The following is a 72,089-nucleotide window of genomic DNA, read 5'->3' on the forward strand; positions in this document are numbered from 1 at the left end:
CTTGGCAGGCAGAGGCACAGAGCCCGTCAAAATGGGCCCCGGTCCAATACAGAGATCCTGGAGAAATTCCAGCAGAGCCAGAATCAGTCAATTGCCAGCTGCTGCTGATCCATAGCCTTATTCGAGGTTCATGCAAAGAAATGCACAAAATGTAGAATATGATTTTTTACTACATGTTAGACAGGAAAAATATTCAGATATAGAAACTTGTAGTGAGAGGTCTAACAAATGTAAGAACCATAACCAAAATGTTATTTGCTTTGCAGTGACCATCCTAAAATGCTTGGTGAATAGTAAATGACATAAGTGTTAGTTGTCATATGTAGTCATTCTGTATGTAAGTGAGTTCCAATCACTCTTGTCCAAAAGTGGTCATGTTCAGCTCCAAAAATCCAAGGTGGTGACAACCATAATGCCAAACACGAGGCTTCAAAATGATAGTATAGTTATAGTTTGCTTTTGAGTCTGCCTTTTGGTATGAAAAAACTATTAAATCTACCCAATCATAACAATATGCTTTAATGGGTTGGCATCGTTTTCCACACTGGAAACTGACCGCTTATTGTGGGAAGTCTTCACGTCAGTATTAGTAGAGTTATTAGCTCTCGTTTATAAAAAAATCCTGAAATTAATTTATTTCCTTTTATGATTCTGGCAGAAATTAGTACACATCAACAGGATTTTCACTTTTACTTTCAAAGAAAGTCCACACTTGAAAAGTGAGTTTGGGGAGAAAAAAAACACACCTCTGAAGTTCAGCTGAAAGAAACCGGGTCACAGAATGAAGTTCTGACCACTGAAGCCCAAAATTAAAGCACATGGTGGAACAGTGTGGGAGCAGCTTATTTCATGGGCTAGCAGCAGACAGTTTCAGGACTTCCTACTGACTGGAGAGCATACTGTGTGTGTGTGTGTGTGTGTGTGTGTGTGTGTGTGTGTGTATGTGTGTGTGTGCGAGAGAGAGAGAGAGAGAGAGAGAGAGAGAGAATGCGTGAGTGTGTGGCAGCAAGCTGTTCAAACCCCCTTTTCCCTACATTTCCATCTGTCACACTCTGCTTGGTTGCTGTGGAAAAAGTATATCACTCAACAGCAGTTGCAGAGGATTCACTTGTTATCTGTTCACACCTGTCCAACAAAATCCTCCGAGTGGAAAGTGACCATGGCCATGCAGCAAGGATCAGCTCAGTAAATTACTTTCATTGCTCTTCAGTACTGTTGTAAATTTGTAAGGTTAAATCAGCCATTTTGGATTATTTTACAAATGTTCTCTGCTTTTCAGCATCACAGGAAAGGGAACAACAATTAATAGACCATGCGCCATTTGCTCTGCTGCATTTATTAGACAGGTTTACCACAGGTTGTATAAGTTAATCTAACCCCCAATGACTGTCTTCCCTAAACTCTTTCCTTTCCGCTGGAATATTCCTTTTAGGTAGAGTAATCCAAGAGAAAGCTGACTGTGCAGCATTTCTTATCAGTCTGTTAGACAAAATGTTTGGTTCATTCAGCAATCGCTTCACTCAAATTTGTTGACCTTGCAATGAGCGTGTAGCAGTCATTTTCTACCTTTCACTTTCACTTTCCAATTTCATGTCCAATTTTTCATAATTATTGCTTACGCCTTACCCTCTGGTGAAGGTAAGAGAACTGATGAAAAATAAATTAAAAAGGTGTTTTCTTGTATGCATTATCTTTATTGACATGATATATATATACTGCTGCATACCCATCACCTATTCTGGTCAGGAAAGGTCTGACCTTATGCAAAATAAAATATAGATAACACAGGGGAAAGATTGTTTTTCTGCAGTTAAGAACAAACAGCAAGAAAATAATGAGGGTCGTAAAGAAAACCTTCTCGTACTTTATAGTTAATAATACAAAAAAGCTCTAACCCAGTCTCAAGACTAAATATTTTTAATGTGTGTTTCTGCAAACCACTGATATGTTGAAACTTTATTTCTTTATGTCACAACTTTACCTTTCTTTAGGTTCCATTTTCGATTTGATGTTGTTCAGGCACAAAAACCACTTGGTTAGGGTTAGGAACTCATCATGTTTTGGCTTAAAATACCTATTTTGTTTGCCACGAACGTGGCTGGAGATGTCCCAACTTCTCGTCAAAAAGATCAGGTTTTTGTTGCCACAAACACGGCTGGAAACAGTCCTGAGGTCTCAAAAACATCCAATGGTTTCATGCTGAAACCTTCCCGCCTGTAGCTCCACCACCATCCCCTCCATGCCCGGATATGACATTCAGGTCATAAACATGTTTTTTTAAAATGTCAGTATGGTACATAGCCTATGACAAGTACAAAGGTGAACATATGAGTGGTTTGCAGAAATATATTTTATCCTGTGATTGGGCTGAAAAGCTCTTGACAAGACACATAAGGAGGAGCAGTTTAATGAGCTCCATTTGGTGTCTGATCTTCAGAGCTAAAACACGAAGCTATCTCTCTAGCAGTCTATCATTTCTGGGAGTTTTTGTACAAATATCATGAGGCAATTCATCATTAGTCTCTTCATGGTCCACAGAAAGTAAAGAAAAACTTTTACTAGCAAAGCAAAGGAGGAGCAAAACAGAACACACAAAAAAAGGAAATAAAGGTAGAAAACGTGGCATATAAGTAGGTCTGCTTTTTTTAGCAGGTAATCATTCTTGTAAGGGGGTTGTGTGGCACTGGGTTGATTGCCGGGCAAACTTCTGCATAGAGAGATGTGGTAAGAAATCCCATGGAGTTTATCCTTTAGCCCAAAGGGAAATCACACTGCGCTTTACCTGGCCTCTTTCTTAAATCCACCATCTCCATCTCCTCCACAGATTTAGTGTTGTAGGTGTTTGTTGTTTGACACTCAGGTTTATGCTGTAGTGAACATTTATTGCTGTGAGCCGAAGGAATAGTTTGTTCTCTTCTGAAATGAGACACTTGTACAAGTAAGGCAATGTACAACAACTTGATTAAAAAAAAATCAGTTTGCTGTCCAGTTTGATTAGTGTGCCCACAGTTCTGTTCATTTTACTTTAATTGTAATGTTCACAAACATCGACCACAGCTCGAGTCACACCATTTGATATTTTTCAGGACACCTGGGGACATGAGCCATTTTTTGTGGCGACAAAAACTGTCTATTTTTCAATGGAAGTCGGAACTCCATCCTTGATCTTGGCGACCGAAAAAGGTATTTTAAGCCAAACCATGATGTTTTCCTAACACTAACTAAAGTGTTTTTTGTGTATAAACCTAACCAGAGAAAAATACAATTCAACCTTAAGATAAGTTCAGTTTTAACTCTTGCCATTTTTTCTGGTAAGTTTTTTGTCCTTATGGATCACAGGATGGTGTAGATTGCGTAGATCTTCATGAGTTCAATTGGGATTGAATAAGACATACAGTATATCACTGTTCGAGAGTACCAGTGATGGGCTGACTGGACCTTTGTGGTTAACATTCTGAAACCGTTACAGTTTATTTAGGTTCAGGCACGAAACAGCTTCATTTAAAAAGATCATCGTTTGGGTTCAAATAAGTATGTTTTTTCAGAAACTTGAGTTACATACCTGACAGAAGTACGCCACACAGTTTAAAATAAATCAACCTTGGCTTTTGGTTTTACATTGAACCCACACCGCAATGTCCTGGGTGAAAATCTGCATGTGTCTGACCACTCCATCCACCCCATCTCCTCCACATGTGAACTTAGTCGCTCTTTATACTACATCACCAGAGTTTCTCCTTTGCTCCAGGCATTATTTCCTACAGCCGCTAGAGGTCACGACCTAACACTAAACATTAACATAGGTTGTAATAAGCTGCTTGCACAAGCGAGATACAACATTTGTCTTGTGGGGACGAGCTGGAAGGAAAATAAGATAAACTGGAGTTTTGAGTAAGTTTGGAAACCAGTCTGTCTGAAATGTCACACCAAGTTGCTGATTGTTGTCAGTCTGAAAACTTGTTAATTGAGCGCTTGTGGCCAAAAGACACAGACTGAAAAACAACTCCAGCAGCCAAATTGAGCCAGTCACAGAGTCATTTCCTTTTGCCCAAATGCAGCCAGCTATTTATCATGCAGAAGAAGAGAACACAGATGATCGGACGGCTGTTTAGAATTTAATTAATATGACATTCCACAAATCATTCTGGCCCATTTTTGTATCGTAAAATTATCGCGTTTCTCCCGTTACACCTCACATCCACACAGCGTCTTCTTCAGATGACCACATTCAAAAATAAACTAGGCTGCCTCTCATCAATAAGCTCTGTCAGTCGGTCAGAAAGCCATCAGCAGGCACCTAATTAGAGTTGCCTCACAAATTCCATCTGTGCAACTTTTGGCAAGAAAGTAGCAGAGCTGATGTTGATAAAGTAGGACGTAATACACACAAACAATGATCCTTACAAACTACTGAATAGCAGCATCAGACTGTAACTTGAAACTGAATTTCTCAACTCAGGAAATGAGTTTTAATTATTGACCAGCAGAAATCTTTTCATGCAGGCTAAAAGCTTGGCCTTCTCCTTCAGTTTCAGCTAACAGTTTCCTCCTCTCCATTATGCTCTTATCTCTCCCCACCGAGGTGGCAGAGAAATTAAATTACTTATCTCCAACTTCATTAACTCTCTTATCTTTGCAGAGGCACATATCAAACAGAGTTTCTCTTAAACATCTTCCCCTACCCCAGCCCTTTTTTGTGCCGAAGATATTTTAGCAAGGCGTACGAGAACCAAGCCTGTAGATGTCTTCTAATATGGGGAAGAATTTAATTCTATTTCATTTGCCTGACATGTTGAACATGTCCTGCTTTCAACTCTTCTAGACTGGGATCAGCTCTGTCCTGTCTAGATTTGACGTCAAGGAATTGCATCATGAGCGGCCAACTACTCATTTTTACAGGTTGAATTGGTATTAACTCTAAGAAATATTATCGTTAACTATCATGTCTGGACAATATTTGGTAACGATATGTCATCATGAAACCTATTAGCCATCTATAGAGAATTAATTTATCAAGCCATAGACTGAAATCTTTAAGCTACACCATTATTTATGAGACCTAAAGTGATGAATGTCAATGTGTTGTTTCCTCAGAGATTCAGAGAGATATTTGTCTCAACGTCCTTCCAGCTTCTTCCTCGTGTGAGCAAACAAAAGAGATTCACACACAGTAAAGAGTCTGTTTGGCAAAATCCTGCATTGACACTTTTGCTGTGAAATGAATTAAACTTCATATGAACTTTTCTCTGCATTATATAACATGTCTTAGAGCAGCTTAAGTTTTCAAGGACAAACCAAACCTGGAGTGGTGAGTGTAATACAAACACATATGCAGCAAACAAACACGTTTCCAAAGGGAAAGTACATTGTGGATTTACTCCTGACCTTGGATCCATTTCCTTTTTTTTTTTTAGTGTGGAGGAGTATAAAGATATTAAAGGGTTTCCTTTAATTTCAGCACTGTATCAACACACCAGTCACACTGATTTAGCTTGATACGATCGCTATGCTGCCAGTTTGGGTTGGCAGGTCTAGGTGATCAAACTCACACACAGGTTGCAGCATATTAATCCTGAACTCAAGTACATAGATAACTGCAGTGTGCATCAAACTGATGATTGAATATTGAAATTAAAGTATATATTAAATTAAAGAAAGAAATTAAATATATATATATATATATATATATATATATGTATATATATATATATATATATATATATATATATATAAATGTCAACAGACAAACAGATCAACAAGGTGGAAAGAATAGTAACTGCAGTGGAGTAGATGGGGATGATTTGAACTGGGTTACAGTGATCTGCGACTAACAACAAATGTGCACCAAATGCCTACTTCCTGTCTCCCTATTTCCGTCCCCCTTTCTTCAACGACACCCATCTTTGCCTTAATTCTTTATCTCAACTGCACACCTGTAAAGTTGTTTATTATCTACCTTGCATGGTTGTGATGCTTTGGTGCCAAAAAGACAGACAGATTAAAACCTGGCAAAACACTCAAAGTCACATTTGGTCAGTTCTAGCTACAAAACATGTCTCAAAGACTAGACTTTGCCATGATTTTACACACAGAGACTCCCAAACTTAAAACATTACTAGCCGATACTGTTACCAGAAGGCTTTGGAGAGAAGATAGTTTTTTCTGTACCTTGGTTTGTTGGTACACAGGGTGGAACCCTGCCTGGTAAACTCGGTGGGACTAAAGAGGCACATTCGTCTTACACAGTAGGACATTTACCTCTGATACCCAGTAAAATGTGTGTGTGTGTGTGTGTTTGAGAGAGAGAGACATTGTAATTATATACAGTATATATGGGCTAATTATGATATAATACAAGTATATTTTAATATAAATATAATCATAATAATATAATTGTCACATCATTACAATTGTACGAGAACTAATGAATGAAAATGCAAAATACAAAGGAAATTATTTTGCAATGTGCCATTTCAATCAATAAATACTTGATCAACTGTCTGTCAGTGTCTTTTAATCAAATTACAAAACTCAGACACTAAAAATACCAGTGGAACAAAGGAAGGCTCATTAAGACTGTTTCTATGGAAACTGTCCACCATGCATTATGGTAATGTGCTCAGAGGGAAAAGAAAAAACTTCAAAAATAATTTTCTGTGAAATGAACACATACGGCAGATCACATTAATTCAACAAAAACATTCACATCTAAGTAAAAGTCAAGACGAGGGATGAATTGAGGAACACAACCAATTTGTTTTAATCACCTTCTTTTATTTCTGCAGCCTTTCTGCTGATGTTAAATCAGCCCCACACTGAATCTGAAGGTCTCTCATGTCGAAACTTTACTCTCCACGGATGACTTGCCGAGGCTGTTCATGCTTGATGCTGTTCTCTCCTTCATTACATTTTAGGCTACTGCAGCTCTCTGATCAAATCCAGTTATTTTTCTTTTACTCAGCATGCCAGAAAAAAAAAAAAAAAACTTTAATAAAGACTTGCAGTAAGATCTGAGTGGATGAGGGAACATTTTATCATAAAGTTAGAACTTTCTTTTTCTCCTGGATGTTATGATCAGTTTGAACCAAACTCTCATTAATCACATCATTAAGGACCCACTCTTCTTTTGCCTAAACGTAAAATATATACTCTAATAAATGGAAACATTAATGTGCCTAGTTCCTCAATAATGTAATGTAGGCTTTTATCACAAGTCTGTGATCTAATCATTGCAAAATAGTCACAAATCTTACAAAACTCATAGGCTGTGTGAATGCATGTACAAAAAATCCAGAAATGTACATAATCAGCTTTTTCTTGATAATTTGTTCAACAAGCTTGTGAAATATTAATGCAGTATCCCCACCTATCAGATCAGGAGGTGGAGAGTACAGTGGTGGCATTATTACAAGCCAACAAGGTTGCCAAACAGCCGACTGCAGTTTGAGTCACACCACTGGATGTTTTTAAGGACACCTGTGGATGTTTCCAGCGGTCTTTATGGCGACCAAAACTGCCTATTTTTTACGGGACGTTGGACCAAAACAGGTATTTTAAGTGACATTGTGACAGCATAAACTATAAAACTACCCCTATTTTTTCACAGCTTGTCCATTACATCAGTTATGTTTTCAGAAATTACCTTCAATTTCCAGTCTTTACTCAGGTAGAACAGTTTGAACTGGGGAGGTAGTTTCAGGTTCAATAACTGCAAGCTGTACATTCCTCTATTCTAACCAAGATAAAAAACGAGATGCATGTGTTCGACACAACACTGAATGCTAAATTTAGTGGCTATAAATTGTCATTGTACAGCTTTATAGCTTAATATGCATAGGTCCCAAAGAGATATAAAACATAATCTGAATATATTTAGTGATAAAAAAAGGGGTAAATACAAGCATATATTTTCTTAGCATGATGAATCGTTGTCATTGATTAATGTTTAATATTCTTTTATTTGAAAAAGCAATCTGTAGGCTACATCTGTGGTTTGCCCGACATGCTGCATTAAATCAGTAAATCATCCAGCTAACCTCCACATGTCTTTCATGCTTTACCTTAATTGGTTTCAACTCACATCTACTGTATATTACTGTGTGCAGTAGTGTGTGCACTGGTTTGCTTTATGATGATTTTCTTCCAGTAGCACTTGCAAAGCCACTGTTGCAGTGACACTGGGACACGTGATACTGAGGTTCCTGTGGTATGGAAGCAAAATATTCATATTTGCAGTATGTTAAATTTCTTTTTGTTACCGTCGTAATTTTAGGTCAAAGCAGTCAGCATTTCTGGAAGTGAGAAAGGGAGCCTGTGGCCTGGTGTTAAAACTTTCAGTCTAAGGGTAATGCAGATGCTGAGCTAAACTTCAGGTATTTCCGAGTACATGTGTTTGTTTCCTTTTGACCTTGCACATAAAATTAATTTGATTGTCAGTTCACATTTTGCAGAGAGCGCGGTTATTATGTGCCTCCATTCTGATTAGTTGAATTATGCTAAAATAGCATTTCTGCTGGCAACTTGATAGGTGATATAAATCGCCTCCACCACTCTGCATTTTCTTGGAGCACCAATGCATTCCCCGATAACAAGATTTATTTAAATCAATTTCATGTTTATTTCTCTTGAGGTTTACTGTTTTGTTTGTCTAATAAATCCACTCCTACAACCTCTTACATGCACTTCCAGGAGAGGATTAGAGCTCGAAAGTGGGACTTCCTGAGATTATAAAAGGGAAGAAGATAGTCATAAGAATAGAACAAATAAAGCAATAAAAAAAAAAAAATAATCAAAGAAATACATCTCACCTTGGATTTATCATGTGTATTGGTATATACTGTATATACTATTTTAACCAAGAACTACCGAGTCATATTTCTCCTTTAAAAGTCGAATCTCCTATCAGCCCTAGAATTCTCAGTATAAGGAATGAAAAAGCCAAATATGTGCCTACAACAAGTAGACTGCTAAAAAAAAATCCAAAGAGACTTGACTCGACTTGACTTGTTAAAATGAGCTTTTCCTTCACATAAATCAAAATTCCACACTTTTTTTTGTTCATATAACAAGGCCAACAGAAATCTGACACTTTGATTATGACCAGCGTGAAGAGAGCTCTCAGAACAGCGAGAGAAAGAGAGACGAAGAAATACCACCGTTTGTACTGAATCATATAGAAAACCAGTTCAAGGCACTAATGCCACATTCATGTCATATTGGATTTATGTTGGAAAAAAGTGGTAATTGCAAGCACGATAATATGTGTGGGAATTCAGTCAAATTTTAACACACAGACGTGAAAACACCTAATGATATCACTCAGTCTGAATTACACTTCAGAGGCTGTCAAACTTAAATAAAAGCCCAGAAATCCAGAGGAAAAAGTGCTACAGAACTTGTCTGAGTTAACTTATTTTAAATCAGACCGTGATATTTTCCTAAACTTAACCAAGCTTTTTTGCCTAAGCCCAACTGTTTCACAATGTTAACCATGTGTTTGTTGTTGTTGCAATGACAACAAAAGTCACCAGGCTATGATGGTTAAGGACTAAGGTCACTTGACTTTATCCTTTCCTGCACATCCAAAACTCATAAAGTACAGATGGCATTAAATGAAATCACACAAAATGTACTCAAAAGTAGCATGCTACGTGTAGACCATCCCAAGAGATTGTGTTGGCTGAATTAATGAGCTTCTGTGGTTTTTTTTTTCTTCTTTGTTTTTTTTCTGTAGTCATAGTGGTTTGTAAATGACTACTGATTGGAAGTTTAATGGCTGTAGAAGAATGACACCATCTGCATTTAGCTTGTTTCCCTTTGAGTGTCACTTTCACTATCCTATTCAATCTGCCAGTGGACTGGATTTTTCTTGGAAAAAATAAGGAAAACAATGAAAGTGCATCTGCCGCCCAGCCATTGTTTTCCCCGGTCACTATCCCCAGTTAATGGTGGAGCAACTGAAATAACTGTGGAACTCTACACTGCAAAAGAATAAGAACCCTGCTGATGGAGGAGGCAAAGAAGGCGAAGAGGGAGAGTGATGGAAGCCAAGGTGAAACAAGAGTGAACGGACCAGCATTCACTCAATGGAGAGTGCTCCAGTGTTATGTCAAAGTCTGTTCACCCGTTGATATATGTTTCCTCTCACCACCGGGAATTTGAGACAGTTCAAAACTGGCATTCTTTCTACTAGATCAGTAGGTAAGAAAACCTGACTTATTATTTTTCCTGGCAGTGAGATCAGGGTTTATAGGTAAAAATTGGGATTCTTGGCCTTGGTAATTGTGGGTAATTGTAATTTTTACTGTGGAGTGTGGTGAAAAATCACCCACATACTTGCTCTAGATGGGATTAAAATTACTGACCAGTGCAGAGAATGTTATTCTTCAACAGAAATAAATCAGGTCCGAATGGGGCTTTAGATGGATTTTTATTTCACCAGGAAATTACCATGCTTATTGGGTTATGTTCAAACTCATTTTCTCAAGTCTATTTCAAGTAAGTAATGTCTGTGAGAGTGAATCTGGTTGGTTTGAGAGACACAGTCGAACGTCGGTCCTCACAAGTGCAGTCTGCAGAGTCAAAGTGTTTTAAATGTGAACCTCTCAAAAAGTTAACCACATGAATGCCTCCAAGTTGCAGCAATGCGATGTCTTCCCTTTCCTTGACATACTCAGATATAATGTGAACATGGCATAAAAACCAAAGATACACTGCACTATTACCCACAGTGTTGTGACTAAGCAGCATGCATTTCCATACAAATTGCATTTGTTTCCGCTCAGCTGCTGCAGAAAGGCTTAATGAGCTCCTCCAGTATGTAGAAGATAACAGGATGGAGCTCATTTACACCTACCTGAACACAGTCTTGAGCAATCTTAAATCACGTCCCTCTAAAACAAGACTCATTTGACCACCTAAAGAAGCTATCTGCAATGTGTATATGAGCAGCTGGCATCACATTTGAGAGCGTGGGATTCAAGCTGTTCGAGTCCTTTCTCAAAGCAGACTTCTGTTTCATTGTTCTGCTCGTTATGCAACTGTTCAAATGGTTCTATCTGACGATCTTACAATGCATATTCCTTTAGTATTTGTGTGATCAATGCACTGTATCACAATCCCTCAGGGAATGATAGAATGATAACGTGCTAAATATAACATAGTAAACATTAGCATGTGAGAATGTTAATGTTCGCATTAGAATCAAAGTACAGCTGAGCCCAAACAGCCTAGAGAGCTTTGGGTGCTTTGTTTCAGACATGAAACATGAATTTGCTTGAGTGGTCGTCAAAGATTTTTAGCATTTCTGAGAAAGCTTTGGTGTCTCCATTACTTTCTGAAATTCCCACCAGACTCTCCTTCAATCAGAATCATGTTCTATAATTATGTTAATACTTACATAAAGGTATTCTGTTCAATCTTGTACATTTTTCAAGTAAAGACCTTCTTCAGGAAAGGCAACTGTTTATATAAATAAGATAAGATAAGATAAGATGTACCTTTATTGGTCCCCAGTAGGAGAAATTCGATTTGGCACAGCAGTAAAAGGGAACAAACAGTGTGCAACCAATACAAAAAGTAGCAGTGTGAGGTAGGAATTGACTAAGAGAAAAATAGAATCAAAATAATATATAAATTATTTAATAAAATAAAAATATACTCAAATCAATAGGCAAAGTAGAATACAATAGAAATGGTATATAGATCAGATGGACATGTGTGCGTATACCTCTAACAGAAAACATTTGATCAAAGTACATTTTAAGGTTTTGGACCCTCCTGACCATGCCCATTCTCATCAGAAAAACGACCATACAGGTCGACTGTGAAAGTAGCTTTTTACGATCCATATTGACGTTTCTTGTTAGGTGGCGACCTCTAGTGGCCTTTGTAAATATTACGGAAATAAAGGAGGAAGTAGTAAAAGAGGAAGAAAATCATATACAGGGACAGATGGTGGGGCACAGGAACTTTCACCCAGGAGACTGCTGTTTGTGTCCAGTGTTAACCCCAAAGTAAAAGGTGAGTTGCTTGTAGTTACTAACATGGTGAAGTAACATATACAGTACATTCATAACTGAAGTTACATTAGTAACATAGTTTTTTGTTTTTTTTGTTTTTTTACTCAGTGTTTTCTTTAACCTAACCAGGGAGAGATACTTCCAACTTTGTTGTGCTGTACGTGCACAGGGTGTTTTATTTTGAAAAATAGCTGTATGCTCAATGCCAATCCCGTGTCTGACTTCCTGCTCAGCGTGGCTCGGCTGGTGGGACTACCAGTATTTTCTAGAATGACCGCGATCGGCTCCAGCACCCAGAATGCAACACTGGGAGTAAAACTAACCAAACAGCACTGCAACAGTCATGTTGCTTTGGGAGTCACTGGCAATCAACCTTAACAGCCATTAAGGTATGAGGACGTGTTGTCTAGACCCTTACATTATGTAATCCTTGTCTACAGTATATGATTTGTTGCTATCAGCTAACAGAAATGTATTTATATTAAGACATTTGCAGCCTAAATACCTCAATGATTTCCCTCTTATTTTGTCAAGTTGTTGCACTGGTACTGGAATGTTAAAAAGCTGAATTGAAATGGCTCAGACACATAGTAAAAATGCCTCCTGGCCATGTCCCATTAGAGTTTTTACAAGCAGGACCATTAGAGAAGAGACCCTGAAGGACGAGCCAGAACGAACTGCTGTCATTATGATGATACCCAGGAAGTTGTAGGTATCAAAAGGTTTGGCCTGTCACCAGTGCGGCCGTGACTAGATTAAAAGAATTAAAATGAATTGATTTAAAAAGTTCTCACTATTATTTGATGATTTGTTATGTACAAGGCCTCCAGGCAGTGATTCAGAATGAATACATATGCATTTGTAAGTAGTGGATGAAAAGAAAAACATATTTTTTAAAAAATTGGGGTTTCCCAATTCAATTAAACATAACACCATGAGCTTTGGAACTCTATCTATCTATCTATCTATCTATCTATCTATCTATCTATCTATCTATCTATCTATCTATCTATCTATCTATCTATCTATCTGTGCTGCAAACTTAAGATAGAATAGTGAAGAAACAGATCAGAGGAATTTTAAAACAATTTATGGAATAGTATATGCCACTCTGCCTTTCATGGATGACTCACACTTTTAATATCCAACTCTGCCACTTTCTTTTTCTCCTTAGGCATCTCAGATAATCTACCCTCTACGTGCAGCTGCCACCACTGAGTTTACACCGTTGCACTGATGCAGACAACGAAGACTCATCCTCCCTATGTGAGCTTTGACAAGAATCATCAGTCCCTGACCTGTAAAAAACAAAACAAAAATGGATAAGCGATCCATAATAAGAACTGATCTTTGTTGTGATGGTTCATTTGCCTACTTCTCTTCCACACATTAATTCTAATTATGGCCAAGCTGTTTCACCTTCTCCTCTATGAGGATTTTCAGTGTCAGGCTTATATCTGTCAGAGCTGTCTCCCCATGATAAAACAGGGAGAGGAGCCAACATTGCTCAATGCCAGAGAGGCAGCAGATTTATCAGATGACACATGCAGAGCAACAGCTGCAAACACACCGCCAAATTTGCACTAACAAGTACCTTCTGACACATTAGCTTAGCTATATCACAACATTAAGAGCTTTTAATGGGACGGCACAATATGTAACAGCAGTCTATATAAAAAATGTTCAGTGCTTATTAAAATATTCCTTTAAAAATGAACATAAAACAATTAAATTAGGGAAGGAGCCTTGAAATCTGGATTTAGATGCAGCTTGTTTCAGTGCACAATGATTCCTGAGGTGCAAAAACCAGAGAGACTTTAACACCTTGCAAAGATTTGGCTAAAGGCAGAATGAAAATATCTTGACTGCACTAACTGGGCTTTGAGGCCAGACAGAAACTGACAACTCATTGCAGTTAGTTAATTTGGAGTTTGGGAACAGCGCGTTAATTCTGCCTCGTCTGTCCCAGTTTAAAGAAAAATGAAAACTTCCTGCATCTGAAGTAAACAGAGTAAACAGACCTTTTGCTTGATCCCCGAGAATGGATTTAAAAGCAGAGATTTGTTGTCATGGCTCTGTTTTTGTTTTTAATGAGCCAGATGTCTGCCAGTTGGATGTGTTGTATTGCCACCTGATGTTATCCTTTTTCAAACGATACAAAGTATCATTAAAAACAGCATGATTTTCAGTAACTTTTTTGGAAAGAAAATATCATAAACTAACAACAGGAAAGAAGTCAAAGATTGTAAGAAACAAACTGGTGCCCTCCCTCCCTTTATTTCAGCCCTGTTGTCAGGATAAAATGTTGGCATTTCTACAAAACGTGTCATATCAAGTTCACAATACCTCTATTTGTATATCAGGAGGTGGGGGGGGGTCAGTGGTGTTACAGGTGACAAGAGAGCCAAAGCCATTGACCACATTTTGAGACCGTGTTTCAGCATTTGTAAGCGTGACAACACTGGATATTTTTAAGGAGAACTCAGGCCTTCTCCAGCCGTGTTTTAGGTGAAAAAACAGGTAATTTAAGCCCAAACATGATCTATTCCTAACCCTAACCAAGTGTTTTTTTTTTTTGCTTTGTTGTAACAACATGAAATTGAAAATTGAACCTTATAAAAATGTAAAGAAAAAGGTTTCAACATACCCGAGGTTTGCAGAAACTTACATTCATTCTCGCGATTGGGTTTTTTTAATGAGCCAGAACAACAACTGTTGTTGATGCATCTGAAAGGTGCACCCACAGGTGAAGCGTCCCAAGTCAAGGACACAAAACACTGCGGGAAAGAATGTCATCGTGTTTTCATATTTCCACAAAGCCATTTGGACGCCTTACACACCCATACCAACAAGTCCTTCAAACCCTTATCCCTTAAGTGACATTGGACATAAATCTTGGGCTGTAGAATCATCTAATGTGGCCATCATGTTCGGGGAGAGTGTCGAGCAATCAGTGTGAGATGAGATAAACTGCAATTCTACTAGCATGCATTTTCCTCCAAGATGATTTCCTCTAAATTTGAAAAATAATGCCAAACAATTCTGCAGTTATTCACAGCAGACATTTTATCACAGAAACTCTCATTGCTTTTGTTGCTAATAAACAGAAGACGGACACAAGATAAGAGACTGGAGCCAACATAACCCTTCTAAAACTGTATAATTAGGCGGTATTTATTAGCTGTGATAACAAATATTTGTCAGCACCGCAGAGTCCTCCTTGGCCCAAAAAAATCGAATTATAATAGTATAATAGGATTATTGTCATGCTATATTGTATTTTTTATTTTAAATTGATATGTTTTTTCAGCAGTATGAGCACAAAGCAATCTAATTCTAATACAGGCACAAAGCCAGCTGTCGCACTAAGACACCTCCAGTGGCTACTTGCAACATAGTTTAAATAATTTAACAAAGATAAGATAACCATTTAAGATAACTTGTAGATGACCTACTGCTCTTTTCTACACAAGATTGGTGAGCAATACCACAAATATTTCTAAATATCTTGATCATTTATAGTGTTTAAAGGTGCTATTTGTGAGAAAAGTTAATTTTTGAGACTCATTCCCAACTCGTCAAAAACTGACGCTTTGGGATTGTAGGACGGGTCTGCCATCCTAGAACGCAACTTTTCGACGAGTGGGAAACCCAGCGTGTCATTATTTGACGAGTTCGGACTGAGGCTCAAAAATCAACTAAGACCCTGTTTACACTTAGTAACTTCATGTGCATACTGGGTGGAATAGATAGCTGTCTAATCTGAAAAAGTTAAATGTAAATGCATCCAAGAAGCATCAAGCTGGATTGTAAGGGGGATATTGTATATTCTGTGCCTATACCGGAGAGGAACATTTGTCTCAAGGGAAGATGTCCAGTAATTTATTTCCCCGTACACATGGCACCTTATCTCAAGAGTTAATTAAATGCACCATCCAGCTAACTCTCATAGCCTTGGAAAAAAAGCCTGTGGTAAAACACATACAAGTTGGCCTTTATCAAAATAGAAAAAGTTTAAAGAGCAACTTTAAGTCATTCCTATGACTTATAAGTGTCTATATGTTTTACTGTGGGTATATAACATCCTGTGTTATTAATTCAGCTCCTACAAGAGCTTCTCACTCTCCCATTCCAGCGGCTAATTTGAGACCATATTACAGCATGGCAGCTAAGTAAATTGAGTTTTTCCAACAGGAGTGCTTGTTTTTCCATCCTTGCAGGTTGACCTTCGACCCGAGCATTCCCCGGTAAGTGAAATTGAATTGTTACTCTCAGCACACAGCCTCCTTCCTGCATGTAAGAATTTCCATAAGCTCTCACTCTCCTTCCACAACGGTCAAAAAGTCATTCACTTCTTAAAGGAATCTGTTTTGTGCTAACAAACAATCCCCACCACCCCCACACACGAGTGTCTGTTTCACTATCTTTCACACCACACAAAATTCTACCGTGGACCTCACAGTACCAGCAGTGATACTGAGTGCATTCATTTAATTTGAAAAAGCCACACTATACTGATGGATTTAATTCACAAATTCTTACCTCCAGCTCTTCAGTGACATTTTAAGGCAATAATTACAATCCAGTAATCTGCAGTAATGATCAAACCGTTGTCTTTACACCTTTGAAATTGTTCAGGCATCACTACGGATCCGTGTTTGATGAAAATGCATTTGACTTCTTCATGTTATAATTACACCTCCCAGGAAAATGCGCTCGTGAAATTGGATTGGCATTTCAAGATTCATCTCTTCTATTTCAGGAGTTTTGCTGAAATCTTCTTGTTGACAGGATCAGATTTTGGTACAACTTGTTAAATCTTTTGTTAATGACCAATGTACACAGATCTACAAGCCGGAAAAGACAGAGTAACTGAATGATCTACTTCAACATCATCAATCACATACACACACATACAAATCTTTCATACACTGAGCCCCATTTCAATTACAAGGAAAATGACAGAATGTACTGACGAGAACCTATTGAAAGTTTGATGTCATCCTGTTTACTAAGAAAGAGGCTTCTTGGTAGTCACAGGAAAGGTTCAAATATTATCTGGTGTTTGTTATTCATTTCAAGGATAAGTTCACCTCAAAATTGAAATTCAGTCAACATCCACTCACCCCCATACTGATGGAAAATCATCTTCTCATAGTCCACAAAACATTTCTGGAGCTTCACAGCAAAACAGCGTTGCAGCGTTCTCGTATACAACTGAATTAGACGGGGACTACAAGTATCTGAAAGCCCCGAGATTGCTAACTGATATGAGAAGGCAATATAACACCCTTTATGAAGCTGAAATCTTTACGGCAGCTGCTAAACTGAAAACATTCGGTGTGAATGGGTGCACAAACTTATTGCGTGTCGCATCAACTTTAAAACTTCGGGCTTCGTGAGGCTTGGATTACACTGGATAAGCTGGATGGAGCCATTTTATCATTTTATTATTTATTATTTGTTTTTAAGTGAACTTGTCCTTTAATTGCTATAGATTTTTTATGTCTATGTAATCGTATTTTCTCTTCTAGAGCCAATTTCCATGATCTGATTTTTGTCTAAAGCTGTCCAAAGTGTTGATTAATACAGTTTGGGTAAACTCTTCAAATTTTTAAAACTGACATATAAAAAAAAAAAAGATAAATAAGCTGTCATCTAACACAAAGGTGATCACAGGTCTAACTTTGCAACACTTTCTCTGTGTGAAAGGAAAATTATGTTTTAATGGGCACTGTATAATTGATGCTGATGTGAGTAAACACTTAAAAAGTGATGATACGCCACCATCATTATAATTACCTCAGAATTCCACCGGGATGTGCGACCGGGCTAAAAAGAGACGACTCACTTTTGATGTGGCGTCTCATTACTTTTTCTTGTTTTGTTTTTTTTACCTATTATTATTAATGTCACGACACAGCGAAAAATAAACGGCTGTTTCTTTTAATATGTACTGATAAACACACTGTTTACTAAAGCAGGTACCCTAGGGATGCTACTTTCCTAATTTTCACAAAGCCTCAAGATTAATTCGAGTCATGTTTCAGGGTTGCATTTGAGGAAAAAGAAACACCTAGAAACGACACTTAGAATAATCGCTACATTAAATGGAATGCATTAAATAAGTGGTGTTTATACATCCATAAATGGGTAAAAAAAAAATGGCACTATGAACATTTTAGATAGTGGTAGGAAATGTTTTGCAACAAATTTATATATACAACTGCCAGCATTGATAATAGAGTACCATTTAGCCTTGTTTGTATCAAGCAGAATCTCTTTTGTGCTTCTGTTTGGGGACTTAGTGGATAACACAGACCATCTTTATGAGGTCTTTTGTGTCCTCTCACTTATTATTTGCCTGGAAACTACATGTTTTGCTTCCATTTGTGCTTTAACAGTATGAAAAAACTACTCACTCAACAAAGTAAGCATAACACCTTCATTTGTCTTCTCTTTTATTGTAACCCAATCCTACAATTGGTGTTGATGCTACCCCCGACAGGATGAAAATGATGCCGACACAAAGAAATCTACTAAATGTACTTCAGTCTCATTTTCTGTATCATTCATGCTTTGCGTCTTTTAAGTTGTCATGACCCCCTAAGAATGGATTCAAGTCCCCAAACACCCATTTCATACTGAATGTCTTTCAAAATATGAGTGAACATTTACACTTTAGACAGGAAAAATATCAAGGTGTCAAACATGCATGACAGCTTATAAAAAAGTTTATGTTTAATACTTTATATTTGAGTATTTTAAGTGGTGGACAAAATGTATAAGTTTACCATTAATGCTTCATACCTCCGTGCCAAAGTGACATCAGTTATGTACCATAACAGATTATAAATGGTAGGTTTCTGAAACGGCATATTGTCAATATCTACATCAATAATACACTTTAACATGACTTTGTGAGACCACAGTATTAGATTATTAGCAATTGTATGGTACCACAATATTGAGGACCTATGAGCAGTATTTGCTGGCTGCAAGCACAATATAACCCCGAGGTTCAGCCGGCCACGTTTGTGTCACGACCATTCTAGACAGTGTTTGTGGCTCCACCAGCTGTGACATAGCACATTTAGGAAGCATCCTAGAAGTGGCTTTCCACTAATAAAACAGCCTGTGCAGACTTGGGATCGACAGCAAGAACAAAGTTGGAAATATTAACAATAAACACACTTAAAACAGAGAATCAAAAAATCCATTTAACTATAGCCTACTCACCCATGGTAGAAGCACAAAAATCAAGGAAAAATTAGGAAATAAACACAATCTGAGCAAGTCAATAATAAAAGGCAGGCATGACTCTCTGCTCAGAATCAAAAAAATAATATTCACGATAATTAGAGCCATGTCTTTGTTTTCCAAAACACACAACTTTAATTTACATTTAATTAAAACAGACCCGTCAGTCATTTGTTTGGTTCTCATTGTTTCTTTTCACAGAAACACCTGGGCCACTGCTCAGTGTTGTATAAACAGGCACATTGATTGTCTTTATTGTAGACGTTCCTTCTATTTTATTCTATTTATCTTATATGTTACTGTGATATTTTAACTATTTGTATTATTGTATTATATCTATTATATACTTGCATGATTTCCTTTTTATACATATTGTATAAGCGTTGTTGGGGGGACAGTTGTCGTGCATACTGTATGACAAATAAAGACCTTGAAAGTCAAAACAGTTAACACAAACACCTCAAGAGTCTCACTGTCTAAAAACACATTGAAACATTGTGAGTCTGAGAAAGATTGTGTTAGAAAGAGAAAAGCAACAGATAGAAATATTGTTAAAGATTTTAAATGGTATTGAATTCAGTGAAAATACAACAAAATGTACCTAGAAGGCGAGATTGAGAAAAATAAATAGACAATTTCAAGAAGCCTTCAGAGCTGCGGAGGGAGGGATTAAGGCGAGACAGCAATTGTTGAAAATGCTCGTCTAATAAAGGGTCATATCTACTTATAGTAATGTGCTACTGTTCAGAAGTTTTGGATCAAAGCTTTCCGTAGAATTTGTGATGTGACTGCCTAATAAACAACATAATAAGTCGGTGTCTGTAGCTATTCTGTTGCCAAAAAGTAATTTTTTTGTAAATGGAGAGACAGTAGTGCTCAAAATCTTCATGACTGGACTAATGCACTGTTGAAAATAGCCAAGCTTAAGAAAGTAATTTACATGAATATAGGCTGAAAAATGTTTGCTAAATTTGTGTTGTGGAATTATAGACTTTGAATGTTAAAGTACTCGTAAATATTTAAAAAAAACCCTCAGATTTACCTTAAAATTACAAACAAAAATGTTAAATTGTTAGTATGGACATAAACCTTTATAGTATAATGAGATACATATTTAATTACAGATAATTATTGTCATTTTACATAAATTTGTATGTGATTAAAGAAAGCAGAAACATATTGTATAAATAATATAGTCCTCGTAGTGTACAAAAAACAGGAAACTACTTTAAACAAATTTGAGTTATTTTCCATAAAATAGGGTTAGGATTTTTTTAAATTACTTTTTTACAGTGGATAAGTACAATTCAACATGTTCAGCTTTCCTAGCTACCAAACAACAGATGGAAAGGTTGTGAAATAAATGTTTTTATTTATTCATTTTTTTAATCTATTATTTTATTTTTCTAAATTAATTCAGTATTTATTTTATGTATTCATTTTGGCTCTATGTTGTTTCTTTTGTTAGTTTTTTTTTTCTTCCGTTGGTAGATATTTTTCTCTGTTACAGATGTTATTTGTTCACTTGTTTGTTTGATGAAGATGAGGTGGCACCTTGTAAGGGGTTATAAGACAGCGAAGCTCATCACATAGAGCAAAATATAAATTTATACAATGTTTTTGGTTTGCTTGATCAGGCCCTGCTTCCTCACATTTATAATTTACTGAGGTTGACAATGCTGATTGACATTTACACATGCATATTCAGAGCTAATCAATTAATTCATGCAAAGATTCAAATTCAATCAAGATAACTGGAATCTTCCAAGTGAAATTCTTTGTGCACAACTGCTTCTATAGTATCTTATCTGTGAATTACTCCTCTATACTTTTAACTGCTGCAGTGTATTTCCAATGTGCCCAAGAGTCTATTAGCACTCAGTTTCAATTACCAGCACTCTAATGGATGTTGACACTGAATCTACTCCACTTGCAAATCCAGGAAGCTCACTTCTTTAGATGAACAGGGGCGTCTCGTCAGCAGCAGATGCTTTTGAGATTCAGTGTGACAGCACCAAACCAGATGGTCTGAAGAGTCTGACCCACATCTCAGGAAGAGGAGATGGTTAGAGGCTTGAAGTCGTGACAGAACTTGCAAGGAGCTATTCAGATTCAAAGCAAGCGGCACAGCAGGCTCTGCTGCAGGACCCACTTTATTGCGTTTCCAATTACCTGCCTGGTACTGGAAGTGCAATTGGACATTTAGTCCTTGATTGAGCGATAGTATTGTCTTAACTTGTCCAATCTAGTTGGAAAAGTTTTTTCGGAGGGTAGGTAAACACTCACAGAATATATACATAATAAAAAGGGATCCAGAAAGCATAAATGAAGCAAAAAGAACAACTGTCATATACAACTAGAGCATACAGTATTATTCATCAGTTTTTTGTTGTTGCAAAGCGAAGTAGGATTTTAATATATGACTCCTTGCTTGTCACCAACATTGCCTGCTTATGCAAAGAGCCTACAGGGCCTCAAAACACTGGACAGAAAATGTAAATTGAAGCATTTTTAGACCTCCATGTAAATTAATATTTAAAATATAGAAAATATTCAAAAATGTAATATATAAACCGTATGGTGTCAAACCTAACTGGGATGTAACTTTCTGTAAACATGCTCTAAACAGTATTTTCAAATACTTATTTGTGTCAAGACATTGACACGCAATTTACTACCCCTCAAGCAAAATAAAACAAGGGTAATTCAGCTCGAGGATCGAGTATCCAATTTTCTGTACGTTGACAGACAGCATAATAAACGGCTGCTCAAAACAAACCCTGATATAACCAAATATTCACAGTTTGACACGGGCATGGAGGCTGGCAAGAAAGGGAAGATCTTTATTTATTTCAGTACGTGCTACTGTCAGAATGAAACAAATGAAGTGAAATAAATACAGCACGTCCAGAATGTAATCTACCTCTCTACAGTAAAAGTTTCCTTCGCAATGCAAGTAAGTCCCTGATTAATTTTAAATATAGACTTGAAACTACTCTTGCCCCTCATTAACACACATTTTCCTCTGTTTTCTCACCTTGACAGCCGTGATACTGTGAGTGACAGGCAGTGAATCTAACAAGCATTTTAGTAATCAGTTCAGAAGGATCACAGACAAAATGTGGATGAATTTCATTCCCGCAGCATAATGATCCTTGTTCAATAACCACCTCTCGCCAGGCAAAGAAACTGAATGGCAAAATAACTCTCCATTTGCTTTTTTCATAAAGCTGCTTTAAAATACTTATTTTCTCGCAGATTATGCAGCAGATTTTGAGAAAGAAACTCACTGTTTCACAACTACCATACTGACATTTCTACAAAACATTCACATGACATTTTTATGATCATTTGTGGAGGTTGAGGGGATGGTGGTGAAGTTACAGGCAACAAGGCAGCCAAGCCAGTGACTGCAGTTAGAGACTGTGTTTCAACTTTTGTAAGTATGAAACCACTAGATAATCTTAAGGAGATCTCAGGATAAATAGCAGTTGTAGTCCAATATTTTTTTGTCTCCTGCCATGTTTGTAGCGACTGAAGCAGGTACTTTAAGCAAAACATGATCTTTTCCTAACCCCAAACAAGTGTGTTTTGTGCCTAAACCTAACCTGATCGTAAGCAGATATAAAATTGAAAATTGTAAGTAAAGTAACATAAAGTCACAACATAGAGAAATTTAAAGTTTCAACAGATCCATGGTTTGAAAAAAAGTTAATTGCATACTAATTGCCGAATAGTTATTGCATGTCTGTCCGTTTTTTTCTCAATATGCGGGTTGTTCCTCATTCCAATTAAGCGTCCAAGGACAGAGAGTGTTGTTCACTGTACAGTTTGTAAAGCCCACTGAGGCAATGTGATTGTGATTTTTGGCTATATAAATAAATATTGATTTGATTTGAATAAATATTTGAATAAATATTTGCTAATTACATTACTGCAAACCACAGATAAGTTACAACTGAGCAGTACCTTACGTTAGGGTTACTTACTTAACTTACTTAACTTTTACAACAACTTTACGTTTTTTACGTTAAGTTTTCTATTTCTCTCTCGTCACAATGTTGTGCTTATGCTCCAGTTAGGTTTGCACGTAAGCATTTAATGTGAATGTGTTATTCCACGTTTTAATAAACATAAAATAAACAGTACAACTTGCAATTTAAACATTTTTTCACAAATGTGATGGTTTTAGTATATTTTAAACACGTGTGGTTAATGATCAAATCTCTGCACGGTGTGCCCTGCTGCTGACAGTTAACTGTTGAATTCTGTCTTATTATCTGTCAGAAGCTGCAGGATGCTGCCAGCCTCAGTGTGAATTTAGATCAGAGATAAAAGCTGCTCTGTGGCATCAACACCTTGACACACTAACATTCTCACATTTCACAAGGCCAGAGTTAACACCTGTACAGTACCTCTCACCCATACACTCGCATGTCTGTATATTAATACTTGCAAGATGTCTCTTGACACAATGAATTCCCTTGCCAGGAGCCTTAGCCTTAAAAGGTGCACTGCAAGGCTCATCATGATGTGCTCATCAAGGTCAGTTTACCCATCAAATCAGCTTGTGAAAATATTTGTGTAATGTCTTCTTTGGCTCAGAAAACTGCCTTATGAAGTGTGGGCTTGAGGACAGAAAGTCCTCAAGCCCACACTAGGACACTTGGATTTACTAAGCCGAGCAGCCGAGCAGCCGAGCAGTTCAATAAAAAATGCTATCAGGATGCATTATGGGAAGTGTAGGATCTAGGCATTTTGGGGGCGTGACGCATACGAGGGACTAAAAATCAGTATATATCAGCCTCTGCATCTTTTAGTTGTTAATTTTGCAAAATATCTCTCACAAACACCCCAAATTCATGGAAACATAATGTATCACTACTGTATAACCGCTTTAACCTTTACAACTACATTCCTGAACCAACCCTCCCCCCGTTTTTGCTGTAAGTGAAAAAGGCTTAACCTGTCACACTCACTGGCAATAGTTATATTTTTAAATGTGTGTTTGAAGCGTGATCTCTAATAATACATGTTGAGCTGTAATAACAGGCTTACTGAGAGCATAGCTACATACCCCAGTAAGGCCTTGTAAAGAAATACAATTGAAAATAAAGTGAACACCAAAATGGTCAATTAGGGACACCAAATTGGGTTGGGTTTCTATATCAAGGAGCTGCTTTGCATTTTTCCCTGAATGTCATTTTGGCAAAAGGTAATTCTGAGAAATGACTTGGAGGCAGCATTGCATTGTTGATAGATTGACTGACATTCTTTACTGATCATTAATCTACAACCAACCCCTCTATCCACAGATGCCCCGGATATAAAAAATCACCAGAAGGGTAAAAAACTGAATGAAGCGCAAAGGCTTATTTTCCTTGTACTCCTTTATTGGGGAGGTGAAGGAGATGTTGGGCATGGAGGATGTTGAAGGGGCCTAAATACGTACTATTTCATAAAGGATGGATTTTTTATGAAATGGATGGGATTTTATTTGTATTTTGTCATGTCTGCAACTCCTTTCTCAGAATCGAGGTGCGCCGGTATATCAGGAAAGTAATAGATAATCAAAATGACACTCTACTTGACCCCTGCCAATGTCTCTAATGCCCTACCATCCAAACATCTTGATTGCCAGAAATCAAATTTTTGGTTGACCTTAGTGAGCACCACTTGTGACATGCTCTCCCCTGACAAGTGGCTGTCTGGAACATGGCCTTGGCAGTTGACCAAGTCCTTGGCTTTGACCACAGTATAAGCATGTTTCTATTTTTTTTCCTTTGATTCATTGGGCATGTGATGCATTATATGGATATGTGATGCATGGACCGTATGTTCCTGCAAACCACTGACAGGTTGAAATTTTACATTTTCTTATGTTGCAACCTTTTCTTTAGGGCAAACTTTCAATTATATGTTATGAATAGGCTGTGCTTATGGTCTGGTTAGGTTTAGGCACAAAAACCACTGAGTCAGGTTTCGGAAAAGTTCATGTTTTGGCTTAAAATACCTGCTTTGGTCACCATAAATATAGTGGCAGATGTCCTGACTTGACCTGAAAACAATGTTTTTTGTCGTCTCAAACATGGCTTACGAATGTTGAAACACAGTCTTGAACGTCCATCATCCACCACGCCACTTCCTGATAAGAGGTCATAAACATGTCATGTGAATGCGATATAACACACATTGCAGAAGTGTTGATATGGCATGTCCTTTTTGACTCGTCTTACCTGCACTTACTGGATACTTATGCAGTCGTGTTATCTTCTCTTGACACCAGAACAGGATTATTGTTATTTACTTTACGCCTGTTTGTGTTCCATATTCATAGACTTCTACTGCATGAACTGCTGCTGCTAACTGTAATCATGTGGACTGCTGAGCATCTTGGGCACATACTTGTTATTTTGAACCACACTCAGCAACAACAATCAGCCTTCAGCTACGGGTCAGCTCGATCACTTTGACTGACAGGATGTCGACTGCAACAAAATAATCAATACCCCTGTTAAATGAAGGAACTGGGCTGGTGTAGAATATTAGAGGATCTCACATCCAGTTAGCTGTTTACATTTCACAAAATGTCATCCGTTTCTGTTTCTGCCTCTAATCATCTTGCACTGTACGCTCCAGCTACAGGGTGCTGATGTTTGTCTGCAATCCCGTGTGTATCTCTGTTGTGTTTCCTGGCTGTCAGTCAGCTGGAGACTCGCATGTATACACTCACACTCCATTCCTCAGTAGCATGCACTGCAATCCAAATCCTTCAGGCAATTTGTATTAACATATCCTCATGTACATTTACAGTACTGCTTATTTCCATTTCCCAGTTCTTGGCCGCATAGCTCTCACATTCAAGCTGCTCTAGTAGGACACTATGTACACAACATGACACTCGGAGGCAGATATTGTTGTCATGTACCTCAGAGGAAATCATTGCTTCTGTTCTGAAGGGAATAATCAGATTAGTGCTCACTGAAGCCGTTCACCAGGCTGTTGAATGATATCTGTTGTTGTTCTTGATGGTTTTGCATGTTAAGATCATTAATTAACCTGCTGAGATTAAAATTTAAATAAATACCCAATGGTGGGCTCAGTAATTACAGGTGTCTGCACATTTGGCTCATATCCAGTGATGGACTGAATTTCTGTGGGGAAAAATTAATTCAGAAAAGATTATTATTATAAATTATCAGTTAGTCAGTAAGGAATATGTGTATACCTAAAGAATGATCTATGTTTAAATATGTATGAACTTGTGGTTGCAGAAAATATATTCTGTGTTTTTCAACCCAGTCGCCAAGATATTATGTCAGCAGTTAACGTTTCTGCAAACCACAGACAAGTCCAGGTTTGCCGGGGCATAGAGTATGTACCATATTGACATTTGTACAAAACGACAGATGATGAGGCTGCCAAACAGTGACTGCAGTTCAAGTCTGCGTTGTGGCATTTATAAACCTGACACCACTTTATATTTTTAAAGAGACCTGGGGACATCTCCAGCCGTGTTTGTGGCGAGCAAAAGAGGTATTTTGAAGCCAAACCATGATGTTTTCCTAACCATGTAGTTTTTGTGCCGAAATCTAACCAGTACATAAGCACTCTTGACAAGCACTGTGTCAACAGGAAAAAAAGGATTTTTTTGTTGCAACATAAATAAACAAAGAAACTTTCAGCTTGAACTTATCTGTGGTTTTGCAGAAATATACTTAACAAACATTTATTTGGTCTTTGCGATTGGTGTTTCTGCATTTGGTTTGTTTTTTGGTTAATATGTTCAACTCTGGCAGCATAAAACTGAGCTCTTTTTACTTGATTTCATTCATTTTTGGATTAAGGTCTGTTTCTGAATATACCAACAGTGAGATGATACTTCTGTGTATCTTTTGTGCTATTTTTCTTTTCCTTTAGTTCACTGGACACATTGATAATGCACACAAATACTGGCTAAATCTAAAAAATGCATCAAGCTTGAGGGAGCCTAAAGTAGAAAATATAGTACATGTTATAAATGTTTCATGTGCTCATACATGCTGTATGGGCTGTGGACAGTGCATTATCAACTTGTCCTGTGTCACAACAGTGACCTGAGTGTTTGCCTCATGTGAAAGATTAATGGAAAAATGCATACGGCTTGTCAATCACGGCTCTGCCGAGGACATATACAGGCCAAATGGATTTCAGTTCTTTATTTATTCCTGAACATGGAACACAGGCGTGCCTGAAAATATGTTTTTAATCAAAAGTTTGTGTGGAAGGATAAATTTTACTTGTGGGAGACACCATCTGGTAAAAAGTCAGTCGTACTGTACTGTATAATCTGTTGTGAGCTTTTATATAAGGCTGAAAGTGGGAACCGACAAAAATGCAAAAATTTAAGAAATGTAGTTGAATTAATTTGCATATTTATACTTCCACCTACACTCTGTAAGATAATTTTGAAGTCTGTAAAGAAATACGACTCCAAGAATTCAAATGCAGACATTTTATTTTTGAGAGAAATTATTTATGTTTTATGACAAAAGGTTAAACTTATTTAAAATGCTGGGAAATGCGCACCAGGAGATCCACCTCGCCCACCCGCATGTCATGCGTTTGTAGAATGGGCGTAATGAATCATATCTACTGTGTGTGAGATGTTTTTAATATATTTTTCTGGCAAAGCGTACACATGATAATCGACTAGAGAGACGTGAGACAGAAAAGTAAATACAATTGTGTGTTTCAAATGATGCCATGAGCACCTCCTTGTTAAGAAGAAGGCTTAAAAATTCATGAATTATTTGTGCATCTCAGGGAGAGAATGGAGGTTTTTCTGTCTAGAAGGAAAAAGTTTGGCAAGATCGAGATCTAACCCTAACTACTGAATTACATGGCTCTTTGACTGCCCTTTATACATAGCTAGTTGAGCTAGATCTCTCATTCACATACTGGATTTGATCCCTTTTTTAAAAAAACAAACAAACAAAAAACCTTTTTAGTTGGTTCAAATTTTTGAAACTTGCACAACAAAGATTCACCCTTCTTTCAGCCTGGCCCCTGAGGACTAGCATGTCCTCTTTTTAACTGTGCTGTGTGAGCGTGCAGCACAGTTTGGTTTCAAAATGTTTCATGCAGTCATGTAATACTTAGAAATGGTTACAGCAAAATTGTCAGAGTAGCAACCCTACAAACTGATAGTTAGGTGGATTGATTAGAAAGATTGGGCTGAGGTAAGTCGATTTTAGTCTCCTCCTCATGATTTTAAGGTTTTGCTCGGAGTAGCAGCTCCAATCTGTATGTTGGCACTTTCTTAACCACCATATTGCTTTTATTATGTCTTGACAGGGAAAACACAAGGAAAAGATTTTCAGCATATCAGATTGAAACCACACTCTGAGGGGCTATGCAATCCAATTCAAATCAAATTCCCAGCACTCAGTCGCTCAAATTAAATTTTAATCTTTCAACACCTGCAAAACGACAAGAAATGTTTTCACATCCACAACATGGTTAACTATCCGTGAATGCAGCATGAGGTTGATGCTTTGCCGATGCTGTGTGACTGGAAACACTGTAGAGAAGTCATCTAGCCTGCTGGTTAATGCAGATTTATGCCTTTGCCACATTTTGAATCTAAAATTGTTCCTCAGAGAAAGACACGAAACCAGGAGGAGATCAAAAAGCGGTCTGTCTCTCTCTGTGGTTGTTCTGGTCAACAGTAGTTACTAACAGTGCCAACAACTGCTCTTCATTTTGATGCTCAGTAATAATCTAAGCTCACATGCCGGCCTCACTGGTTTGCCAGCTCGGTACTGAAGCAGCCTTGTTAAGCAAACGTGTCTGTGTTTAGTTAGAGCAGCAGCAGCCTCAATAGTGACAATATAAACTCAAACTCGACATGAAACATAAGGAAATATTGAGTAAAAACAAACTTTTGAAAAAAGGGTATTTAAAATTAATCAGAATCATATTTACTGCTCCATTGGTTTCACACACAAGGAATTTGTCTCAGTGTTTTGATGCATAATAATACAATAGTATAATAACAGCAAGAACTACATAAATATGCAAAACCTAATGTGAAAATATGGTGACATGTACAATGAGTTGTTAAGTTTTGTGCAGGAATGTGCAAAATACTGAATACAACTGTCTACAATGAAATTAGAAAAAAATGTATGAAAGTAAATAATGATTAAAAGTCAATTATGAGTTTTAATAATTTATTTGATCATTCTGCAAATTGTTGCTTTATATTACGCAATTACTATTATTGTTTCGGCATGTCTCTTTTGATTATTTAATGTTGAACTCTCTGTGACGTTTATGCAACAATGGACCCAAACACAAGACACACACAGAGGCAGGCAGGTAAAGGACTGAAAAGTGAGCTTTAATTCTGATAACCAAAGTCCAAAATCCAAAATCCAAGTCAGGCAACAAAAACTGACAACAAAAAGGCAGGCAAAGGATAATACCAAAGTAATACAAAAAGAAAAGGACAAGACAGAAAACCATTAGGAACAAAGCGGAACACATGAGGACCAAGGAACACACACAGGAGCACAGGAGACGAACAGACGAACCAACAGAGAGTGAGGGAACAACACGGGATTAAATGCAAACTCAACTAAGGAGGGGATGAGGTGCAGGTGGGGGAACAGGCCAGTGCTCATGAGGCTGATGTGATACAGCCGTGGGGAGAAGATGGGGCTCGGGAGGAGCACAGGAGGGAAACAGAACACCAGGAACACAGGGGAGCAGGAGCTTTTATTCTTAATGTAACGTGTCAGAGGTTTATTTCAAATCCTGTGGTCTGTACAAGTTCCAAAAAGTTGATTTAGGGTTTTTTATAAACTGGCCTTCCTTTGCTCTGTTTGACCCACTTCAGGTCCCTGAAGAGAAGTTTTATGTTGGCTGTTAGTGGATTTAAAGTTCTTGTTGGGGTGGGACGACAAAAATGTCCTTGAGAAAGTTGCTGAGCAAGACAATGCTGTGTTCGCTATAAAAGTTTTAAAGTTTATAAAAAATCCTCCCTCACATTTTCAAAAGTCCGTCCTTGTCCTCTGGAAAAAAAAAAGGAAATAACCACATCATCACCACAAATTCAGAATTTGACAATATTTTTACACCTTCCCACACATCATTTTCTCTCCCTCAGTTGTGGGTAAACTGAAGGTGTTGAAGGTGACATTCTGTTTTGAGCATGTGGAGATTATTTGGGTTGCCTCCAGTAAAAGGATTTGACAGGATTTGAGTGCATTATCCACTGATGGTGATGTGTGTATCAATGTGTGTGTAGGCAGATCTGTTTTCCATATCAATTATAATCTCATATCCGAAAACACAAGCTTTTTTTGCATCACACTTTTCAAAATAAATTCCTTTACATGAACACTATTAAATAACCTGAGACATACCAATCATATTTTTAACAACAACTAATTAAGCAAAGATAGCGGCGGCTGATTGGTTGGACTTGGACTGCAGAAACACATCCAGATTTGCAAGCCTGGCATATGAAGGACTGTGAGGGTGCATAAGAACATCTGGCAGTGCTGCTGTCAGCTTTGTTAAGCTGCCTGACAGGAGATGTTAGCATCTTGTCTGCTGCACATGTCTGGACCTTGCTTGCTGGCAGTAACTGTCCCTCATAATATATAATCACTGTGTAATCAAGAGTAACACACCATATCCCTCTGTGGATTCAAGCAAAAATGTCTTTTTTTTATGCTGCAGCAACCTACAATATGTATAAAGTGTTAACAATGTCAAACCACATTGTCTCCTACATACATTCCTATTAGAGTGCATGGTTAACAACTGATGCATATGAGTTAGTAGCTGACTATTTGGCAAAACAGACATCAGGCAGCGTGCAGCATCTCAAAAGTTGAGAGACACCTCGGTATACCAGTAAACTGCTGCTCTGCTGCTAGAACTCAAACTTACATGTAGTTTTGGCTCTAGTGGCAATCTAGCAGCAGTTTTTGGAAGTGAGCAGGGCTCACCCTGAAAAGGTTGCTAGTATGAAAGGGCTAATATATATATAGTATATATATAGGCTCCATGACTTTGGACTCAAGTCAAGAGATCATCTGCAAACCACAGGTATGTTGAAACTTTACATTTCAACTTTTGGTTTATTTATGTAAAATTTTCAATTTCATGTTGTGACAATGCTGTGCTCATGATCTGGTTAGGTTAAGGCACAAAAATCACCTGGTTAGGGTTAGGAAAATATAATGTTTTGGTCGCCACAAACACGCCTGGCAGTATTCCAAAGGTCTCCTTAAAAATATCCAATGATGTCACACCTACAAATGTTGAAATGCATTCCTGAAACGCAGTCACAGTCTTGGCTGCTTTCGCGCCTGTAACTCCACTGCCATCCCCATCGCGTCTATATATGACAGTCAGGTCATAATCCTGATATGCTCACATTATGTCAAGGAAAACCTGGGAATTGTTGGTCGAAATGCTCAGAGTGATTAGTAATTAATCGATGAACCAGAATTAAACAAGTTCCATGTGGTTAGAAACTCTCTGAAACAAGTCAGCTTAAGTTAAAACCTTATAGCTTCAACAGTGTGAATCACTGCAGCACCTGCCCCAATACTGAATTTATTCTTCAATATTAGGTTATTGCATTCATCCATAAATGTATTTTTCTTCTCCATGAAACATGCAAGGCTCTGTAGTATATAGCAGCTACACATAATACATCTTTTGGTTCATTGGGGTGACAATGAGAAGGTACAGATCCCACCAGATCTGTGTTCGGTCCGTCTCCCACCCGCCACGGCAACGGAGCTGATAGGTTTCACTATAGTCTATGTGTGTACTTCCACTGGCTCCGCTGCATTGCGAATCTATCCTTTGCAGCCCCGGCAGTCTGGACCCTTTCGTAGGATCGCAAGGCTTCTGTTTCTGCACGGAGCAAAACTGTAGCGGAGCCGTTCTGCAACGTACATACAACCAGTGGACTTCCCGGGTCAGAATGACACTACAACTGTTCTTCAAAGTGGGAGCGATTAAACCCTTAAGCGAGTAATGAAAACATACACACATGCACAGTTTTAGGTTTCCTTTATTTTCCTTTGATTTACTGTCAACACACGGTGAAACTCAGCTCAACTTTCTAAAGCCAGCTGGCTTGAGAGGCCGTCACCTCCTGTGCTGCAGGTAAATTCCCTAACAGTTTTTGTTACCTTACGGGGATTCAGGTTGTAACCAGAGATCGGAGGGAATCAAGGAGAGATCAGCTGTTCTTCACATCATTCTTAACTGATCTGATGAACTAATCTATTTCTTCTCTGTGTTTATGTAATTTTCAGAAATGCTGTAAGCAAGTGTTCACACTTTCAGGATGGGGATTCATTATTTCTCTGTTTTACTCAAAACTGCACAGCTAGATCCAGAGAGGTTTAACTCTGGTAAATCAAAGATGCAGACTCCCACCTCACCCCATCGCCCACCAACAGATTGCCGAGCAAATACATTTCCGTTTTTTGAGTCCAACTTCATTGAAGTGCATTAAAAGGAAACAAAGCTATGTGTATTTTTGAATGTGCCTTCAGTTACACATTTTTCTTCCTGTGTTTTTTCTTGATAATTTTTCCTTTCATAATGAACAACACACTTTACCCGACATCATTATTGGCTGTTTCTACACACAGTTTTGTTCAGTTCTCAATGTGCTCACTTCCCCTGAGAAAAATATCCGCACTAGTGGCACCACTTACTAACATTACTGCAGGTTAAAGCCTGGCCCCCGAAATCACTTCAGGTGTCTTGATTTTTCAAGTGCAGCTCGAACTTGATTAGGCATGGCATAGTGCTGAATGACTACACAATTTCGGGTTGTTTGCTCACAATTGACAGCTATTATTGTTCTGACATTTGGCTCCTTTTTTCAGAGATGCCTGCTGAAGTGTTGTGGTCTAAATAGCTGCCACAAAGAAAACCAGCATCATTCAATGTGTGGCTTTACAACAATGAGACAATCATAAAACTGCTCAACAAAATGAAAAGCAATCAACGGGATTCTTACCTGCTGAGATCACTCAACCATGTTTTCCTATAAAATATAATAAGCAAAAATCCATACAGTCAGTAATTGGATTCCAGGGGAGGTGAATTAATAAAGATACTCCCATCTATGCAAAGCTAGATGGAAATCTGAGATGTGTGTGTGAGACAGAACGAGTGTGTGTGTCTGTGCACAGAGGAGCGTGCACGATGAATAATTCTATAATGGCCATTTCACTGTCTTGGTGTGTGATATCTAAAGTGGAGAGTGAAAATTAAAATTCATGTAGAGACAGTAATATTATGCTGTAGAGCCAATTGGATTTGAAAGTCATTTGGGTGTGTTTACGACTGGAGGAGGATGTCATCGGGTTGGATGTTGAGAATAAGTAATTTCGCAGTATCACATCCAATTTAGCAAATCTGCTTTGTTCAAATACGGTACCTCACTCAGGCTTTAACCTTATCTCTCGCTGTACGGCACCAATGGACTTAATGAATTTATTACTGCCTCAATGTGATCTTTTTGTAATGTGATAAAAGTTGAATATGTGGATGTTGGAATAGTTAGACTGTTAAAGACTCAGAGTGGATTTGAGTTATCTGGTGTAGTGGAAGAAGACTGCAGCTACAGCAGGACTAAAGGAAGTAAAATCTCTAAAGAGCCAGCTTGAAGACGAGACTGAATTTCTTGAAGGAAAGCTTGAAACTCTATTAAAAAATCAGAATGTCTTATTCATTTACGTTGGTCGAGGTACAAAGGGCAGCAAACTGATGATACGGTCAAACAATCAACAATACAGATTATGTGGCCAAAAGTATGTGGATTCCCTAAACTTACTCACTGGTTTTAACTATTTCATTCTAGCACCATGGGCAGCTGTTGTAAGAGGCTCCACTTTTCTGAGACGGCTTTCTGCAAGATTTTGGAACCTGGCTGCAGGGATTTTCTGCCATTCAGCCGAGAGAGCATTATGGAGGTCAGCCAGTGGGCGATAAGGCCTGGCTTGAATCTGAGTTCCAGTTCATCCCAAATGTGTTGGATGGTGTCGAGGTCAGGGCTCTGTGCAGGCTAGTCAAGTTTTTCCAAACCAAACTGGAAAAAAACATTTCTGAGAGACAAGCTGATGGGCCTGGACAAATAATATAATAATAAGGAAAAATAGTAATGGATCTAACTATATTGTCCCTTTATTTGTAGTGGTCATTTCTGCTTTTAGTAAGTATTTTTACTCAGCAGTCCCAATCACATTTTTGCAGCCTCTTCTTTGGCCCTTTAATATTTGCAGTCGGCTGATATTGAGTCATATACAATACTTATATTTACCTCAATGACTAAATGTGTGTCTGACACATTTCACACAGCTGTAGCTACTAAATCTAACACACCTTCACCGGCTACCTGATCCAAATACTGACGGTCCTGGTTCAAAACTACAAAGCTGATAAGCTTAAAGGTTAAGTTCAACCAAAAAGTCAGGTGAAGTTTTGTAGTCCACAAATTATTTTTGGAGCTTCACAGCAAAACAGCGTTCCTGCATTTTAAAAAACTGAAATCGATGAGACCCTGAAAACAGCTCCATAAAGGTTGTCCAGCATAAGCCAAGTCTCCGGAAGCCCCAAGATCCTATATCAATTTGAAAAGATGTTATTTACACCTTCAATGTGCGGTCGAGCTCATGCACCCACTCCCTCTAAGCTACAACAAAGATTTCATCTTAGAAAAGGGTGTAAATAACATCTTTTTTAAAATCAATTTGGGTTCTTGGGACTTCCACAGACTTGGATTACACCAGAAGAGCTGTATGGAGCCATGTCGTGTTTTTGTTCCGTTGTTTTATGCACGTTGTCAAACTAATCCCCACAGCTCTAGCCATTTTGGTGCCCTAGGCGAGATTAGGATTTGGTGCCCCATCCCCCGAACCCCGTCACCACAATATATGGACAACAGACATCTTGCCGTCTGTTGTGTCATTCTACCTCATATACACAACAACGACAATACAAATAATAATAACATAGCAGTGTATCAGAGACCATGAATCATTTTCTGAACTGACATGCTTCAGAGAGTGGTGTAGATGGCAGAGTAGAGGGCCCTTCTCCAGCAGCTATTGGAGGCTTCTGGAAAATGTCCCGAGTGCATCTGGACAGTTATAGAGTAGATTAGCCTGACCATTACTGTATTTACTTGTATTACTGTACAAGCAGAAACATTTAGCTGGAGCAGACAGAGAAGGACAGACAACTGCTGCAGCCTGCACACTGCTACTTGCGCCAGTGGTTCAACATAACACATTATTACATTCTTGTGATTATGCATTGGTAACATAAAAGAGGTTGCACAACAATATGGGTAATTATTTGTCCATATTGGTCAGCAAATTTCAACACAATGTCAAACACTGCAGTAGGAGGTGGAACACTGAACAGCAGCAACAGTTTGCCAAATAAGTTAACAGGCTTGACATTCAGATGATTCATAAACATCCTTAGCAGCTAACATGGCTTCATTATCTGGCATTTATTAGCTAGTTTTGCTTTATTTTAATTTAAGATAACAAGAACAAATGAAACGTCTTTATACAACACGGTATTGTTTTTAATGCTATAAAAGACGACATACAGTACCTCTGTAGTGGAATTTCTTTTCCTCCTCCTCTTTTCTCCATTTTCTAAATTGCGCACCTGAAGGCTCGGACCTTGAAATGTAAAAATAGAAAACCTATAAGCTGCCTCTTGACATCTGTCAGTCAGGCCTGCCGCTCTCTCTCCCTCTGATCTGAGATGCACACCTCCACCCCGCCCCAATTTCCATGCACAGCCTATACCAAGAGCCGGCCCTGAATCCCCATCTACTTCAGTTGTTTAGTTTGCTGTGAAGCTCCAGAAATAGTTTGTCAGCTGAAAAACTTTGAGAATAGAGGGTGAGAAAGTAATGACATAATTTTCAGTTTTGGGTGAATTTATCCTTTAAGTTACAGTGTGTCTCCTACAGTATAATTGATGCGATGCTATGGAAAGAAACACTCAGTCCACTCGAGGTCGTACACTGGTGTTACAGAGAGAGGCTTCTTTTCACATTACCTCATAAACAATCTTTGGCAGAGTACAGACAGCTGCTTGCTGAGAGTGTGTAAACCCGGGAACGGCCAAGTTTTATTTTGGCCTTCTGTCAGCTTACTCATGGAATTAACGTTAATTAGCGACAGCTGATATGGCCTGCTGCCGCTGACATTTGTCATTTTAACCAACAAAAGTGACAGTCATGCAGCGCTGATGAATCCTACATTTTTGGATTGGTTGTACTTGAGCATCTTATAGAATCAGGAATACTTACAAATACAAATCTCCATCTTAATGCCTTGCATTTACTGTGTTTCAAATTCAATTCAGTCTAAATAAAAGAAAAAGCCATGCCTCTGCTTTTTTCTAGCCCGTCTGAAAGTCTAAGAAAATCAATCATATAAAAGCCCAAGAAATATCGTCATCTACCCATCTGCTCTCGTCTCTGCTTTTTGAAAATAGATGAAAGAACAGAAATGATGGAAATGATAGACATGATGGACATGAATAAAATGAAAAACAAACATCTGACAGGCCCCACAACTGCTCTGACAAAAAAGACTCAGAGCAGGAACATCTGAGGAATCATGCTGGGTATTATTCACTGGCATGCCTCTAATTTTCTAAAATTACTTTAAAATCGTCTCAAGACAGATCCAGTACTTCTTTTTTTCATCTCACCTAATATATCTCAGAGTCAAACCTGCGAGAATTACAAAGCAGGTTATTTTAAACAGGATTTGGTATTTATGGTGTTTATGGTGCCTGTGAACAATGCCACAGACAGAGGCTTCGTGCTTCCTGCTTAGTTGAAACACCCCAACCAGCTGATCGAAAAACACACTTGACATACTGCCTATTCAAGGGCCTGAGGGTGATGTATGGCTATCTACTAATACTACCATAGCTATTCACTCATGGCATGTTAACTCATTTTTATGGTGTCTTATCCAAAGCCACTGCCTTCTCTTTTAAACCCTTCAGATTGTATTTTTGTGGCCCGGTATAATTTATTAAGCTAAGTCTTTGAGGACACAGGTAGTTAATAGAAGCTGCAAATCTACTCCAGCCCACAGCATCATGGTGAAATCCTACTACCAGGTGCTTCTGTTGACTGTAGCTGCAACTTCTCTTCTTATTTCCGTTATTTTCCCATGATGCACTAAGACATAGAAACTAGACCCCTGAACAATGAACCTCGCTAACAGATCATATGGCATGAGGCCGGGGGGAGGATAAATTGCTTTATCCAAAATCTTCCCCTTGCCGCCTTTAAGGTGCACATATTGCCAATTTGATGTATTGCATTCCTTTAAGTTAATGAATTAAATTTGGTTTGTTTACTCCCATCTGCAAATAGCAGGTAGGGACTTTAAGAACTGGTTTAATACTTTATGAATTGACTTTGGGAAATACCAACATGTATCCTGATGGGATATTTGTAAGCAATGCTGACACTGCTGTTTTTTGCTTTGCCCTCATTGAGTATGAGGCTGGCTTGCTGGTAGACATCATTCCAAATGTTTTTATTTCATATTTTAAGACTAAAGCAGTTTTCCTGTTCAATCATTGACCATTTTTAGCTTGTTTGGTACATGTTTCCACTTCCTCCAGGGAACATGTTTCCTCCACTCACAATTTCTTCTTTCCTAATGCTGTTACGTTGTTCACTGCCGGTTCGCCCGTGCAGATAATAACCCAGTATACAAAAGCTTAAATTACACTTTTCTAAATTGCTTCCTTAGCAGTTTATGCTCACTTGCCAGGATGAACATGCCATTCTTTTGTGTCTTTACACTCTGCAGAGCACAGACACATTGTATTTGTACATTTCATATACTGTATATTTCAATAACATTTCTACAATATGTGTCATATTATGTTCAGATTACAGGAAAAGGAGGGGTAATTTTACAGCCCATGCATCAGAAAAAACTACCATATAGGTCTACTGTGAGGGCAGCTTATTTTGACCCATATTGACTGATTTCTTGTCAGGTGACGACCTCTATTGACCGTAGTAATTATTACAGCAGCAAAGGGGGAAGTTTAAAGAGTACAGAGTCAACATAGGGAGTAGGTTGTGGACAAATGGTCGTGTCAAACAAGCAAACTGACTTTAACCCAGTAGAACGCTGCTCATGTCCAGTGTGAAGTAAAATAAGCCGTGAGTTAATTTAACCTCCTACAACGGGGGGGTTCGTTGGAGGTGACTGGACTACTCTTTATAAAAAGCAGGATGGTGACGGATAACTTCTTGAACAGTGTTTTTATGTCCTCCATAAAACAAACAGCCAACCAAGTGTTTTTTGTGCCTAAACCTAACAAGACCTTAAGTCACAACATATAACTGAAAATGTAAAGAAAGTAAAGGTAAAACGTAACGTAGATGACAAAAAAAAAAAAAAAAATCAATATTCCAGCACACACCAGAATGGATTGACATTACTTTTTTATCAGTCACATCAAAACCAAAAAGGAGCGAACTACATGTTTCGCATGCAGCTTCGTCAGATTTGCTCTCTGCTTTATTACCAACAGGTGTTTCTTTAAATAATCAGGTACAGAAACATAACATTTCAACATATCTGTTGTTTTTGCATCAAACAATCTTGAGAAACCTTTGACAGGTTTCTCCATCACTGTCTCGCCTTCCTCTCTGTGATGGTTTCCCTTTACAACAGACAGCCCTCTTGATGTGCACGGTTTAATTTTAGTTTTGTGATACTCGTGTAATCCCCAAAGGAAAAATTCTGCTACAGTACAGTGCCGCTGGGACTCACTGTTTTTTTTCCAAGGACACTTCAGTCGGGTGAATGTTTGCTGTCACGGGGATTATTTGGGTTTAGACCTTCACACTGAAGGACAATCACTCTGCTAACACTGCACTACGTTCATACTAATGCAATTTTGTTTGTCATTTGACTAAGCAAGCAGCATTTTTGGAGGGTATGCTGTTGTGATATGATCCATACAAAATACAACCGGTTTACTGCAAAGCCAGACATCGCTGATTATCTCCTCATCCAGTTCACTTTCAGTGATACCTTCAGAACACATTTAGGAGGATTTCAGGGGTTTTCAGCCAGCAAAAAGTGTCTTAATAGTTTCAGTTACCGTAATAAATACATTTTTCACACATTTCTACCAGTGCTCCAGGCTAAGCAGCGAAGGAGATAGTAGCTTTTTTTTCTCAGTAGTTTCTCAACCTTCCACTTTCACACTAAAAATGTCTTCCCCCCCTAAACAGAGGAATCAAGGCCAAAAGTGACGCATTTCTAAGGACTGTATCTTTTTATAGAATTGTATTTTCTCCTGCTCGTCACTAAAATGGGGATTAATTGCCTCTGCCATACAACATTTATAATGCTCCAGAAAAAATCTCAAGATGGCCATATAGTGTAGAGTACTGTAGTGCTCTTTTGTAGCTATACCCGACTGGGAATGCTCTTGTGCTCATCTTTCTGCTTTTGGCAACACTTTCCCTTTTCTAGTGTGTGCTGCTATCCATTACATATTCTGACTCTTAAATTCATGGTTTCTCTGAAGCTTTTTGTCCTTACGCTTTACTCTCTCTGTGAGTGTCTTCCTCGGTCTCTCTCCTGCCCTTGCTTTGTTGTTTTTAGATTTAAACTTTTGAACAAGGTATGAAGAGTTTCGCAAATTACAGTGCTGAGATTTGTTTATCATACAGCTTCCTGCCTTTCGGAATAGTGGTTATACTTACTTTTGAAGAATTCAGTTTAGCCTCAGTCCATTTTATCTTTTCTGTCCTAGTTTTGGCAGGTCTACCTCATCATGGACTACCTTTTACCTCCTCATACTTGGTTTCAGTGTGAGCAGCTGTTGCCTTAGTGACTCAAGTCATCATGTCTAAATATAAAAATATGTCATGCCAGTGCATTCCAAAACAACATGAGTTTGGCCACCACGGTCCACTTCATAGCTGACAAATTTCAACCCATGTGAGCTTTTCACCCTGATCAGCTGGACATTACTGATGGCTCGCTTATTGCTATCAACAACAGAAAGTTTCCTGTTATCATGTGTGTGATCTCATTCTTTCATAAATCCTATGAATATTTTCCGTCCTTGCTAATGAATGTTCTGTTTTTGCCTCATCCAACGTGGCACATCCAAAGCTGGACACCAGCCCAGCCTGTCTCAGATCAAAAGGACAAATGACCATTCATTGGATAGAAAACTGCCACTGTACTGTGTTGCATCTGTCTGGAACTTTGGTGCATTTTGTTCCCCTGGCTACACCACGACACAAGATAAGTGAAGATTTGTATTCGCTGCTCAGTAACCAGAATAAAATGTTGGCAGTTAATGTTTCTGCAAACCATGCATACATTCACATGTGTAGGTGTAATAGGCTACAGACTGATATTCCACAAAACGAATACCATGTTCACATTACATGTTTTATACTGACTCTCTGGAGGTGGAGGAGCTGGTGATGGAGTTGCATGTGAGAAAGCTGCAGAGCAAGTGACCACAGTTCAAGACTGCGTTTTAGCATTTGCAAGCGTGATACCACTGCCAGTGGCGGACTGGCACCAAAAAGAGGCCCTGGCAATTTTGACAGAGAGGCCACGTTTGTCTTCTCAGGTCATCTGCAACCAACAGAAACATAAACATTACACTGCCACAGAAGTGAGCCTCTTCCTTTGCCAGTGCTTGATTGACTTTTTTGGATGCAGTCTTGAACATGCTGCTGTAAACAGCTGTCATATTTGCTAACAAGCAGTAGAATTTCAAGAAAGTTCCCATGATCCACAGACATGTCTGCCAATGAGTGAGCTGCCTCATTTTTACTTCCACGATAACTGAGTGCGCATTTGCCTATCAGTTTTGTTACATCAATGACACGCTCTAGGACTTGTCGCCTCTTGCGCACCTGTTCTCGGTGAGCTGACATCATATTTGAATCCAGCAGGTTAGGGATGTCTGCTTTACTTATCCATGAAAGGTAAGCATTCACACATTCCAGATGAGTATGTGTGTTTTCATGACTGTTGAGCCTTGAATGAATGTGTCTCCAATCCTTACATCCTTGAATGAAGGCACTTGTGTCTGTCTTTTTAGAAAATGCCATGCAAACTGCACACAATAATGAGTGGTTCTCAGCATCATAACTCACCCATTTTCTTTGTGATCCATCTTTATGTCTGTATGATTTCTTGACAGATTCTTGTGCATCAGAAGGCTGATTTGGGTGAAACTTGAAAAAAAATTCAAGTGTGTTGGATTTTGGACGTTTGAAATAATTATATTCATCCTGGATCACCTCTGTCACTGGAGCAGCTGTTTCTCTGCTTGTGGCTGCAATAGCAGGTGCAGGTGTGACGGCAACGTCCATTTCTTTGCCTACAGTCTGTGTTGGTGACTCTTCCTCCACTAATTCCTCCTCTCTTTTTTCCTCTTCAGACCTGCTCCCACTCTCGTCTGCCATCATGTCACCTTTGTCACTCATGCTAGCAGCAGCAGCTGCAGAGCAGCTGGGGGCGCCACCGTCCGCATCGCCGGGCACAGGCTTTTTAGAGAATAACTCCACAATATTTGCGCTTTTCCCACTTTCAGCCAATAAAGCCTTACGCTTCTTCTCTCTTTTTTTTTCTGCTCCACCCTTTTCTACTCGCCGTTTTCTCCCTCCTCGATCCATTTTATTTCATTCCGTGTTGTTGACCTGCTCGCACTACCCATCATTCAATTGTCATTTGACCTATCATCTCACCAGGTCAACAATCGCGAGAAAATCCACTGACGACCGAAAAACATCCAAAAAACCTTATAATAGATTAGAGATAAATTTAGGCTATTTGTCCTTTACAGGAAAAATAAAAAACGTCATTATTATTATTATTTAGTTTAGTAGGCCTATTATTTGTCAGAGTTAACAGGCCGTTTTGTTTGTTTGTTTGCTTTTTCCCCTCTTTTTTGTGGCCGCCTTCAGCTCCGCATTATTTTTTATTATTTTTATTTATTCATTTATTGATTTGCGGCCGCCTATTGACGCAGCCTCTCCGCTTTATTTATTTATTTATTAAGCCTATTTATTCATTTGCCGGCCGCCCACCGCGGCCGCCTATTGATGCGGCCGCTCCGCTCCGCTTTATATTTATTCATTTATTTATTTATTTGTTTGTGATGCGGCCGCATCACCAGGCGGCCGCAGTGGCATTTGCCCACATTGCCCAATGGCCAGTCCGTCCCTGACCACTGGATATTTTAAGACAGGACAGTTTTCAGATATTTTTGACAGGAAATCAGGACATCACCAGTCGTGTTTATGGCGACATAATCAGGTATTTTGAGCCATAACAGGATATTTTCCTTTACCTTGACAAGTGTTGCTTGTGCCCAAACCTAAACAGAGCATATGCATTGTGGTGACACAAGATAACTTTGAAAAGAAACATAAAGTTGCAACAGAATCAAATTAAAATGTTTTAATTATCCATTGTTTACAGAAATATCAATTAATCTGGTTTAAGTCAAATTTTATTTATATAGTCCAAAACCACAAACTACAGTTTGCCTCAAGGGGCTTAAATAATGATATAAAATAATTAACAAATAATTAAAATCAAAGTTTAATCAAAAGTGCCTTTTAAAGACAACTTGAAAGCACAGTACAAAACCAGATAAGACAGCCAATACATAAAAAAAATAATACAAATACAAAAAACAACAATTATACAATACAAATGACAGAATACAACCATAGTCTGCACATCACGAAGCATCATGAAAGGGTAATCTAAAACCTAAATGAAGCAACAGATGTGCTCTTGTGCAAACAATTCATGTCAAGGGTAATGGGGGTTGAGGTAATGGCCAGGTTACGATAATCTGTACAGCATATGACACCCTCTGACATCAGACCCTCGACAGGTCTAAGGACAGAGGTTTGACAGCTGCTAAAAAATCTTCTTTAACGAAACATAAAGTATTACCCTTTTAGTGCCAAATGGTTATAATATGGCTGGAGTGATCTGCTACACTGCACTGACTTTGCCAAGTCATTAATGATCCATGCTGCGCTTTGTGAGAATCTAATTTGTTGCTGTTGTTTTGTGAGTCAGCCTGTATGGGAACATTATTGATGGGGCAGAGCAGGAGGATCCCTGAGGACAGCTGAGCACAGTGCTATTAGAGGTACAATGCTGTTTGAACCTGCAAAAACACATATTTTATAGCTATTACTGTTGCAACAACGACCACAACTACTTAGAGTTTTATTATTGTATTGTTTCAAAGTAAAGAGAATGGGAAAGACCAATAACAGAGTCCTGCAATGTTTTAAAGTAAAGGTCACAAAGAGAGATTGGACGGTCTTTAAGTATAATTCAGAATATTTTCACCGAGGGCCTTATTTTCCCATGTTTTTCCCCATCATGAGGATTGACTGCTTCCAGTATTTGTCACTCCACTGTAAAGCTTTTCATGCCTGCAGTTTGCCAGAAGCACTGCTCTCAACACACACACACTCTCACCATCCACCACCCACACAGAGCTAAAGCAAGCTCCCACAGTGAAACCTAAAAAGCATCGAAGACAATAACACTCACTGTGCAGTTCTACCGCGTCCTTAAATAGCTGTGATTAAACAATTACCATGCCATGTCAGTTACAATTGTTTTAGTTGGGATAGGATCAATAATTTTGACTTATTCAACACTGATGGATCGAGAGCTCACCAACCTCACCCTCCCATGTATCCCACATTACCATGTTAATGTGAATTGGTTGATGTTTGAGCACTTTACTTGTTAATGTTTTGATGCTTATTAAACAAGCGAAGCAAACATGCCAATACATTTTGTTATTGAATGACTGGAAAATGTGATGTTGACAGGACCTGCTGAAAAATGGGTTTCATTAACTTAACCCTTTGAGCACTAGTCTTTCACTCCCTTTATTTACAGGCTATAGGATATTCACGACATGTTTTGGGGAGGTATGTCATTATTTATATATATCTATATTTTGTTTGTAGGAAAGGCTAAGGCAATCAGAAATGCCTTCGTCTGGTATGTGAGTATGCATGTTCGAGGACACTGCCAAGGTTGTGCGAAACTTGAAATTCTTTGGATTTTTGCCAATACGGGTTTTCAGAAGCAGGGCAGGTTTCAAGGATATAAGGACCTTTTTGATAGGCCTAAGTAATGTCTAAAAATGTACTGATAATCCAGTATTAATATTATAGAATCCTTTCCTTTGGAGGCTTATCCCAGCTGACATTGGACGAAAGACAAGGTACCACCCGGACAGGTCGCCAGTGTACCACAGGGCTGACACATAGAGAAGAACTGAGTCGCAACATTCACATCCCCCAGGCAATTAAGAGCTGCCTATTTACCTCACCTGCATGTTTGGACCAGCCTGTGCTCACTCCCAATGCATCAAATACAGCAACCAGGTCAGTTGCCTTACGCTGTAGGAACCCCGCTAGTGTCACTTTTTGAAACGCCCCTCTTGTACAGTCATATAATGAATGAGAAAAGTCTGAGTCGGGGGTGGTCAGAGTGTTGGATGGGTCATGCACTGGACGAATCCTCCAGAGAGTCGAGTGTTTTGTTTTGAGGTCATGTTATCTAAGTAAGTAATAGTAAATTATGTAACTTACATCACGTAAGTGAAGAACTTGACAGTTCATAGTGACATCGCTTAGGTTACATGAGGGACGTACTTAGGACAGTTACGTTATATGACGTTATATCACATATGTTACTTACACATGACTGAACGTAGTTATTTTAACCCAAAGTGTGATCTTTTACTAAACCTAACCGAGTAGTTTTTTGAGCCTAAACCCAACCAAACTGCAACAGTCCAAAGGTCATGATATGTTATCATAGAGCAAACTGTTTATCAGCAAGTTTTATATTATTGCTACCAAAACTGACACTAGAGGGGTAGGTAGAGCATCACAGTTCAAAGCTTAAGGCCACTGACCAAGCTACCGTTTTTGGCGAGTTGGGTGTGAGAATGTGTTGGATTGGACGGTGGGAGGAAGCCGAAGGACCCAGAAGAAACACACGCAGCCATTTTAAAAGCATAACACAAAAAAGCTTGTTTTCAATGGATTGTGTCAACATACTATATCTCTGGTTTCTTTTTTTCGTTTGGGATGAATATGTTTGTGGTTTTGGTGTGCAGTTCCTATCATGCCTGGGGTGATGCAAACATGAAATGTAATCTTTACATTAATTCAGTGAGTTAGCTGTGTGTTTTTTCAGTCTATATTTCTTGACATCAGGGTGAAAATGCACCACGAAACATCATGTTCTGCATTCATACATGTCTTCACAGACAATAATCAGCTTTAATTACTGAAGAAAAACGTTATTTTCATCTGTTACCACCAGGAATCTACAGGATGCAATGAAAAAGTCTGACTTTGTTGCACAATTCTTTAGCTTGGAGCAAAGGGTTAAAAGGATGTTAAATACATGCATACATACTGACTTAACTCCCACACCTTCACCCACCTAAAGAGTGGGTGCTGAGCTGATCTGCTCCATGAAACTCCAGGTCCTAAAATAAACCCTGAACCAACCGTGTGAGGAAATGAATCTCCTCTGTTACCATGTGTCAATGTCACTGCTGTACACAATAAAGGAGGCTGCCCTACATAGTCAATCTCCATAAAGATGTGCATGTGAATGTTCTTCGGCGGATGTGTGAGTGTGTGTGTGTTTACTTGCATGCATGTCTGCACATTTAGAGAGTGACAGTGTGGTAATGAGGGGGGATGTCAGAGAAGAAGCTGGCACTGATGTGCTGTCACTGTGGATCTTCTCAAGGTCTGATCAGCCTCCTCAGTCTCATGTCTCTTCAGGCCAACTGCCCAGACCTTCAAGGATGCCGCAACTGCGTGTCACACAGACCCACTTATTTATTTATTTGTACTGCTCATTTAGTGTGTTTGTTTTCTCCTGCAGAGGTCATTGATCCATCCTTCTTCGGTGACCTATCCAAGAAAACAACATCCAGGACAGCAGAGGAGCTACAAATGAACAACATGGAGCAACGTTAAAAAGCCAATTACAATCAAAGTCACATGGGAGAAAGAGAGCTGAGTAAACATGTCATGTGACACTTGTAAGATGTCCCCTCCCGTCTCCTCTGCTTCTGATTTCCCCTTTCCCTTTGTGTCCTATATCATTCACACTATTTAAGATCTTCCACACAAACTAGGGGACATATAGTTAATAGTTTGTTTCTTAACAACATATAATGTTTGTATTTTGTGAAGTAAATAACAAAATCTTTGACTTGACATGAATTGTCTTCCGGTGGGAGAAGGGGTGTGTTTTCTGACTGCACCACTCAGTTCTTCTTAAAATGATTTCAGGTCAATTTTGTATGACTGGACTGGACTCAAATACACACCGGAAATAGCAGGGATAAAATGTCTCACTGATGTATGAGCACAGAATAACAATCAAACCTGGCCTGATGCCACACAAAATGTCTTCTTATGATTATGGCTTCTTTTTGGCCTTCATGGGTTGTGAGCTCCCTTTAATACGGCTCCCACGTCCACATTCACTCAATCATCGGTCTCATTTTTCATGCTAAAAACCAAATGGGCGAAAATCTCATTTACTGCCAATGAATGGCTGCACTCTGTGGAGGAGGTGACCACACGTGTGTACTACAGATTGGAAGTAAATTAAATATTGTGAGTGTGAAAGCTGACCAGCAAGGCTAGACAGAGGGGGGCTAATCAAACTGTGCTCCTGCAGCCCAGTCGCCAAGATACAATGTTAGCAGTTAACGTTTCTGCAAACCACAGATGGGTCCAAGTTTGTACGTGTCCTTGACATTTGTCAAAAACGCCCTGAGGTGGAGGGCATGGTGGTGAAGTTACAGGTGACAAGGCTGCCAAAGGGCTGACCGCAGTTTGAGACTGGGTGAGACCACTGGAGGACTTTTTTAAGGGGAACATGGGACAATTTCCAGTCATGTTTGTTGTGACCGAAAATCAGATATTTTTTTCATGGGAAGTTGGGCCGTGTTTGTGAAGACAAAACCAGATGTTTTTAAGGAGACCTCGGGACATTTACAGCCTTGTTTGTGGTGACCAAAGCAGCTATTTTAGGCCAAACCATGATGTTTTCCTAACCATAACCAAGGGGTTTTGTGCCTAAACCTAACCAGAGCATAAGCACGGCATTATGACAAGAGAGAAATAGAAAATTGAACCTAAACAAAGTTACAACATAAAGAAATGTAAAGATTTGCAGAAACACACTTAGCTAACATTTATTCTGCTGATTGGGTTGGTTCCTGATGAAATTATGATAAATTAGAAACACTAAATTATTATTATTATTTTTTTTGTCATTTAAGCTTGGAGGCAACATAAATAAACTGTAGAGGTAGCTGTATAACCAACCAATTCAAAGCCATGCAGTGAATCCATAGTGTGATGAAATAGTCCCGGAACAGTAATCTAAGATTAAGAACTGGTTTAAGAAAACTTACCTGACATCATGAATTGAAACTCAAACTTAATGTGAAATTTGGTTTTATTTTCTCTAGTCCTGAATAGAAAAGGAAGTTCCAGTTTAAAATTGAATGCATAATCAAAGCTAAATTAAGTCTGAGGCAAGTCCAGGGTCAAAGAAATCTTTATTGAAGTCCGAGGCCAGCTCTTTATAATCGTGACTGAACTTTTTTAGGGATTTTTCTTCCTTCGATTTGACCCTTTGTCTCATGCGGTTCAGCTGTTCTCTCACATCGTCATTTAGAATACTTGTTATTTTGAATTTGTGCCTCTGGTCAATCCATCATGCGATTACCCAGGAGGACTGTGATGGAAGATGGATAGAGCTACACATCCAGCACAGCTACATCACCTCACAATGACATTACAGCAATTTGTTCAGCTATTCTGAGCAGTGGCAAAACAAAACAAAGTCAAATGAGTCAACAAACCAAATCTCCTGGGAACAATCAGACACCAGGCGTGACTCTGGCCATGCAGCTTCTGTGGCACAGCTCCAACCCACCTCTCTTTCTCAGCTGAAGGTCAACTCATGGCTATTTCATAAAAGTCTAATGATTCATTGACTGTGAGGCTTTGGATCTCAGTAAATCATCCAGCTCCTTGCATCCCACATGTAAACAAGTCCAGAATTATACTGTAGAGAAAGGGTGCCTGGTGATATTTATTCACCATTGCAAACACTGAGTCATATTAAAACATCTATCTTGAAGACCAGTGGTTGTGTTTAGTGGTTGGGGTAGAATATTGCCTCAATTAGCTGTGTGTGCACTCACTGGAGAAAACACAGTAATAGAAATAGCTTTTCAGGTCTAATTTGCTCATGTTTTGCTCCAAAACCCATCAAACAGGTAAGGTATTTTTCTCAGAGACAAAACTGTTGGTGTGTTTTGTGAGGGTTAAGAATAAAAATAAAGAGGGAGAAATGGACAAACAAAACACTGACTCTTTAGGGGAGGCTGAAATGAGGGGTGTTCAGTTGGTTGCAATCTGCCACTAAATCCTCCACACTGGACCTTAAATCATGCCATAATCGAATGACGGGCCTGGATAAAACAAAAGACTAAAAGACACAATATTCACCAGATATGTACACCATTTTTCATCTAACAACCATGTTTGTGTTTACTGACAAGTGATCTCTTGTGGTTATGTGAATAATTAGCCTCTGGCAAAGGTATGTGTTGGTACAGTGAGGTGGTATTATAGCACCATAAAAACCTTCTGAGGGGCTGGGTTTTATGTTTGCGTGTATAAAGTGATATGACAACAATATTTCCCTAACCTTGAGTAAGCTGTTTTAGTTGGATGAAATTAATCTAACCTTTAAATATCAGAAGACAGTCAAAATAGTTCTGTTAACAGTTAAATGGGTGGCTTTTCACTATAAGAAAACACTCATATTGACCATTTTGCAAGGCAATGGCTATTTTTTGTGCTCATTTGAATGGCTGTCTTGTGTTACCTGTTGCAAAAATAGTGAGGACTCAAATGCAGGACACTCAGAAGGCAGGCAGGATAACGAACAAAAGGCGAGCTTAAATATCAAAGCTGAGGTCTAAATACAAAATCCTAAAAGCAAATACGAAACGTAACAAAAACCGAAAGGAGCAGGTAGGGGCAAATCCGAGAGTTAAAAAAACAAAATAAAGTACAAACCAAACAATTGTGGGAACAAAGGAGACAGGACTGACACAAGGAAACAGAACAGACCAACTGACAAAGAGAAAGAGAAAAACACAGGCTTTAATAGACAGGGACCAATTAACAAATGAAATGAAAAGTCACAGGATTTTTATATTGTATAACTCTAACTATATAATTGTACTGTTATTATCATCTATTACCATGCCTACCTCCCAGCTTCTCAGGTTAGGGTAATCACAGAGTGATGGCTATCACTGTTTGTGTCCTGTCATCTACCGAAAGTCAATATTGGTTTCTTTAAAAAGTCCCCCTTCAGTCAAAAATGTGTTTTTCTTCTTATTTCTGAAGCTGAATGTTTGAGCTTTACTGTGTAGAAGGATTTATGTGCAGAGTTTGACATGAGAAGACTGTTTTCACATTCATTGCTGAGAGTGTAGGCTAAATGCTCTCAGTGCTCCCTCCCTGAAAAGCAGATTTTAAGACACAAAAATGTTTGGAAACCAATCCTGGTCCAATATTCAGCACATACAAGTATGATGTGGAAACGTGAAGCCTCCAGCGCACATACACTGAGAGTGGACTTTACAGTGAAGAAGGAGACATCTTGTATCTAGCAGTTAAACTTGTAAAATATTTGCATATTCATATATTCTGGAATCGTTAAAGAGAGGGAGAATTAGTTGCTATTTTAGGGATTATAATCTGATAATTATGCTTTTCTTTGGCCAAAACCATGTCAGAAATCACATCAATATATGTGTGGAGGGGATCATTCATATTTCCATGTAGCATCAATAAATGTAAAGTAGTTTTAGCTGCCTAAATTTCACCTAAACAAGGTGGCAGATTAGGAAATGCCTATATTTGTTATTATGTGAGCAGCCAGATATTTTGTTGTGAAAGGCCCTGAAAAAATGTTTTGTCATTTAGGTAAAAGTAAACTACGACAAAAACAAAACATGGCCCCAAAAGCCATGCATCATAACCTCAACGGTCCATTAATGTCATATGAAATGTAGCTTGTACTGTGTGGTTCAGCCTCAGTTTATTGCTTCAGTCAGGTACAAAAGGGAATAAGATTATTTTTCAGAGTGCGGGGAGAAAAAATCCACCCTCACACCCATGCACCGTATCTTATTTAGCAGATAAGCCCTTCACTGTAAATCTGCTGTTAATTATCCACAAAGAATTTAAAGTTTTCTCCAGAGTATACACTCTATGAAGGAAGGGCTCCAACATTTTCGAAAATTTTGATGATGATATCATCATTAGATTGTTTTTACGAGTATAAATAATTAATATTATTATTAATCCATAAGGAATGAGGAGTAAAAGTAGTGAATGTTTCTTGCCAATTAAGTCACAAAAACAATGAAATTCTCTTCAATAACCTAAACACCTCAAAGTGTGACCAAAAGGAAAAAGCTCTAGTCGGGGAAAGAGGAAAGAGAGTCCTCTCTGCTTCTGAAGCCTAACAAGAAAACAAATTGCTGTCTGAACTATTTCCAGACCCTCAGAGATGTGCTAGCTGCAATTTCAGAGGGGCAAAGGGAATTAATACTGTTAATGAGAACAGGTTACAGGAAGAGTCCTTTATAGTTATCCTCATCTGAGTTGAAGGTGACCTCTCTAATCAAACCCAACACTGCATTACTCAGAGGATTGCTGGCCTGTTGGCTCCGGAAATTTAGCAAAGCCTCACTCTCGGGAGGTTCAGATCTGTGGAAAAAAACAATCTGATAACAAATAGACTCTGGAATTAGCTCTCACGTCTGTGTGTAAAAGAAGTATGGTTTAAAAATGCATAACCTGGAATTTATTCTCAAAAAGAACCCATTAACAGAAATGATGTGTCTGGGGCATAGCTGAAATCAAAGAGTACATGATTACTGTTCAAGGTGATTTATTTGTCTTTGTACAACACAGAATTGCATAATGAGATAAGTTTGTAAACTCATGCTACAGAAAAAAAAATAGAACCTGTAAGCAGTTATTTATATACTGTACATCAATGTATACATAAACATGTAGTACATTTTTTAAAATTTGTGTTGGGGTGAATGGAAACAGCAGCAACAAAATGGTGATGATTATGCGGTTGGTATCTTCATATTAAAAGTTCGATACCAGGTGAACTCTTTTGACTGCATGGGAGCACCGAGCATCAATGACGTAACTACATAGTCCAGCTCTCCTTGTCCCGCTGTTGTGGTCCACCTGTCGATTGCAAAAGCTAGATCCATTATGTTGGGCTTGAGACAGGTCTCAGTTAAGAGTTGGGCACAACAGTCTTCTGATTTCCCCTTGTTTGGTCAGCCAGAGTCCCATTTGTCCATTTCATTTTCCTGCAGCCGGTGCGATCCGCTTGGTCAGGTTTGATGGTCAAAAAATGCATTGCAAATGATTGTCTCAAAGTCGGCTGCTCTTAATCCGAAACCAGCGCTTTCTTCTCCAAAGCTGATGAAAGTACTTATTTCATGGGTAATATGCGTTTCAGCAATAAAGCCCAAAAAATAACTATGTTTTTGTAAAATTGCAAGGAGCTACAAGCCGCTGCATTTGCATGCACAGCTGTTGTCGCAGCCATTCATAATCTAAAGGTTTTCAGATTTAGGACTCTAAACCATAAGAAGCCAGTGATGCAGAGTTCATCTATGACACTGAGCTGACATTTAGCCAAGCAATTTTAGCTACTTTCACCTTGTAAGGTTGTCAGATTATGCTTGTAATAAAAAAGAAGATCCCTCTACAACTTTTCACATTTAAAAGTTGTTGCTCTAATAATATAAGCCTAATATTGGCTGAAGAGTATTTGTTTAGCTGTCTTATTTTATGAGATGACAGATGGCAAGATGAATTCCAGTCCCGTGCCCAAGAGCGTACAGCTTAATATTTACATTTAACAAATGGAGTTTGGACCGTTCGAAGCATAGCAAGACAGAGATAGCTTCGGTGTAAAACCCTAAGAGCACGCTCGATAAAATCTACCCTCTGGATGTCTGCTGCAATAAGAAGTGTCACATTCAGTAGATTTTGGATAAATGCATTGTTTATTGATTACTGACACTAAACTACTCACTGTGTGCTTGTACCTAAGATGAAAAATGTTTCTGCACACGACTCATTTATCTATTAAATGGCACACTCTGTTCCCCGGATAGGAAGGGGAATTGCTCTGCTGTTTCTGTTTTGTGTTTATTGATTTGTCCAAAGCACTTGATACAGTAGAATACTCTCTTCAGCTGCTTTTGAGGCATATGCATGTAATTGGATTCACGAACACTGGAGCTCAAAGGTTTGACACTTGAACTGCTTTATTGGCAGGGCTGAAATAAAATTAAAACAAAATCCATGTTATGTAAAGTATCTGGGGATATCAATAATACATTAAAAACAATAGTATGGTCTGAGTGTAAATGGTGGTTGTATTAGTTTCCAACCAAATTGTTCTGGACAATTTCATGCAATTCTGCTTTGTAGATAATATATATGTGCACATATATCATGCTATGGTTAGTTCAGGTGTGTCCCTCTGCAGAAATTGTGAACCTGAAAAATTATTTGTTCATTTTTTTCATTTTTGGTTTTAAGGATTTGAGTTTATTGCACAGAACCTGAACAGAGACACTTAAAATACAAACGTGCAGTACAATGCCATGTGTCCAAATGTAATAAATTCTTTTCATTCATATATATCCATTCATGATTGGGTGTGTTATATGGTAAGGAACAACTTTTTCAGGATCTGCCATGTTGTTATGTGATGTGCATGGTGTGATTGATTTGATATACAATGCTGTTTTGCCTCTGCGGGGAAACTTACCATGGGCTCAAGGCATTATTGATCTTCCATGATTACAAAACACCAGTCAGTCGATAGTGTAACCTCCCATTCCATGGAAAACCTGAACAACACTAATAGAATTTGAAAAAATAGGGAATCACCAAAGAATTAAGTCGGACAACTATCCTACACAGTCCCTAAAAATTATTACATTTAAATCAACGCATCCGCACAAGAAGTGTGACCCTGTAAATACTTTCAGATTACGCATTTTTCTTTCCGCATAACACATCCCAGGCATCATTGCAGTTTTCTCAACTCATAACTGAGCCTTCCAAGAATCCATGAACTTTGGTTGTACTAGAGGTATCACAAAGCTAGTTAGATACATTGGGGTCAGAAGCGTCATGAGAACTAATTAATGTATTAAAACCAAAATTCCCGGCAGACTTCCCCTGAAGCATACATGACCCATTTCTCTTTAATATAGCAATGTGAAACTCTCATATGAGACTCCTGAAAGAAGGTAATGTGTGCCCCAATTTGCAGCAGATGATTTAGCACTTCCATCTGTTTAACCTGCTTGGCTTAATTGGTTTGATTCAAGACATAAAAACAAAACAAACCCATTTCCTTGCTGCAGTTTTAATCTGTGCCCGACCATATTTCAAACACAAAGATGTAGCCTCCCGTATCAATATGCAAAGTGCTGTACCTGACAAAGATTCTGCATAGAACGAGCTATGACATGACAGAGAACAGATACCAAAATGGATATAAATGACCTTTACAGTGCAAACTTTCCTTGTAATACATCAAGACTCACTCAATAACAGCAGCACTAATGCCCTTTGTATCCAATATGCTATCTCAGGCTGAGGAGCAAGGGAGTTATGTAATTGTACACAGCGGAACAAGAGTGCAAGGGGCTTCATGATATTAAAATTCACCCGTGCAAAGATGACAGAACATATTAACTGGTGATGACCAAACAGGGCAAATGAAACACTTGTGTCAGGTGTCAGGCTCGATGGTGTTCACCATGTTTACCATGCTAGCAATGGAACTAGACAAATAGCAAACTCTCTGTACACTTCAATTAGTCCGCAGGCTATACGAACTACTAGGAAAGACGATGAGGATGTCTCTCCGTGTTGCCAAAGCAGTGTAGTAGGGTGCCCTGACCATCCTGGATTAACCTTGTAAGTTATAGCAGACATTGGGTGACATTTCATTTAAAGGTACAGTTCAAGCCAAAATCAAAGATACATATAGATCCATAATGGTTACAGGGGAGTCATATCCCAGAGTCATGGCTGGAGCAGTTGAGCTAGAGGCGAGTTAGGTTCTGGTTTAGAGATACTGGAGGTTAGAGTCATTTATAGTAAATTGTAGGGATGGTCAGACTGCTTGTGCACGTGCATACAATTTCAGGATGATTGAGATGTATGAATAAAAGATGAGTGGGAACAGACGTACATAGGGTTCTATGAATCTGACGAAAAAACCACATACACATGTGTCCTGGTTTGTGTGTACACCTACACCTCGTTCTACACCTGAACATACAGAGTTTTATGGATTTTTGCCCCAGATGTTACACAACCTTGACATAAATCCTCTATGTATTTTCATCTTAACATTTACTGTATTTAAAGTTTTTGTACGACATTACAAGAGGACACAATGTTCCAGACTTCATCTGCTCGATGATGAAACTGTGCCATCAGAACGTCACTCATCATCACTGAACAGTTTAAGAGTCATGGGGAACTTTCATCGTTTCATTAAAGTGTCACCTTGTCAGTTAACTTCACATGATGGATGGCTGTATTGACTCTGTGCTGTTCGATTAGACAGGCCTCATAGACAGGAGGACATTTTAAAGCACTAGCATCCTAAGACCTGAGGCAACAAGTACATGACACTGGGTGGACTAGTCAGCCTTATCTGTCAAAATTTCACTCTTGGCATGTACAGTGATATTAAAGACCTCGGTCAGACTCTCACTTGACAAGGTCTTCGCAGTCTTTTGACAATAAGTTAAGATAGCTGAAAATGGCTGCCTGGAGTGTCATTTTTGTCTCTTTTGTAGATATAAGGAAGATAAAGTGTTCTTTAAAGGTAAGTGTCTCTGCAGTGACAAACCTCTGACACCAAGGCATTTGAAAACTGTTGCAGCAAAAGATTCACATGCCTCTCAGCAACCTTTACAAATTGAACAGAGTTGCATTTTATGATCATTGTTGTTAAATGAAAAACATCCATTCAGCATGACTTTCATCTACTTGTGTTATGTAGAAAAACAGATTTGTATTGTCAGTAATCCAAACACTTCCATTCGTTTCCCCCATTTCTAAAGTGAGGAACAGACCCACATTTGACAAAGATGAATCACTGAAAAGTCCACACAAGAAGTGCTGGTATTAACATATTTGCTGGTGCTATACAGTAAAGGAATATTCTAAATGTAACTCCAAGGAAAATCGGACATCCTTTCCTTTCTGAGCTCATCGTTGTCATCATCACTGGCCATACAAGTCTTAGTCTTATGTCCTGTAAATAGACAATAATTACACTAACCTTTGGTTGCAGGTAGATTTTGCCAGAAAAAGATGGGCACAGACAACAAAAAGTCATTGTTACAAATACAAAACGTTGTTCAAGAAAATAACATAAAAAAATAATCGTGTTGGAAAACATATTGAAATACAAGCAATTTGAAAATACAAAAATAGATTCTAAACAGGTGAAAGGCTGCCAAGCCAGTGACTGCCATTCAAGACGGTGTTTCGACTTCTGTAAGTGGGGACCACTGCATAATTTTGATGAGAGACCACAGTGTTTCAACATTTTTAGGCGTAACACCACTGGATATTTTCAAGGAGACCTCAGGTTAATTTTAAGCGGCAAACACGATCTTCTCCTAACCCTAACAAAGTGTTATTTGTGACCAAATCTAACTGGATCATAAGCACAGTGTTATCAGAACTTGAAACTGGAAAACTGAACCAAACCAAACGTAAAGTTGCAACATAAAGACATGTAAAGTTTCAACAGACACATACATTGCCATCATATATTCTGGAGATTGAGTTGAGCTCCTTTATAGGACAGCAGGACTGGACATTTAGCAGATACCTTTTTAAGGAGAGATAAATATAAATGCAGTGAAGTAAATACATTTGTAAGATCTCCAACTTTACAGTAAGAAGGTATAATACAGACTGATCCAAAGACAAAGACTGTGATCAGGCTGATTGTTGTACAGTTTCTTCTGTTTAAACGTGGGGATAAAAAGTTTCCTGTGGAATGGCACCAATTTGGCTTTCCATGCCAGCACAGTGACAGTGACATTTAGAACGTACTGAAAAAAGATGTATACATGTACATATACACAAAGATTGTACATGATGGACTGACACAGACAGGGAACATCCTTTTTTTCATATTTGCGTGGTCGATGGCTTGCCCATTGTCAATCAAACTTCTAAACAAGAGAAAATATCTGCTGATGACAAGCCTTTGTCTATTTTTGAAAATGTTGCATCCCAAAAGTTTTTTACACAAACACATTCGTCTCATGCTATTAGAAGAAAATTCATTCAAGAAATCACACTTCAAAACTGGACAGCATTTCTTCTCATCACACCTGAGCTATAATCAGTTCAATTTCCAGTCTGCTTTCATCTTTCAAAGAAGCTCCTTTTCTTTCTGCTTTTCCCTTCCCCTCTATACCTCTCACCCACCTTGCAACACTTTGAGCACAACATAGCTGTAACCCCTCAGTCCCACAACGGGGCTTGCGCTGCTGTCATCCGCTCTAAATGCCTTTCACAGGTAGTGAGGGGGCTCACTCTGATCCAAGTGCTGCCTGGATCATTAAGGGACCCTGTGGCTCAAGCTGCTGTCAGCGATCATTTCCAATTAGGCCTCCATTTTGCACCGCGCGTACCTCAGCACCCGTAGGGGACAGTGGTTCATACTGCAAAATCACTCAGGTGGGGAGACAGACATTAGGATGAGCATTCATATGGTAACCTCATCGCCTTGAGAGAAATGGGACACGTTTCCGAGGTAATGAACTCAGATTGACTAATTAAAATGAGCTTTTGGCATTGGGACTTCTGTTGATTTTGAGAGAGTGAAAGCTGGAACGTTGGAGTGTGGGACTAAATGACTCATTCAGTCATAATCACCTCTTCAGGTGAACCGATTTTAAACATCTATTCAAATAATCTGAAGTAAGAGTGTACTCACAAGCGATGCCCTTACCGAAATTGGCCGGCGAGTGAGAAAAATTACCCAGAAATCAATAGTGTGTGGGTGCAGGGTATGAATATACTATCACAGCAATAAGTGCTGAATCTTTCAATTACTTTTCCTTGTGTTTCATGGCCATGTGGTTCTTCTCTCTTACTGCAGCAAATCAACCTTCATTTCCATAGCTACGTAGAGCACTTCTAATTCTCTGTATGTTCTTATACAATTAGTAATTCATCTTGAATGTTTCTACCATGCATTCTTTGCAAACTGGGGAAATCAGTACGTTTTAACTCTTGAATTTACGCAGTTTTCCTAGAAATGATTCATCAAACTCAGCATTGACTACACTGTTTCTGTGTTGAAGTTTCTGAATCAGATTTTAGTGATCAGTTTATAATCCCAATGGCTGTTCTATCCATGTGTGTGAGTGTGTGAATGGCTGAGCACAGGAATATCATGGGGCACTTTGGATAGAAAACCCTGTATATTGTTGGCAGTGTATGCCATTAGTGTATCAATGTGTGTGTGAATGTGACAAATGTTGTGAAGCATTTAGAGTAGTCGACAAGACTAGGAAAGCGCCGTATGAATGCAAGTCCATTTACCATTCACTTTATGTCCCATTAGTGAGAGATGAGATGCTTAGAGCTGCCCCATCCTGTGCCTAAATGTGTGGTGTTTGGGTATACATGAAAGGTTTGTCTGAAACATAGCACCACTTCAGGCATCTCAAAATGAGAACACAGCACAGGTGGACCAACAGAGCATATAGATTACTAGCACGCTTCACTGAAGTTTGCACCAGATACAGGGCAGAGAAAGCACCTTCATGGAAACCTCACTGGGTGCATATGGCTCATGGGAGAGCTCCCCAAGCACTGCAGAAAGATCCCACTGTGGGACAGATGGAGAAACAGTCAGTCTTTGTAGCCTCATGCCCTGCAGATACTGTTTAATAAAAGAGGGTGAGTGACCACTGAGCTCTCACCAAAATCTACATGATGTTGTGGTTGAATATGACATGATGCATTGTGCTGTATATGCCGATATGGACTGAGAAATATAGAAATGTCGATATGATATGTATAAAACAAAAAAAATATAAACTTATCGGTGGTTTGCAGAAATGCACAATGCCAACATTTTATATCTGCAACTGGGTTGAAACATGATGCTGCCAAACTCCTCTGTGACAATTGGGCTAACAACACCTCAATTCAAGTGTATAGTCATACCACACATTGTTAAACTATTGTTAAAATGCAATTTTTCAAATACCAGAAATGTGGATGACTTTGAGAGAATGAAGATTCTTCAAGGCTGAAAAGAAGAGCAGGCTGAGATTCCCCGCTGCCTGTTGATGCGAGCCACAATCATTCAGTTGTCTGCCCTCACCAACACATCCTTGCCATTCAGCAATGGACTGAAGCAATGAAAGACCTGTGGCACTGCATCCATCCTCCAGAAGAATGATGTGGCGTGACTCCTCGGGAGTGAAGCTTGCCACCCACGGCTCTCATCATGCCTCCCCATCTGAACAGTGATGCCTTTATCAGTTTGCCGCATACATAGGCCACAGGAGGACACCCTACCCTGACCAACTCTTCCTCTGTGTCAAAATACAAAAATCTCTTCAGTGGTTCAGTCGCTGGAGGATTATAGCATCTCATCTGAAATACAGCTCAAAAGATGCACTTGCATGGAACCTTCAATATTCAATTATTCCCTTCTTATCTTTTTAAATGCTCCAATACTAGTTTCAAATAATTCTAAATGGTTGCTCAAGAAATCCCGGTGATATCACAAATCCTAGCTCATGTAGTTTCTTTTTATTCCCATATGAGCTGTAAAGAAGACCCACTGTGAAACCCATATCTTATACAGGAGTCCGAAATCATCATTTTTTTAATCTTTACATGCAACAAAAAGCTGCCCAGCAACCCTGGTTGGTTAAGAGGTATTGTATGTGGGTGTTTGAAATATAGCAAGTCTAAAAATGTATAGTAAAATCATGTAGGAGTTGTACAATCTGGCCCAGCATGAGAGAGAGAACACCTGGGAGTAAGTTTGCAGGATATCAAGAGAGGAACAGGCAAACAAACTAGGTATACAGAAACAAGCCCAAAAGAAGCAAATCGGGCTTTGAATAAAAGCCCAAAACAGGCGAGTTGATGAATCTATGCTGTACATACAGCATATGTAATGATTTATTCTGCATTTAAACCATTTTGAAAATGGAATTTGGAATTTTACATTCTCAGGAACTTATTCAAAACCAACTGGCCAACAAAAAGATGGAGAGAAATATTCCATTATTTTTTCCACTACTATCTCTCTGGCTCTGTGACTGATGGAGGACTCTGGGCGCAGCATGCACAGACTACAGTGTCTTGTGGTCTGAATCCTTTGTTTAGTTTTAGTATGTTTGGTAGGATTAGTGGGTATTTTCTGCTGGGGATTATTGGGTTATTTTGCTTTCATTTCAAGAGAATTGCTCCCAGTGAGTGGCTTTACTTGCCATTGTGCATGTTTAAATACAAAGAGAGCCGACCAGTAAAGCAGCATAACTGTGCTGCAAATAGCAACTGAAGCACACTAATTGTTGCATTTGGTTTTATTTCAGGCTTTTTTTAAGGAAACCTTATTAAAATTAAAGAAATTGCTGCAGACTGTTAATGACAAAACTCACACAACTGTCACTGCAATTTGAGGACACATCCCAGTCCATTAATTTTAGTTTTATAAGTCATATGCAGCCAAATCGGGATTTTAACATAGCAATTAAAACGAATCACTAAGGTAATCTCCTGCTATGACTACTCCGTGAGATTAGAGTGGATTATATTGGATTATGTCCATTGACCTGATTTACTGACCGACTGCCTCTTGTTATCCAAGTCAGACTCGTAAATCTGACCTTCAGCGGTGGGATTTAGAGCGTCACAGAAACTGTGACAAGCGGCGAGATGCAAGCACCTGTCAATTTTCAACTCGGTGCGTGCACAGAAGAAGATTACATAGCTGAATGTTTTAGCAAATTCATTTCTGGCTGCCCTTCCAAATAGTCAAATAAATAAATAAATGTAAACCCCTGTCTAAATCACATATAATCAGTAAACATTTAAATTGCCTCTTCTGCGTGCTGAGATTAATCAACTTCTATCTTCAAAGATCTGGGTCACAGTGAGCAGTGCCAAAAACAAGAGGGCTGAATCCTCTCCTGATGTTTGGAGGCATAAATAGTACACAAGGATAAAAAAAAACAACCAAAAAAAACAAAACAAAAAAAAACAAACAGATGAAATGCTTAAAACTTGATAAGTAAATGCTGTAATAGTTTAACAGTGAGATTGACATTTCCAACACACATACATGTATTTTCCTTCAGAACACAACTGACCTTATGTGTTAAAGGACTACTCCACCTAATGTTTTGATTATAAACTCTCAACACAAGAAGCACTGATTGGAAAACACTGGAAACATTGCTATAAAGGCACATTATGTCATTTGCTGCAAGGGGTGGTGTAGCATGGGATCATATGGGATCATGGGAGTTGTTGTCACCATGGCAGATGGAAATCTATCTACATGACTCATGCAGCAATTTTCACAGATGAGGTAATGCATTAAAGTTTTATTCATATTATGTTAAGTCACGTTCACCGACCTAGTTCATCTGTCGTTTTCCCAAAAGTTATAGCAACAGGCGATCAAATGAAATGCATCAATACCTTGAATAGAATTATTTTTCTGGGTTTGAACATTGTTGTAAACATTTGGAATAAAGTAAGTACACAACTCAATAAAATGTACAACAAACATTTATTCATTGTTAGAAGTGTTAATGCAGAAATGGTCGTTTTAAAAAGGTCCAATTTGTAAGAATTCCCAACTCGTCAAATACTGATGATTTGGAATTGACACTCAAAAATCAACTTTCTTACAAATTGGACCTCCATCCATCCATCCATCCATCCATCCATCCATCCAACCATAATCTCATCTTCATGTGGACTTTTTGGCTTTCGAATAAATTGTTCCTTTGTTCATGACTGATGTAAGTCATTACTCCTGGAGGTTTTTTCTTACTTGAATGCAAACAGATTTTCAGGGCATTTGTTGAAACAACCTGTTGTTTTTCTTGGGAGGACAGTCTCAAAAGAATTTCACTTCAGTTCCGACTGTTCACAATGACAAATTACAGCAGGTTAGATGTTTACAAGCCATAAATGTAACAAGCGAACTGAGAAGTTGGATGGTTGAATAACTGACTAGATTCCTATTACTCAGAGTTTCTTGGCAAAGGACTGCAGTTAAAAATTTGCCCGCTGGCTAACAATGGCTCGTTCACACAGATCTCGAGGGGTTGGGGAGGAGGATAGTGAGGTGGCCCACAGAGAGACTGGTCCACTGGGAATTCCCCCAGTGCTCCTCTTTTCTTCTCTTCCCTGGACTTTAGGTGTGTTGCACAATTGAAGCAGTATAATAAGAAGTGCTGGTGTTCAAGAAAAACTCACAATACGCCAAATAGTAGAATACAGTGCATTTACAGAAATGTAGATGTCCTAAATAAATTAAATAAAATAAATTAATTTAGTCATTTCCATATGAAATGGCAAATAAAATTACTACATTCTTGTGAACAAATCAATTGACTTTATCACTGCTTTTCTTACATTGTAAGATAATAGCTGCTGTTGCAGTTTGGCCCTGATAAATCCACCATCCTTCCCCTCCACTAAGGACAGAACACAGTTTATTCTCCACTCTGCTGTAGCTCTACGGCCTCTCTAACCCACCTCATTTTAATTGCTCAGCAGCTTTATCATAATATTTAGAGGTTACAGTTAACAAGATGGCCAATTAATCCAGAATACTAATTAGGCAGTAATGAAGTGTCACAGAGACAGCAATAACTGCTGGCTGATCCACAAACAATGACAGGGCAGTAAAACTGACACTGGCCCAAATTAGCCTCCTGATTTAAATAGGTTGGAGGCGACTTTGTAGGAAATAACACAGGGATCAGAATAATGTCAAGGACATTTTCATCAGTCAACACCCAGCTGAGCTCTTGACATTTCATCTGCAGCTAATCAATTTCCTCTCCTCCGCTGAGATACAGCAGCATTTATCTGGGTGATTACATCTTATACAAACATTTTGGAGTTTGCAAAGCAGAAATGAACTTAATGGCTCCATTGTACAAAAATAATTCTGAGGATAGTTACTGATTTGTGAGCTTTTATCAGAGTGTATTAGTCAACAGAATAACCTGCAATATTTCACACATGAAAAGTGGTGGCAAAACAATCAGCATGATGTTGAAACTGTTGACTTTTAACAATAAAATCGTTAACATTCGATTTCATAATACTGTTATATTGATCAACAGTACATATATAAAATGACCGACAAAATTATTCAATGCTCAATCATGCTTGTGTTGTCTCAGCTCTTTCAAACACTACACTGTCACAGGTATATGTAAAGAGTGGTGTATTGATACCTTGAAAACAAAAACAAAATCAATATTGAATCCTTACAAGTAAGTGTTTCTCTTAATAGTATTCGACAGGGGACAGAGGAAATGTCAATAGCTTTTAATTTTGTTGTTTTAACGCCAAGGGCCTGTTTGCATACTTAACAAGTGTTTGTTAAGAGCAAAAGAGCCAGAACAAAATAATCATCTCAGCTTCATCACTGGTCACAGCGACAAAGAGCACAGCTGACAATTAAATTATATTATAATACATATCTTAATAGTGTATGTGTAGTGTTTATCTGGATGTAAACAAAATAAAATACCAGGCTATTTTTGAACTGCATTTAAAGGTCAACTCTGCCTGTTCAGTGTGTTCTCATCGGATATTCTGATCATGGTTGTAACAACTGAGAAAAAAAAAAAAACAGGGAGCAGAAAAACACTGCGACAATATGTGAACGGGCAGCTCAGATAGATCTATTGAATTCAAAGCCCTTTGATATGTGATGCGACATTAAAGCTGTAATTACCAACAAGTCATGTTTTTCATATCCCTACTGCATAAAGGCAGGTGTTAGCTGTCTAAACTGTGTTTCATTGGAACACTGGCACTAAATATAGGTATTTGATGACAACACAAACTGTGTAAAGCATGGAAGCAAATATACACCGAAATACTTTCTTTCATTCATTCAAGCCTTTATTTAAACAGAGAAGAACCATTGAGGGTAAGCTCTCTATTTCAAGGTCCCCCTGCATAAAATACATATACAACATGCAAACATATGATACATGTATATACCGGACAATACATAATAATAAGGCCATCCCTATTTCATCAAGAGGTTCAAGAGTGAAGGCAGGAGAGTGCGTATAAATTGCATCACCGTAGTCTATGATGAATAAAAATATCATGTTGACTTTGTAATGAGCATGCAAAAAAGGTTTCTGCTCAGTTTCTTTATATTTCTTTTTTTAAATTTATTTCTAACCCCTTTTAATCCTAATTTATACAGTATGTACCACCGTATGTTATGTCATTTGTCACTGTTTACTTCGGTGTTGGCTTGAGGAGAGCTGCAGACAGATAAACTGTGTGTCTCCTCTGATACACAGTGTTGTCAGCTGCTTCAATTCATCTGCCAGCGAGGAGCTGGACTAGGCTTCACAACAGGAAGTGTGAGTGTGGAAACGAGGATATAATCCCTTCCCACCAGGCTTCCCACCAATAGATATTTGTATTCACTGGAATGATTGGCTAACCAGTCCACCACCCAGAAACTGAATTTTGGCAATTTTGTAATTTCTCCAATTCTATTTTCTTTGTCTGTAGTGGTGTATCATTATATCATAAACCATTTCTCTTGTCTTACAACTTCTGTATGTTCAAATAGTGAATAGAATAATGTCTGTCACCTGAGTATATTACGGAAAAAATACAAATAATATAACCAGAAACATAGTCAACCTCTGTCCTTCTCAGCCATAATTTTGTCATTTATGCCAATTTATACCACATGCATGAGCGTCCTTGCTATCCAAACACACAGAGCTTCATGATTTATTCATACTTAATTACATACATCTACAAATGGAGAGCCTCCTACAAATCTCTTCTGTTAATAACTAATGCAACTGGACAACTCTTCAGCTCCCCTGTATTTTCATGGGGATTTACTGTCTTGAATAATTTAGATTTTTTTTCATTTTATTTTGCTCAGATTTATAAATAATGCAGGACCAGATTTGGTCTCTTAGGACAGTGATGACCAGTATCATGAAAGCATTAAGGTGACATAAATTGTGGAATATACGAGCTTCCAAACATTATTCTGTTCACACTCAACACTAAACTTGAAGTCACATTATGTGTACAGTAAATCCCGTTTTGGCTGATATCTCTTCCATCTTTTTTTGAACTGCTCTCTGTTTCAAGGGACACATGTTTTTGTGATTTATCGTGTATATTGTATATACGCTATACATATATTTACACTCGCTGCCCATGATTTCACATTATTCTGTCATTTTTCTTTTCATTCTACAGGCAGATAGGAAGCACTTTTTCCCTGGAAATTGAGCTATTTATGCCTAAATTATCAATGTATTAGTGTAATCAAGTCAGATTTAATCATTATTCTTTTTAACAAGTGTATTTTATAAATGTTTTCTAAATATGAATGCAAGCAACCAGTTAGAATAACACTGCATATTAGTTATAAGTAGTACAAGCACCAGTAGTTTCTGTTTTATACAATCATTTTAATCATCTGTTATCTCTAAACACTGCAGTATCTTCAGAAACAACAGGAGCCTTTTTAATGGTTCTTTAGTGTAGTATGTTTTAGCATACTGTATTTTGCCCATAATTGACCATTTTCTGATATAAAAGAGTCATTCAACCTCCTGAGCCGGTACATTCATGTGGATTTTTGTCATTTTCTCCCTGCAGATTTTGTTCTCACTCATCATTTTAAATCTCCACGGATGATTCAAGTTATAATTCAATATTGTTCAAATGAATCCGCGTGCACCTTCACAGTAATTCAGATTCAAGTGTCATTGACGAGAAGAGGGACTGCACACAACATTTCAGCTTTTCATTCTTTTAAGTTTGCAAATTAAATATCCAATTTGGCATTATGGAAAATCCTGTGAAGCTCCGCTATTAAAAAACCCATTTTCATTTTTCAACTCGGGCTTTAACGTCACAAATACAGGAGAAGAAATCACAAGGGGCATTGAATACTTTCTGAAAGGTAATGTTTGACATTTAAAAATTGAAGGGTGACTTTTTAAAATAATGGAACAGCACAATTTTTATCTCCCTATAATTGGTATGCGAATATTATCTTGAGTGCACAGCACGTCATCAGAAAGGTTGCGATTCTTTTTAGTGAGATCAAGGCAGAATTTTGATCTTGCAGAATGTTCCAGTACATTGGAACCAGTTTTTCTGCCACTAATTTAGGCATTTGTTACTAAATGGATGGCACTACGTTTTTGCCATTAAATGTAAGTAATTAAAGTCATTAGCTTTAATGGCAGAGAGTCTGGCGCTCATCCATTTTGTACTACTCTGCTACATGTGTGAGCTAACCTCACTGCTGTTGTTGGAGCTTGATTTTCTTTTCCTGTTGTTAGAAGAACAGGGACGGAGGGAGGGAGGGAGGGTAGTGATAGGAAAAGGGAGAGATGCATTATTCATATAAATTAGATGCTGCTACTCCAGTGTAAATCAGCATCCTGCTGGAGGAAATGGAGAAAGACGGGAGATGGAAAGTGCGATGTCCACTCCTCCCACCGGGCCACAGCATCTGTCCCTGAACAGCCAACTGCCAGTTCTCCAAACATGAAGCATGTGTGAGGCCTTATCTGTTTGCCTCTGATGGGCTGCCAACATTCAGGGCTAAGGGGACAGCAAGGCAGGCGCGCATCACCTCGCCTTCACCAAAGCCACTGGCCGGCCACTGATATGAGCAACAATTTCCTGTCTGGATGCTCTCTCTTACACACACACACACACACACACACACACACACACACACACACACACTGGGTACTTAGATATGTATAAAACATGGGCTTGCACATGTGTACACACTCATTTTTATCTCCTGTAGCCTTGTTGGTCACTTGCCTCACATGCAGCAATCTCTTACAGAAGAGACAGAGGATTTTCCAAGCTGAGCCACGTTCTACCAGCTCTACTGGATTACTTGTATGCAAACACAGCTTCCCCTGATATCTCCTATTTTCAACATGCACCTGACTCCCTGTTTAAAATCTTCCCTGTTATTCCCTGCCTCCCTCTCTCACTCTCCTCTGTCACAACCATCCCTTAGTCAATTTCCAACATGCCACACAGGTCAGGAGAAAATCACTGTGATTGGGGGGTGGGGAGGTCAACAGTTGAGGCAATGTGCAGATTGGCTGTTGTGACTGTTCGCATTCAGCAAGGTGGAAGATACAGGGCTAATCTGAGGCCGCCAGTGGCTTTTTAAGCTGTCAGGCAGCAGTTTGTCCTTCTGTTCATTGCCTCTGTGCATTCACAGTCCAAGAAGTTATGGGCAGCGGAAGTCAAATGGGTGCGTCTCAAACTAGTTCAGAAGGTAGTCAGCTGCCTTGGGAGCCAGACATATTCTGGGGTGTCCCAGCGCTAAAGCCGTTCCAGTTCACTGGAAGTTCAGCTGCCAAGAAAATTCCCACATTGCAGTGTAAAAACCAGTGAGCAGCATTGTTATCTCCCCTCACAGGCTGCAAACAGCCTTGCTACACTAGTATTTCACTTTCACTCGAGAGGTGGTTAAACGCCAAGGACGCCAGACCAGACCAGACTCATTTTCAAATGTATTGTAGCAGATTCATAAAGAATGGATACAGTTTGAATATGCTGTTCTTTATTGTTCAAGGTTTTAAGGTAGTTCTACCTCCAGATGGTATGTTGATATTTAGGAATATTCACGGAAGTAGTAATGGACTGCGTTTTATAAAAAAGTAGTATTTTTCAGTATTTACCCAGAGGAAATCCTGATCAGAAGAGACAATATTATGTTCCAAATTAAGAACTGTTTATTCCTTTGTACAGTATGTTGAAGGAATTAGGCCATAGAAATGGACCAAGCGTGAATCTGATATAAATCTGATATAACCAGAGCCATTCTATTTGAAGTATTACAAATTAGAATGAGAGCTGGGAAAATTCATTGGTTTGGGTTGGCAGCTACATATGTGAGTCAGACAATCCGAGCACATTTTCGGTTCAATAGACTGAGTAGTAATATTTCTCTAACAGGCAAAGTAAAAGAGCTATTTTAATTATTTTACAATTGCAGTGCTAACCTTCTTATTATTACCCAGAGTGTTCTGAGTCACAACATGGCCCATTGTCTCTTCAGAATTAAGTTATACTTGCCATATTAAAACACTCAACAATTCGCCAGTTTCCAGGTCAACAAAGCTTGAAAAACAAAAGCAATAAAACCAGAGGCATCCCCATACCCCCACAATATTGTGAATTCCTGATATTACAAGGGGGCAGGGCACAGTATGCACTGGCAGACATAACAAATTACAAACCTGGCCTGTGGAGTACTCTAAGCTAATAACAAATTAAACAAAATGGCACTGTAACCTTAAGGCAAACATACAAACCTGCCATTAGTGCAGAGTAAATAACCTACATTATAATAAATCACAGTGTACATTGTGTCAAGTCACACCCAGACAGAGCAATCTGAATTGATTTGCGAGTTCCTCCTTCAGCCCAGTTGCCAGGATGAAATGTTGGCAATTAACATTTCTGCAAACCACTGATATGTTCACAGTTGTACGTGTCATCAGCTATGTACCATATTGACTTTTATACAAAACATGCTGTATTACATTCACATTACATGTTTATTATCTGACTTTCATATCAGGAGATGGACAGGATGGTGGCGGAGCCAGCGACCACAGTTTGAGACTATATTTTGAGATTTTTAAGTGTGATGCACTGGATTTTTTTGTAATTACGGGCAACAGCATTTCAATATATGTTAGCTCGACACCCATGGATAGTGGAACAATTTCCAGCTGTATTTGTGAGACAAAAACCGATATTTTAAGCCAAAAACATGATCTTTTCCCAACCCTTACCAAGTGTTTTTTGTGCCTAAACTTAACCAGATCATAAGCACATTACATATCAAACTGAACCTAAACTTTTTACATATCCATGGTTTGCAGAAACATACATTGCCAACATTTAGTCTGGTGAGTGGGTTGCCTCGTCAACTATGTCATTGGTACTGACACTGAAAGTGATGATGCCATCGGTTGTTGAACAGGAGCTTGACGTGAACAGGAGCATTGTGTCAATAATAATTACAACATTGAAGTAACAGCAGTATCAGCAATAACGACAATGCCAGCGATGTATAACTGTTATTTATGTCTTTGGTTGAGACTTCAGCCAAAAAAGGCATTTGGCAGAAGGTTGAGTTCAGACAGCCACTATGTCTGCTTGTCCCTGTTGTTGATCTAACCATGCACAAGCTCTGAATCATGTCGCAGGTCATTGACTCTTCAGTGTCCCGATAGGCATGATTCTCTGAAGCAGCAGTGTACAGTGTGAAGAAATGCTCAGAGTCAGTGGAGTAGAAATAACAAAAACTGTGGACACATTGTTGAGCACATGGCAGTGCAGTGAGACAAAACATGAAGGAGACAAATTGGCCTTATCCTGTTACTCACTGGATAACTAAAAGATAATTAATTATCATTGTGCAGCACTGGATTGTACAGTGAAATGTGAGTTGTCATCTTTTTATGCTCCACAAAAAAAAAAAATGACATATTTTATAGCGGACTGTTGTGGAAAAGTTAAGGAGTCTCACAGCCAGAGGAAAGAAGTTGCTCTGTAGTCTGGTAGCATGGCAGCAGATTCACTGCTGCTGTCGGTAGATGGGTACCAATGATGTTCTGGGCAGTTTTAACCAAGCAGAGCCTTCCTGTCCAGGGTCATACACAAACCATGGCAATTTGTGGTGTTTTCAGTCAGGATGCTTCCTTTTGCTCCTTTGTAAAAGGTGACAAGAACTTGGCAGCGGGATTGAACCTCCTTAAGTTTCTGTAAGAAGTAGAGCCTTTTCTGTGTTTTTTTTTTGTTTTGTTTTTTTTTAACAACCAGGGTGGTGGTGTGCCATGGTTCTCTGTGATGTTGATTTCTTGGAGCCTAAAACTGTTCACCTGCTCCACCTCAGCTCCACTGATGTAGACAGGGGTGGGTGCCTTCTTCAAGATTGTTGATTTCCTCCCAATATGCCAATGATGGTGGTGTCATCTGCATACTTCACAATAGACTTCTCTTGATGTCTGGGAGTGCAGTCATGGATGTAGAGTGTGAACAGGAGGGGGCAAAGCACACAGCCCTGGAGCTCTCCAGTGTTGGGCCCTAATGTACAGGAGGAGTGACTGCCAAACCGAACTGTCTGGGATCTATTGGTGAGGAAGTCCACTATCCAGTTGCAGAGTGTGGTACTTAAGCCCATCTACTGTATAGATGTGTGGTCAATATTTTAGTTGCTTATGAAGGACAAATAATGGTATGGTAAGGTAATGGTTGGTAAATCCAACATATTGTACCATTTTGATTCCCCAGTTTCTGAGCAAAAAATGTTGTTTACTTCGACACTGTGCTCCACATTGAACATGCACATGACAAATAAATAATGCATAAATACAATTGCAAGACCATACAGTACACTGTGTTCCTGGAATAAGAAAAGCTGAATAGTAGGGTGAAAAATAAGACAATTGGTGCGTCATTGCTAGTTTCAGACTGACACAGTTGTCATTTTAACGCCCAGCGTCGCCCCTGTGCGCCCCTGGGCGTGTTGGTCTTAAAGTGAGGTGTGGTCAGGTGCACTGATGCCAGATTGCTATCTTGAGGCAGCAGAAAGCGACAGCTGTCAAATTTCTAATTAAACCCAACTAATTAAACTTACTTATATGATTTTTAATGGACCAAATTCAAGCACAATTAATCCATGAATCCATGACTCTGTATGAGTGGTGAAAAGTATTGCCAAACATCACTGTTTCTAACCTATGAGCAGGATTGTAATGACTTTCTGTTTATTGTGTTAATATTTAAATTAGCCTCCACAGTGTCAGAGGTATCTTTGTCAGTTACATTAAAATGGCTTTCAATGTGCCTCAGCATATCAGAGGTGAGAGGAAGTTTTATCAATGTGGATTTAATAGCAATCTTGGAGTCCAAATACCCAAGGCAATCTGTTATCCCAATCTGTCAGCCAGCGAGAGCTCGCACTGCGGTTAGAATAACAACTCAACTGGTTACGGCATCAGATAGAGATGTAAAATGACTGTGTATACACAACTGTGGTTCTGTTATATCTGATACCCCCGTGCATTCACAGTTGCAAATAAATTTGCAAGAACGCACACACACAGACACATAAAAAATGAAGTGCAAATGTGCAGAAACTGTATCTATCAAACCCACACGGATATATCCACAAATCAAACAAGCTGTCTCTGGCTGGTAGAATGATCTGTCTGTCTTCATGAGTCACATTAAGGTGCTTAGTGTTTGGTGTGTCTGGCTCTCGACCTACTTGTGTGTATTTCATTAGCTGCCTTTTCTGCAGGTAGCATGCCAAACAGAACTGTCTGCGGTTATGTTTAGATGGCAAACAGGAGCAACTTTTGAAGATCTCTCCTGGGGAAAAAAGAAGCTCCTTCCCCACCAAAGTACTCACATATGTTCTAGTTTTTAGAACCTCATCCTTGCCTCTTAAAGTCTTGATCCTGATGGAATTCTGTAGTTTCATTGACTTGATGCGATGGCTGCTTGTCTGTCAAATTGACGTACCGCACAATCACTTATCTGTCAATCATAACAGAATCATGCTTTATGTTTTACGAAGCATTAAAGGTCCCATATTATGAAAAACATGTTTTCTCTGGTCTCTACATATATAAACTGGTCCTCCCTGAGCCTACCAACTCCCAGAATGAAGAAAGCAAATGAGTCCTGCATGGTCTCTGCAGCCCACCCACTGGTAAAACGGGGCTCCTACAGGCTGTTCAGATTCAGCTCCTGTCATTACGTAGTATTGTATGATAGTATTTACAGTTGCCTACATTTATGGTTTAAGTCAGACAAACACAGCTTTCGCTAGCTGTTTTTAGATGTTACCTGTTGCAGGTCAGTGTTGGATGGGAGCCAGGTGGTTGTGTTGGGGAGTGGGGAGTCTTTCATGTAATGGTGGACAACACACAAATTCCTGAGTGTTGGCTTATTAAGCTTATACAGCCAGTTGAACGACAGCATCTCGGCGAGCCATAGCGATACATCCACCGTAAACATTAGCGCATGCTACCGCTAGCGTAAGCGGCATCCTCTCCCTGAGAGGGGCGTGTAGCAGGCAAGGCAAGAGTTGACAGACGGAGCTCATTAGTATTTTTTGTGATTAACATTTTTATTTTCATTATTTCGCTCAT

This window comes from Pagrus major, chromosome 4 (genome assembly GCF_040436345.1).
Source record: "Pagrus major chromosome 4, Pma_NU_1.0".
NCBI lineage: Eukaryota > Metazoa > Chordata > Actinopteri > Spariformes > Sparidae > Pagrus > Pagrus major.